The following is a 70855-nucleotide window of genomic DNA, read 5'->3' as shown; positions in this document are numbered from 1 at the left end:
TGCTGAAACAATCAAATTGAAGGTATCTTTATCTGTCCATCTATCCAGTTCACTCTTTTCAATTGCCTTGCACATGCTTTAACAGTTTTGTTATTAATAGATAAGTAGGAAACTAGTTGGCTATATAAGCCCATTATACTCTTTGTAATTTCACTTTTCTCATTCTAATAAACTTCCATTTTGAGTAATAATACTTTTCTCCTCTGAAACATGTTTCCTAACATGGTATCAAAATGTAGGCATCCACCATGATTTTTTTTTCCATTGCTTTGTCCTTATTTTTTCCTTTTCCATTCACCATTTTCTTTCCCAAGAAAATTTAATCCGTTACTATACTCTTTTTCACTTGCTCCCATTTCCCTCCGCTTATGCTATTTAAAACTACTGTATGTGTTTTCCAATTTATGCTTCCCCAGAACAAAATCAAAACCCTAACCTCATGCCTTATTGATGCTACTCATCTCTTTGAGTGCTGGTTTTACGTTCGCTGCTGCTTCTTTCTTTTATGACTCTTGTGCAGCACAGAGGCATTGTTGCCAAGAACAATGCTTTATTTGAGTTTTCCAGCCACCAATGGCCAGAAATAAGAAACTAAACTGATACAAAGCTTCTCCATATCATCCGCATCACAACCCACTGATTGGGTTCTTGGTTTGTCTATTGCTGTGGGAAGTGATTTCCTAACAGTTGTTATTATTTGGCTCATGCAGAGTAAATTTGGAGAAGCTCAAGCAAAAGAGCACAAGGCCAAACAAGCACAGTTGGCAAAGGCAAAGGCTGCTCCTGATATAAATCCAAACCTAATAGAAATAACAGAGAGAGTTGTAATCAAAGAAAAACCCAAGGACCAAATTCCAGAAATTGAATGGTGGTAAGTTTATGCCTACCCGAACTACTGCTTTCTATTTATGTTTGTAAAAGGTTATTGATTGTTTTTTAAGGGTGTTATTTGAATGTCACAAGTTTTAGCAATTTAGATTTAACAAGTATATTGTATATGCCTGTTTAAGACTTCATTTAGTTATGACCTTGTGTTCTTTTGTTTCTGTTTGTAATGGTAACTATAGTTGTTAGAAGATAAAATGTGACGAACTGGAATAAACCGGCCTGGTAGTTTCAAAACAGACTGCTAGAGTACTGGTTGAATAGTAAGTGTGAAAGCACCATTGCTAGTTGGTAAATTGAACCTGACTAAGAACATTTCACAGTATTTATCTGTGTATCTACTATTGCCTGGTTCAACATGTTCATATTTATTGAATTAACTATTTGAATGTATCAGGGATGTGCCTCTTCTGCATTCTGGAAATTATGGTGATATTGATAATGGAACCATAGGTGAAGATAAACTGAAAATGGAAAAGATCACTTTTTATGTGGAGCATCCTCGTCCAATTGAACCACCTGCTGAGCCTGCCCCTCCACCACCTCAACCATTGAAGCTAACTAAGCAAGAACAGAAGAAACTCCGAACACAAAGACGTATAGCCAAGGAGAAAGAGCGACAGGAGATGATAAGACAGGGTGTAATAGAACCACCAAAACCAAAGGTCAAGATTAGCAACTTAATGAAAGTACTTGGCACTGAAGCAACTCAAGATCCTACTCGGCTTGAAAAGGAAATACGTAGTGCAGCTGCTGAGCGTGAACAGGCTCACATAGATAGGAATATTGCACGCAAACTTACTCCTGCTGAGCTGCGGGAGAAGAAGGAAAGAAAGCTGTTTGATGACCCAAATACAGTGGAGACACTTGTCTCTCTTTACAAGATAAATGATCTCTCACATCCAAAGGCCCGCTTTAGAGTTGATGTTAATGCTCAAGAGAACCGGTTAACTGGATGTGCAGTGATTTGTGATGGCATTAGTGTTGTTGTGGTGGAAGGTGGAAACAAGTCAATTAAGAGGTATGGGAAACTTATGCTCAGACGTATTAATTGGACTGACGTTTCAAAAGAGACAGAAGAAAATGAAGATTCAGATGATGATAAGCCTATCAATAAGTGTGTTCTGGTGTGGCAAGGAAGTGTTGCCAAACCAAGCTTCAATAGGTTCAGTGTTCATGACTGCATCACCGAAGCAGCTGGCCGTAAAGTTTTTGTGGATGCTGGTGTTCCTCATTATTGGGACCTAGCTGTGAACTACGTAGAAGATGAAGCTGTTTGACTTGTCTTCTAGTGTTCCGTTATTGGCCTGCTTGGCTAAATTCTTCTGGTTAGTGATCGGTTTTACGGTTTGCATTAAGCAGTGTTTTAAACAAAATAATAAACCGAATAGCTGCTAGTGCTTCCCTTGTTTCCAATGGCCAATGACATCTACTACTACAATCATTATAAATTTTCTACACCATTTCGTGGTGCATACATTGTCATGTCGGGTTTGGTAGCGTCAGAGATGCTACGGATTGCAGGTGATACACCACATTTGTTTAAAATTTTGTCCTTTGGGATTTTACTTTGTTTCCGACTCTTTAAACTCGGACTTTAATATGCTTTTATTGATATCCCTTCTGGTATAGCCGAATAATGCCCGCTGCGTTTCAACTCTCCACTAAAGCCATTCTTAATAAAGAGTTGGTGCGAAAGATATCTGTGGCGATGGATGAGCTAGTGTCATCAACACTTTTACACCGTTGATGAATCCCCAATCCACTCAAATTTAGAGCTGAAGGGTCACATGGTTCCTATTGGTCCAGCAAATACTTGTTGGATGAGCCTATTTGGGCTCGAAACTGATTTTATTCTTAGTGATGCAGATCTCATTTTTAAGTGTTTATTATTACTGAATTAGTTGGGGGGAGTTACTATCGGCCCCAACTCCATTTGCTATTGGCTCCCCAAACGTGAGAAAACACCTTACCCCTCTCCCTCTTTCCCTTCTTTTCACCCCCACCAAGGCCACGAGTCACCACCTCACTGTGCGACATTGGCATTGGCCTCACCGCTCCATTACCTCCTCAAATGGAACCCTTCACTGCATCACCACCTCACAGTCCAATGCAACATCACCAACAACGTCATGTGCCGTCGCAACTCCTTGCCTCGGTTCGTGTTCCCCTATCATCATTATATATGTTCTAGTAGAGGAAGAACGGGCAACAGAAGAGTAGTTCTGATTGTGTTGGAAAAAAAAAAGGGGATCACAATTTTATTGTTTTTTTTTTGCACCTCCTTTGAAAAATAATAGAAACATGATTTTACCGAGTGGAATTATATTTTCATTTTTTTTCTCGTACCCCTTCAAAGAATAATTCATTGTACATGTGCATTGTAATCATATTTCCCTTTTTTTTTTTGCACTCCTTTAAAAAATAACCGAATCATGTTTTCTTTGCTTATTTTTATTTGCACCCCTTCAATAAATAACAGAAACATGATTTTATATAACAGAATTGTATTTTCATGAAAAGGATATTTGTGAAAAAAAAAAAGGTGTCAGACCCATAGTAGGGACAATAACTAATAGAGTTAGGGTCAATAGAAATCTCCAATTAGTCATTAGATTTTATTTTGTTAATTATCAAATTAAAATATTTTTGGAAGTTACGTGAAAAAAATTAAAAAAGCCTGCCATATCGAATACAAAAGATTAATTTGATATTACATTCAAGTTGGAATGTACATTATTTTATATTTAATTTTAGATTATTTTTTAAAAAATAAATTAAATTGCACTGCAAACACTATTAACAAGAAATTATGAAAACTATGATAAACAAATTTTCAGATATCCCGACAAATAACATAGAAGCACGTGAGGGCTTGATTCGAGTGATTATGAAACTATTTCAGCTAAAATAGAATTAGTTTTTAATTCAATTTTAAAACATTTGAACCTTAATTTTTAAAACCAAAGGGATATTTTGTTTTTCAAAACATTTATCATTATTGTACCACCACTTACCATTACTTATTTAGAGTGATAATTTGTGTTAATTTTTTTCACGTGTAAAGTTTTTTTCCGGTCAACAACAATTATTCACTAATTAGTCTCTTTGATAAAATGAATTGAAAGATACTTAAAGTCTCTAACTCTAGACGAAAGAAGTCATTCCTCATCGTTACTATAAGCTAATGACCATCGTCTGTGACTATGACTTTCACCATCAGTTGCTACACTTTGTTACTATGACTCTACCATCGGTAGTGAGTGTCAACGCTACCACTAGATTTGATAAGTTATTAAAAATTAACACATGAATTAACTCCATTCAACAAAATGCAAGTGTGAACATACAAGAGTGAAAATAGAGAAATATAAACTCAAGTAACAAGATTAAACTACATCACAAATAAGTGAAATATCAAAAATATATAATATTTAACATTAACATGAATTATTTTTTCAATTTTTCCCTATAAATATTAAAAATAGCTTTTTACTCTCCCTCATTCAATACTTATGACTTTCACCATCAGTCATTACCCTTTGTCAATATGATCTTACCGTTAGTAGCGAGTATCAATACTACCACTACCTAATTTGATAAGTTATTAAAAAGTAGCACATGATTTAATTACATTTAACAAAATGCAAGTTTGAATATACAAGAGTGAAAAAAGAGAAATATAAAATCAAAAGTAACACGACTAAACTAGCGTCACAAATAACTGAAATAACAAAAATACATATTATTTAACATTATAAACCACGAGTTACATGCCTTATTTTTTTTCAATTTTGTCCAATAAATATTAAAAATAGTTTTTTACTCTCCCTAGTTGAATCTCCTTATTCTCAATCAACTATAAGCAAATAATTAACAACTATTTTATTTTTTATGGAATATATTTTGTCCAATAACAATTACAAATTTAAATATAAGTTTACTAAAATTTTAATTATTATGTATATCCACATGTACAGAAGGATGTCCTTTTATGTTTTTTAGATGTCACAAACGTCTTCAACGGAAGCAATTTTCATTGAAGAAATGATGACGACCCTATATTCTGGTACTGTGGGACATTCTATCTGTTGCATTATCGTAAAAATATCTTTTATTTTTGAAAAACCTATCCTCAAGATATGAAGTTATTAATTTTTTCCTCTAATTTCTTACGAAGTGTTAGGAACAACAACCAAAATTCTGAAGAGAAAATTACCCGCTCGCATGCAAATAAAAATATTTAACAAGATTTAATAAGTGTCTTAGAACAATTATTTTTTTCTTATAAATTATTAATAGATTACATAAATTTATATAATAATAATAATAAACCTACGATACAGTATTACCAAATCACCCTCATACGTCTGTCCGCTTATAGAATATCAGTTATACACAAGGAGAAAAAAAAAATCTTTTCTCCTAGTTTGTATCTGAAAGTTTTATTAGAGCAGAAGCGTTCTCTAGTTTTATTTTGGCCACCAAATTGAAGAGAAAGGGATCAGAACCCAATAAAGATGGGAATCCAAGCATGACGACAACTATAAACAATTGCTTTTTCTTATACTTGGCTCGATCCGGCCTTGTAGATTGAGTGCAGATGCAGTGTCCTGCAATGAAATGATCAAGAGTTTTGATCAAGTCAAAACTATTTAGCACGATACAGCTAACACACTTGACATTATACACGGTTTCGTGATCTCAATCATTTGCATGCCTTTTGCAGGTCCACTTCTCCACATCCTCCATATTGCTTTAGTCAAAATATTCTTTCTTAAATATGATTGAATATGCACAGTTGACCCGGAGGGTGTGGACATTAAGTGTGTAAATAAAAAACATGTTGCTCATTGAACCTTCTATATAACCCTAACACTTTCAATTCATGGCCATAACCCACCCAACATATATATTCTTAAAACCTCTACTAGTAGAAGTACCCTTTGCAATGGCTGCAATAAGTTCTCTCTCTTTGTTCTTCAAACTAAAGTTTTCGTTGATTTTAATTTCATGTGTTATCGGGGTAACTTCAGCTCAGTTATCCTCAAAATTCTATGATAAAAGTTGTCCCAAAGCCCTTACCACCATTAGGAAAGAAGTGGAACGTGCTGTGCGCAATGAGAGTCGCATGGGGGCCTCCTTGCTCCGACTACACTTCCATGACTGCTTCGTTCAAGCAAGTCTCATTTCACTCTTAACATCTTTATATATATTTGCATAAGTATCTTACATTCAAATTAAAATAACTCTATTGCCTACTACTACATTAATACTATATAGTATATATTCACCATGTGATTGTGGATGTTGTGTGTTGCATGTTTACAATGTTATTAATTCTTTTTCGTAAATTAAAAAAAAAATTCAAGATTACGTGTAACATAGAAATTGACTGATCAGATGACATTGAACATGAAAAGTTAATAGTGTGTTTGTTATAAGAAACTGATATTCTGTTTTGACTTACAGGGATGTGATGCATCGGTGTTGTTAGACGACACGGCAAATTTCACTGGCGAGAAGAACTCATTTCCTAATGCTAACTCCCTTAGGGGTTTTGAAGTCATAGACAACATAAAATCTAAGTTGGAAGGCATGTGTAAAGGTGTTGTCTCTTGTGCTGACATCTTAGCCGTTGCTGCGAGAGACGCTGTTGTTGCTGTAAGTACTTACTAATTACTATCTAATTCAATTGATCATATTATTATGATGAAATTAAAGAAAGTGATGTAAGAAAACTTTAACTAATTGTCTCAGCTTGGTGGACAAAAATGGGAAGTACAAGTAGGCAGAAGAGATTCAACCACAGCAAGTTTAGACGAAGCCAATTCAGATTTACCAGCTCCCTTTTTGGATCTTAGTGGCCTCATCACTGCTTTCGCCAAGAAAAATTTCACTACCCAAGAACTTGTTACTTTATCAGGTAAAATTAATTGCCTAACATACTTAGTTACAACATTACCTTTTGTACGAGTAAATTAACTAGTATTTTTTTTTTTTTTGACAAATGTTAGTTTGTTAATTTTATTAGAAATTTCATTTTTCTCCTTCCTTCATCTTTCAACTATTTGATCAAACCTTATATCACCAAGCAAATTAACTAGTGTATATATATATAGAATATATAGAACTGCTATATATAGTTAAAATGATTGTTATAATCAATCTTAATTTGTGCAAAGAATAATGACCCTTTTGAATTATCTTCTTTATAATGTTCAGGTGGTCACACAATCGGACTAGTTAGATGCCGTTTCTTCAGAGCGAGGATTTACAACGAGAGCAACATAGATCCGACATTTGCACAACAAATGCAAGCATTGTGTCCCTTCGAAGGTGGTGATGACAATTTGTCTCCTTTCGATTCCACCACACCATTCAAATTTGACAATGCATTCTACAAGAACTTGGTGCAGCTAAAGGGTGTAGTACACTCGGACCAACAACTCTTCACGAACAATGGATCTGGTCCCACAAACGATCAAGTAAATAGATACAGCAGAAACATGGGAAATTTCAAGAAGGACTTTGCAGATGCAATGTTTAAGATGAGCATGCTCACCCCACTAACTGGCTCCAACGGTCAGATTAGGCAAAACTGCAGGCTAGTCAATCCACCATCAACCACTGTCTCCTGAATAATGTACACTTGTTGATATCAATATTAATATTTATGGCTACGATGCTTAATTTCAGGGTGTATTCTTTAAATAAATTAAAGCCTTGCATGTTATTGAAATTATACGTTAAATTCATCGTCAAGTGTAATCTAATGCAATTTGTCAATTAAAGTATGCTTTTGTATTGAACTACTACTAATTAATATGCATAATTATCATCATAAAGATCCGTGACATACTATTCAATCTATAGATCCTGTGCGTATTGACTCCACTTTCCTAGGCTATATTATGATGGATTAATTATCTATTTATGCAGAAACGCGTTTTTGCTTAGCTCGATCGGGGCATTAACATTGCAGGCCTAGGATGTTGACTTGACTATATAGAATTAATAAATTGGTATATGACAAAACTCGAAGAGAATTCATGTTTTTCCTATATGTAGTTAAGGACTCGTGAACCTGATTAAGATTATATTTGTCTCACATGTTTAGTTCTATTCATAAATATAGATATTGAATTCGCCCAATAATTTTTCTTATCTCTTTTATATTTCATATAGAAATTTGCAATTTTAATCGGGGAAAACCAGTCACCACACACAGTGCTGTCAAATGCAGATTTTATTTCCATGTTTCAACTATATACAATTATACACTATCGCAGTCCAAAATCCATGAAAATTCATTCATTAAAGACATATTTTATCTTTAACTGAAATAGTAATTTCTTTACAGATAACTTTATATTTGTTTTGTTATTGAGAGAAAATCCTTCTTATAAATTAAACATTGAATTTCCACCGATCGAAACCATAAATTTGATACAAGATAAGATAAGGTAATATATATATATATATATTCTTTACCTTCTTACTATCTTAACCGATCAACAATACTAAAAAATGAAATTGGTTTCATATGGTGACATTTTTTTATTGGGCATTATATTCAAACATGACTACCAAACTAACATTAAGTCATATAGATGGTAGATAGTATTATTAAAAGCAAAAAAAAGGGAAATTAAAATGTAATTATTTTTAATAATTTTTAAAAAATATTTCATGCATTTTCTTTAGTAGAGAAAAACAACAATATATATTTATAATAAATGCTATTATTTTATAATTTATAAATTTAATTATCTAATTCCAAGCTTACAACTTCTAATGATAAAAATAGTTAAATATTTTAACCTTCTCTCTATATATATGATGAATCAAATTACACATGTAATTTTGATAATTATTACATAATTTTAATAATTTGATATATAATATAAGTTTTATTCATCTAACCATTAAATTATATCTACATATTTGTGTTAAATTTTAAAACTAAACAACAAGAAAAAATAATCAAATGATGTATATTTTAATATATATATATATATATATATTATTTTGATAACTTTTTTTTATTTTCACTGGAATGTGTCTAATTTTTATAAACATATATAGGATTTACTAAACGGATATATTCCTTGATACGAGATGTTATTAAAAACAAATGTTATTAAAATTAAAAATTATAAGTTTATTTAAACTGAAAGTATGTTTAACCTAACATTCTTTATAATAACGAGCCGAATCAATCTTAAAACAATCTTGGATAAAGAACCAAACATTGAAATATATCAATGAATTTTGCTTAAGAGTAATAAATGTTTTTTTGTGCGAAAAAGTACAAATTTTGGATGACTAAAACATGATTTCTAATATATTAAACTCTTTTTTTTTTCTTTTATTATTCAACTTTTCAACCAATAAAAATGTTATACTTTGTTTGATGTTAAGAAGATGTTTTCTAACATACTGTTTTTAATACATTCGCTTTTAATTGTTAAAAATCATGAAAAAAATACAAAATTATGAGAAAGAATTACTAAAAAAAACATGAGACTTGCAAAATTTTGTATTTCTTTAATAGGTTTTAACAAATAAAAAAGAAGTGTGTTAAAAAATTACGTTATAGAATGTTGTTAACATCTCTTTTTAAAACATAGCAGGTTGATGGTAGATATCTTGAGGAAGAAATTGGTTCAAAAGCTCCCAATTCCAACAACCATTCTAGCGTGCGTAAATGATAGTAATTGACAAGTGGGGAAATTTACTAGCCATTCTTAATAAACTACAGCAACTCACGGCACGGGCAGGAGAAGAAAAAAAATATATACAATGTGCCCGTTTTAATAAGAGACTATAGAGTAATAAAAATTGAAACAAAGGGTATGGGGGACTACACTTTAAATGCTCAAATATACTAATATTTTTTTTAAGAATGCTAAAATATAACAGTAGGTTTCTTGTTTTGCCCAATTTATAATCTTCATTCTTTTATTTTAAAATAAAAACATTTAATCCTTAATTTTTTAAAATCAATCTAATTCTCAACTTACATTTATGTTTCTTATATTTTCATTAATTAAATATTTTTAATGAACCTTAAATAAATATATTAGATCTAAAATTTAATTAGATCAAAACAAAACATATGAAAATTAAATATTATACTAAAATTATTGATTTTCAAATATTTAAAAATTAAATGTTTTTATTTTAAAATAGAAAATATATAAATTGGATGAAATAACAAAATGAAAATTATATTTCAACTTACTTTAAAAATACACCCAAACAATCAACACGTGGATTGCAAAATGGTGGTGGGATGGATTTTATAAATTGATGACAACCCAACAATCTAACTAGAGTCCAACAAATGGTAATTCACTAAGTCCTTGAAATGTGAAATCCAACCCAAATTGTTTTGATAGGTTGGACAAGGAAAGTCGACATGCCTTGCCGAACTCATTTTCACATTTTTAATTTATAATTAATCAAACTCACATTTATTTCAAATCAGCAAACACATGTAAAAATATCCACTTAATACCATTGTTTAACATGTTTAGATAAGTATTTTTTTGGCCTAATTAGATAATAATAAAATTAATAATCATTCATAATTTAATATTGACATTTAATGGTGGAAACTAAAAATAATATTGAGAGACAGAAACGTTAAAGACTAACATTGATCAACTTTTTATTTTGAGAATAAAAATAAGAACTTAACAAATTTTAAAAGCTGATAGAAACATAATTAATCCTTCATCATAAAGCTAAAATAGTATTTTTTTTTTAAAAAAAAACTTATTATTTTTGTTTTTACACAACAGTTATGACACACAAAGCTAACATAGTTAAGAAAAAGACAGAAAGCTAACATTTGGAAAGGTTAGGATTGCATTGACTGCTGGGTGAGGATGAACGTTGGCGAGGGCGCCACCTTTCAATTCCAATTCCAGTACCTACCCCCTACCATTACCAACCTCCATTCTCCACTCCTTAAATTTGGAACCAAACGTTTCTCAAATTCACATCACATTCAATAACAATGGCAATGGCATTTCCGTCCGTAACCTCTGTAACTGTGGAGAACGTGACATTCCCTCCCACCGTGAAGCCTCCCTGCTCCCCCAACACCTTCTTCCTCGCCGGCGCCGGCGTCAGGGGCCTCCAAATTCATCACGCTTTCGTTAAATTCACTGCCATCTGCATTTACCTCCAATACGACGCCCTTTCCTTCCTCTCCGTTAAGTGGAAAACCAAGTCTACTCACCAGTTAACGGAATCCGACCAATTCTTCTCAGATATCGTTACAGGTAACTAAATAACTAACTCACCACTTTTTCCGCATCATATGTCACATTATGTACCACCAGCATATGCATTAACTTTCGTGAGGGTTGTTTTAGTTTAACTAAAGATGTTGAATTGAGTTTTGTTATTGATGTAAAACTATATATATAAAAAAACAATGTTTTGAGATTGAGATTGTAACATGCATGCAGGTCCATTCGAGAAATTTATGCAGGTGACAATGATCAAACCCTTGACGGGGCAGCAATACTCAGAGAAAGTGGCAGAAAATTGTGTGGCCATTTGGAGGTCTCTTGGGATTTATACAGATTCAGAAGCCGAAGCAATAGACAAGTTTCTTTCTGTTTTCAAAGACCTAACATTCCCACCAGGCTCCTCTATCCTTTTCACTGTCTCACCCAATGGATCATTAACGGTTAGTCTTACTCATGCATCATATGCCATGTTTATTCTATTCTAATAAAACTAGTACTTTTTTGTTTCAATTTTTTAATACATGTAAATGTAATGAAAACAGATAAGTTTCTCTGGTGATGAAACCATTCCAGAAGTTACGAGTGCTGTTATAGAGAATAAACTACTCTCAGAGGCTGTGTTGGAGTCAATGATAGGTAAGAATGGCGTTTCCCCTGCAGCAAAACAGAGTTTGGCCTCCAGATTATCTCACTTATTCAAAGAGCCTGGGGTTTGTGACCCTCAATCTCATAAGTGAACTCATTATATCATCAACCCAAGATCAAAATCCCTTACCACTCTGCTGTGACTTTCAGTACTGTGCTACTAATAAATAAAGGGCAAATTACAGTTTTTCTAAGTGCTAAACTTCTAGCAACATTATTGTGTTGTTCTTACTGTCCATGTCTAAGTACTGAACTGCTGTATTTGATTTTTCGTTGGGAATTGAAGCAACTAATTACATTACTTAACTGTTTGCTTATTTTAGAATTAATCAAACACGCTCCATCAAGTGTGCATGAAAATAATATAAAATAATAAATAAGCACATGGCATGACTAAGGTCTTGGTCATTTTCATGGGTACTTGTTTTTATTTTATTATTAAATCTTATTTCTCATTCGTTTGACATTTACGCTTATACATTTTCATCGGGGAAAAGAAAAAAGAACACGGGAAGCAGGGGAAAAGTGGTCCCTAGACTTAACCTACCACAAATTAGTTTTTCTTTTTTTAAAAAAAATAAGTCACCTTAGCTTGACACCCCGTTACAACAAGTTAAGAAAATGTCAATTGGTGTGTTTGAATGGAAATCGATAAAATTGACTTGCAACGATAATTTTGAAACAAACGTAAATACAAACAGGCACCTTAACCTACTCTAGCAGGTTCATATATTCCAAAGGCTCTTTGTGATTATTTGGATAAACAGTGCCCCTCTTTTCTTTGGGTGGATCAACCTAATGGTAAAACACTACCTGCACCCACTCTCATGGGATCAAGTGTGCTGGTGGTCTAGGATTGAAAAGAAAAGCTAGAGATACCAATTTTGCCATGCTTACGAAGGCTGCCTGAAACTTAATCTCTAGACCATCATCAAATCCAAATATAAGTGTGATTCCTCTGGTAAACCAATTGTCTCTCCAAAACACAATGCTTCAAACTTTTGGAAATGCATCTCCAGTGGTTGGAATTATTTAGATGCTAATCTGATCAGTAGGATTGGGAATGGAAAAATGAGTAAGTTTTGACCCTCTAATTGAAATGGCTACAGCTTATATTTAAATACGATCATCTTAATTTTAATTTTTTTTTATGCAAACATCTTCTCTTATTTTGATAAGTAACGCACACTAAAATGATTAGCAATAACTGGTTTGCTCGTTTATTAAATGGGGTACAAATCCACCAAAGTGCACACATAACTGCGGGGAGGGGGGGGTTACATTATTTAGATGTCTCTTCAAATTTTTGCTGTTCTTCTTCTTGTTTCCAAGGTCTTCTAAAGATAGTTGGCAACTGCTGCAACTCTCAGTTTTCAATGTTGGGATTGGCCTCTAACTCTTTGAAGAACTGATGAAACCTTGTAGCCAAACTCTCTTTCAAAGCAGGGGAAACAGGAATCTCTCCGATCATAGTCTCCAGCACTGCCTCCGAAAGTGGCTTGTTGTCTATCACTGCATGCTCATGTTCTGGTATTGTCTCATCTTTCGAGAAACTAAGCTGCATTTGTACAAAATTAATCAAACTTGTGAAAATATATAAAACATGCTGCCACGGAGAAAATTAAACTATATATAATATATGTGCAGTGCAGCTTCCTAGTCTTCAATTTCAGATGCAATTGGTGATTATACTAACCCCCAATGTTCCAGTGGGTGATTGTTTGTAGAAAACAGTGGAGCCTGGTGGGAAATTTTGATCCTTGAAAGCATTTCTAAATTCCTCAATAGCTTTTTCCTCCTCATCACTGTAAGTCCCAACAGATTGCATATGTGCCACACAGTTCTCTGATACCTTCCTTACGTATTCACGACCATCCAATGTTCTTAACTTTGACCCTCGAATTAACTTCTCAAAGGGGCCTAATTAATAAACACAGTCATATTTCATTGAACAATATTGAATGAAAGTGGCAACAATTGAATAGTACGCCTACAGCCACAAGAAAATAGTGGTTGAAATTGGGATTCAAATTTTCTTGTTCATATTCTTATTTTTCCCTGTTACCTCAACTATAAAAGAAATTAACAACTAAGAAAAGTTTTAATTTATTATGAGGGGAAAACGACAACATATTGAATAGTTACCACTTGATTAAAGAAATATAAGAAAGAAGAGAGAGAAAGAATTTCGATCCGAAGTATATAATAATTGAGTTGAGTTTATACCCAGAATTGAATGTATCAAACAATATTAGTAGTTGTCTAAGTATCCTAAAGAAAAATGTTGTTTTTTTTTAATTGAATTTTAGCTATACAAGACAAAATCCCATTATAAAAAAAAAAGACAAAATCCAGCTGTCTAAGTTATCAGATCTTCAAGGCATGCAAAGAAATTATTTAAATTCCAACCAATATATAATTTTCATAGTAAAAGGAGATACCATATTCTATGCTTAGAAAATGACAGCCACATTAATTACTCATGCAAAAAGTCCATTAGATTAGAGTAAGAAAGCTAATATAAACTTATTTATCATGTAATAATTAGTACTAGAAGTTATAATTAGGTTTAAGGTGTGGAAACGTGTTAATTTTATAAAAGCTTAGTACCTTTGATGATATCTCTGTAGAAGTCAAGGGAGTCGAGCAATTCAGCTGCACTCTTGCCCTTCCATTTGGCAGCGAGTGATGACACGGCCTTGTCTTCCAAATAAACACCTATTCCCGTGAACTTCACAAATTCTTCTTGAATATTCAACCCTCTCACCCCTACAAAAGTAAATTGTTTAAGTAAAAGAAAAAAAAAAACTACAGCATAATAAACATATGCATATGAATCCTTTTTACAAGTTTTATTTTTTCATTCTATACTCAAATTTGTGTCTCCAGCAACGCTCTTAAAACTTGCAAGTTTCAGTACTTAGCAAAAGCATCGAAAATTTTTAGCTTAGATGGTAACCTTTATATTAAAAAAATAAGGTAGACATATTTTTTTTTTCCAAATATGCATGCAAATAATTTAAGGATAGTAACAAAGGATAATGAAAGTATTTAAGAACCTGCGCCGCCAAGGAAATAGGATTTGGTAGAGCCAGGAGGTGTCACCAGTGCGGGGAATTGAAGGAACTCCACAGTGACATTAGTGATGGATGCTGGTGTGGCCATAATAAGTAGTACACCACTAGGACTGTGTCAAATGGAGACTGTTTTGTTTTAATTTGTTGAAGAGGATGAAGAAGTAAGATGGTTTATAAAGAAGGCATTTCAACTGTTATAGGAGCCAGGTCACACTTGAGCTTGCAATAACATTTTATTAAAAAAAATATAATATGGCACGCACGAACACCAACGTTGACCATTTGTCTTTCTTAAAATGATTTAAAATGGCAAGACTCACGGATCACTCACGGATCACGTTATAGTATTTTCCTTTTAAATATTGTTTTGGGTAGGTGAATAATTTGTAGGGTTTCAGGATTTTCCATTAGTTCTCATAAATCTATCATATACTCAGTTGGTATTAGGTCTTATGAGTTTTCTCATATTCAGCAGTTTACTGGATTTAGCTTGGGTGACTTCCCTTTTAGATACTTAGGTGCTCCCCTTTTATCATCTAGATTAAATGTATGTCATTATGCTCCTTTGCTTTTCAAGATTATTGACCTGATTCAGGGATGAAGCAAGAAGTCTTTATTTTATGCAGGTATGTTAGAGTTGATCAGAGTAGTTATTCACGGAACTATGAATTTCTGGATGAGAATTTTTCCTTTACCGCAATCTGTTCTAGATCAGATCAACGCTTCGTGCCGTAATTTTCTGTGGGGCAAAGTGGATATTGGCAAAAACAAGCCCTTGGTTGCTTGGTCAGTAGTTTGTTCTCCGAAAAAAGAAGTAGGTTTAGGCCTTTTTAATCTTAAGGACTAGAACCTTGCGCTTCTTTCCCCTGTGGGTCTTTCATTGTAAGAAAGATTCTCTATGGGTTCGGTGGGTTCACCATTACTATTTCAGAGGGAGCGATGTGTGGAATTACAATACTTCTTAATCAGATTCAGTTTTGATGAAGAAAATCATTCAAATAAGGAACTTTATTATCTCCAAAGAGCTAAGTACGGAAGAGGCCAAAAAGAGGATTCAATCTTGGAGAACCAATAAACAATTGCTTGTTGGTAAAGTCTATGAATACATTAGAGGTGTCGGGCCTACTGTTAGTTGGTGTTCTGTTATATGGAGCCCAGCAATCCCTCCTAAGATGTCTTTCATTTTGTGGCTTGCTAAAAGGAACTGGCTGCTTACTCTTGACAAAGTTGCTTTTTTTAACAAGGGTTCCCTCTGCCCTTTATGTTCAAATGAGACTGAGTCAAATGCTCGTTTGTTCTTTTCTTGCAGGAAATATCTTCAAGTTTGGGCTCATATTCGTGATTTGACTCCTTTCCGTAGGCGTTTCACTTCTTTACAACGCATTACTGACTATTTAATTAGGGGCAGATTCACATCAGGTATTCAAGAAAAATTACGTTGTCGTCTAATTATAGCAATTACAATCCACTGCATCTAGCTGTCTAGGAACAAGCTGATTTTTGAAGATTATCAATTTTCTGTAATAGAGGTTATTAGCAAGATTAAGTTTCTTATGTATAGACAAACGCACCTGTTGCATTTGTTTTAACATCTTGATATAAGTCTTCTTGTATTGGGAAGACTTTTGATTTTATGCCCTGTTTATTGTTGTATCATTTTGAGTTTAATATAATTTACATTTTTCCCAACAAAAAAAATACTACTAACTGCATGTTGATTTCACCTTAAAAAATTAACTTTGAATGTTAAATGTTGATCCTAACTATAATATATAACATTTTAAAAAATTATATGTATTTTTTCATCTGAGATAATTGTGATGATCTAGTTAAGTAAAATTATTATGTATAATATTTTTTTTCGAGAATTTAATAAAATTGTATAATCAATACTCGAATTTGATATTACTATTAAACTGAGATAACTCCATGATTGTTAATTCACCTTCTTGGTGATTTTTTTAATCAAAGTTTAATAATTTTCTTGGTTTTTACCTTACAAAAAGCAATTTGTTTTAGATTTAGGTTGTGAAATTGATTTTATGTTTAAGTTTGTATTCGTTATAAAATAAGCGAGATTTGATATTGCTCTCTATAAAAAAGTTTATTTGATTTAATCAAAATTATTATTTTTAGTTCTTATAAAATTAGTGCTTTTTTAAAAATAAAAATGAGGTAAATAATATAAATTTTAAATGTGAAATTTATCAATTTTTTTAAAACATTTATATTTATACTTAAAATAAGTTTAATTAATTTAAAACAAATTAATTCCTTTTCGATAAATAAATGAGAAATCGAAAAGATAGATTCATGACTCCTTTTTTTTTTCTCAAAAAGTTCAAATGCTTTTTTATCAGTTTTACTTTATGCCAAAACCTTTTCAAGCATTTTGCATAAATTTCCTTTCGGACATTTTTCTTATTTCTCTGTTTTTTTCGGCATGCATCTTATTTCTCTTATATCAATTGTTATCCTGGTACAAATAGGGTACATATTTATTAGAACAAACTATTATAAACGATAAATTTTTTATGATAAATGATTATAACGGTGTAATTTTTTTTCTGAGATAAAATTTAGATTGGTACCAAAAAAATATCAGATACTCTAGGACTTTTGAATACAAAGTCTAAACAAATTTATGACTTCAATTACAACTTTACATTCAAAAATTATAAAATACCTTATATATATATTTTTTGAATACTAATTTAAATTTTATTATCATTCATCAATTTAGAAGAAAAAATTATGTTCGTTTCACCAACTCTAACAGAACTCAATTTTATTATTTAATAAAACAGTAGAAATACATGACAAGCGACAAGAAAGAAAGGAGAAAAACAAGAATATTTGAAAAAGGTAAAGTTGATCCTTCTCATTTCTCAGACTATAATGCCGTGGCTCAATACCGCAGGCAATCGAGAAGCCAAACTGCGTTTTAAGTCAGGGGAAACAGCATGTTCACCAATCATGGTCTCCAAGACCGCCGCTGATACAGCCTTGTTCTCTATCACTGCAGCCTCCTTTTCTGGTATTGTTGCATCTTCAGAGAAACTAAGCTGTAAGACACACACGCACGCACATTAATTTATATTAGTGGAACAGGACAAGGCAAACATATTAATTTCATTAACTAAAACAAGCAACTGACCCCCAAGATTCCATCAGGTGATTGTCTGTAGAAAACAGAGGCACCAGGTGCAAAATTCACATTCTTGAAGGCTTCAGCAAACTTTTCAATGGCTGCGGCTTCAGCATCACCGTAAGTCCCAACAGACTTCATGTGTGCCACGCAGTTTTCCATCACCTTCTTTGAGTATTCAGCGCCAGCCAATGGCAGAATCTTCGACCCTCTAATTAGCTTTTCAAACGGCCCTAACAAAATTTACAACAAGACAACTTCCCATTGTTAATTTTTCATCTTCATAGATTTATTTTTTTAATGATCTATATTAATCATTTAATTCTGACGTAACATATATTTAAACATGTTATCTTAACCATCATTCTCATATGAATTATATGTAAATAATAAGCCATTGTTGGTTCATGATATTGGATTCGATCTCTTTAAATAAAGTTTCGAATTCGAGTCTTATAATAAAAAAATATGATTAAAAGTAAATTTTTTTACTAAAGATAATCATTCAGTCTCTCAACGAAATTTAGTTATTGATAAAATCCATAAATATTTAATATTAATAACATGATAAGGATATATAATGTTTTATCTAAATACACGTCACATGTCAATAGATAATGATACAATTATTTTTAGAATTTTTAAAATTTATAAAAGCTAAAATAAAGCAAATAAAGAATAAAACCCACAAATTTATTATTAATTTTTAGCCATGTTATATGCTATCTTTTCCTATAGGTCCAACCTTACGTACAAATGAATCACTTCACCAAACATTAAGGCAATTTGGTTTATTTATAATTAAGTGTATTTGAGATTAAAGTTTTAGATATTAGCGTGTGTCTTACATCTCTATACTATCTTAATTGAAATATTTTATATTTCTTTTATCTCAAATTAATTCATTTTCACGCCTCTTTTATTCCTTTAAATCAAATGGATCCTAATTCACTCACTATCACATAGTGTCGGAGTGGACATGGCATGTTACTATATATGTCTATAATATTATAATAATCAGCATGCCTTTTGCTGTATGGAATACTTCATCAGTTTATTTTTTAAAAGAAAAAAATAATATCATTTATTGTCTTTTTTAATAATGTTCTTATATGTATTCAATCCTTAAATATTTTATATATTTATCCATCAAGAAAAAGAGAAAAATAGTTTTTGAAATAAATAAAAATGTTAATTATATATTTTGGAACAATACTTAAATACAATTCTTTAATTACTTGGTTTACTGTTATTATCCAACTAAAATTAAAGTTTCATACAATAAAGATGAACATTTAAAATTGACATTAAATACTGAAGTAAAATTCTATTGATTTTGTTATGTTAAGAAAAAGTAAAAAGGAAGAGATGGAGAAAGTAGGTAGGTAGGTTTACCTGAAATGATATCCCTGTAGAAGTGGAGGGTGTGAACTAACTCCTCTGAAGTTTTACCCTTCCACTTAGCGGCGAGTGATGGCACCGCCTTATCCTCCAAGTATACTCCTATGCCTGTGAACTTTATGAACTTCCCCTCAATCGTCAATCCTCTCTCCCCTACAAGCATATACATACATAATTCAATTCATTCTTTTGTTTAATTTCTTATCATAGAAACTTAATTGGAGGTAGGCATGCAGAAATTAAATGAAATTGAACCTGCGCCGCCGAGGAAATAGGTCTTGCCGGAGGCTGGTGAAGTAACCACCGCTGGAAACTCCAGGAACTCCACCTGAACCGCGCTGATCGTTGCCATTCTCAAACTCCTCTTTTCTATTTAACACCCCAGCTTGTGTTGTTGCAAATGAATGAGACCACAATCACTTATATAGACACTTCATACATCTTCTATACATATAGCATGTATCTAGAGAGCACAGATCCTCTTCACTTAAGATGAAATTTTAATATTATTTGAATTATTGAAAAAAGAATTATTTAATAAACAAACATAATTTATCTCTCAAACTAAATGGAAAATTGATTTTTTTAAAACAAAAACTAAATATTCTGATGTATTATATATAATTTATTTTTTATATGTTATGACTTATGACCCTTTAAGTAAAATTTAGTTTTTAATATTATGAATATTTATAAATTTATACATATTATTGTTTAATATATTATATAAAGTTTTTTAAAAAATATAATTTATTGAATCTTAAACTAATATTATTGTTTCTCACCTACCCACCTAACTCGCTGGCACCTGCAAGAATATAATGATAAAATAAAAAATTGTAGGGCGACCCCCACCATTAATGCTTTTCATGGGAAAGCCATCGCATTATTCGCAACCTACTTTTCCCACGAGAAAAATAAAAAAAAAACAATTTCTATAGTATATTAGTAGTAGTCTGTGCATCATTTGTTGCTGTTGAGGATTAAAAGGTAATCAGTTGACTTCAAATGTATACATACAATTCTTTTTTCTTTTTTTTTTTTTTACCAATTTCCTTACTCTCACTAGTTTTTAGTAAGTTTGTGTAAAGAGAAAGGACAAACTTACTCGGGTATCTAAAGACTAAACTTTTTTTTAAAAAAAACTCCATTCAATTATTAAAATAATAACTATGTGTTGGATTTCTCAAATAAAGGCACATGCAATATCATATCGCCAGAATGGCTTTAAGATTTTCACTCTCTCCTGGTATTCATTTTTCCGAGTTCTGAGTCCAACTGGGTTTGCTCTGTGGGAAAGGCTGAACGAATAAAAAGTTCAAACGTATTGGCATCAGAAATTAATTTATGGATGTACGTTATTTTATTGTAAGAAATAAATAAAAAGAATCATGATTTTGATTTTTCATGACGGACTCTGGCGTGATGGTGTGTTTGATTTAAAATAAATAAATAAAATGTAAAAATATGAATTTCTTAAAATAAAATACAAAAGTTTTCTTCTTGAAAGCCAAGACACCTAAGGTAGAAGTCAATAGTTGCTGGCTCCAATCAGGTGAGGTGACAAAAAAGACTTGTTCTTCCTTTCTCCCTAGTTGCATTGCCCGGCGTCACCCAGTTTGACTAGTTTGGTTATTGTGTTAGAAAAATCCAAACATCTGTTTATTTTACCTCACCTAACTCTTACAAATAGGTCAAAAATCCTTGATGAAAAAATCATGAAGAAAAAAATAATACCTTTGATCCATCATATCATTCATACGTGAGACTGTCTTTTTCATTCGATTAATTCCTCGGATTACTCTTGGTTTGATTTTATATCTTTTTAAATAAATTTAATCAAATTATTAAGAGAGAAAATGCCATAGCAGGTCAACAAATCATAAAGTATATGCAAAGGTCAATTTTTTTTTTTTTATATATTGTAAGTCATTAAATTTTAATTTTAATTTATAAAGTAATGTTAAAATTAATGTTTCCGATAGCTTATAAAAAAATGTTTCCCTTAAATTAATGTTCATCATATGAATTTACGTCAATGGAAGTAAGTTTAACGGTTAGTCTTTTTTTTTTCTTATGGTATATGACATAATTTTGTAGTGTTTCTTATCTTATTCTTTGCTAGTAAGGTATATATGTTAATATTGTGCTTCTCAAATGTAAAGAATGATAATGTTTGAATTATTAATTATGGCTATGTGGGTTATTTCATGCACTCAAGATTCAAGAAGGCTTGGCAAGTAGCATGTTGTTCTGGGGGAGCTGTACTTTGGTGCCTTAGAAGAATTATATATCTACTCAAGCCAATCACATTTTCTGGCCCTTGCCAATTCAACATCAAAGTCCAGGTTAGTAATGCACAAATTAAAATTGCTGCTACTTCCAATTATTTTTAAGCACTAATTAACCTTCAAGGCTCAAGCAAACTACAAATGTAAAATATATATGCAACACTACAGTAACCGAGATTATAATGTACAATTCGTGATGAAAATATATTTCAGACCTATGGAACACCCTTGAACTTGAAGCATCAGATAACCAAACCCGCGGAAAAATCTTTTCTGATTAGTGAAATCAAATAGGTATGTTTATTTGTTTAAACTTATTTTTAATAAAAAAAACCCTTTTTTAAAATAATTCTACCTTTTTTTATCAAACGCAATTCTCAGATTGTTTTAAAGTGTTTATCTGAATTAATTATTTTTTAAAATAATAGTTTTCTGTTTTTTTAAATAAATCCTACTTGCTTATTAAAGAATCATATCTTTATAAAAACTTTTTTTTAAAGTTTAAACAAACTAATCCATTATCAAAAATATTTTTTTAAAAAAACAAATCTGATTTGCTTCTTAAAAAATCACATTTTCAAAAAACTCTTTTGTTTTTTTCAATAATTTTTTTAGAGCTTAAACAAACTAATTCATTATCAAAAGATTAGCATGTGTGCATAACTCTTACTTTTATGTCTCAGGCCTCAACTACCTTTTTCCACCCTTGCATTTTATATGTCCATTCATTGACCGAAACAAACACACGAAAAACGTACTCACCTCACTCAAATGAAAATCACATTTACATCACTCAACAAGATAAACGCAGACACATATTCTAGAATGCAAGTATATAACACTTCACACCGAGAACGAGGAGTTGTTCATTGAAGTCGATCCTCTGCGAACACAATGTTTTAGTCTGAAACAGAACACCCAAGATCGTTGCCTAGTTATTGAAGGCAAACTTTGATATTTAACCCGATTCACTTTTGGATTAAAATCTGTAAACTTTTAGTTTAAATTAAACTTAAGTTTACAAAAATAACCCAAGTTTTGTTTTTATAAAACTGGGTTTTCAAACAAAATATCAATGTGTGAACATATTTTTAAGGGTTGTTATGTCACGAAACTAAATTTATTTTTTAGAAGTACGTTTAGCATCCAAAAAAGTATTTTTTAACGGTCAATCAAACATATCCTAATTCTTTGCTGTGGTCTTTAGGTGTTAGCATTAGATATTTCTAAATCCCTAAGTCATCTGGCTACAAATTGACATGTCGTTTAGTGATTTGGATTTGTTGTTGGCACAGCAAGTGAAACACTTTGTACAACAAAATGCAATACTTTGTACAACCTATGCCGATGGGTTTCGAGTAATATATTAATTAATTGTTTCTTAATTGCACAGCATATGTTCATTTTTTCAGCCTAGTGATTAAACATTTATATAGGTGGTCCAATAACTATCTCATAATTAGTGACATGATAAATTCAATAATCGTTAAAATTAACTTGTAAGATAAATAATATTTCTCATTTTTATTTATATATATATATATATATATATATATATATATTATTTTGACCTCATCATTTACTGACAAGAGATCGTTAACATTATAAGTACAATGCAAATATTATAATTGTCGCAGGTGGTTTAAGGACTTGAGAGACTTAAAGTAAATTTAAGAATGAGACATTTTATTTACTCATAGAATAGTTTATTAAAATTATTATTGTTTTATTTAAAATTAAATTTTCGGGTTTTTTGTGATATAAAATTATCAATTAAATTTTCGTAATTAATTTCATTTAACATTTTTTTTTCAATAAACAATAAACAGAAAATTTTTTGAATTTCTTTAACTATTAATCATTAAATCTTTTTTTTCTAAACAAAATAATGATTGGTGAAGAGTTGTTGCTCATTAATTATTACTTACTATACCGACAAAAAGATTAACAAATACTTATAATATTTTAATTAAAATTTATTTTTAAATATAATTTTACAATAATTTTTTTAAGATATATTAGTTAGGACTTTTTTTGGGGGGTCTAAAGCCCTTCTTTAGGCTGCTTGAGCCTTAAGCCAACCATAATAATTGTTTTAATCAATGTTCATAAAATCGTGACTATACGACGTTAAAAATATCTATATAATTATGACTATACGACGTTTTGAAAATTATCAACAACATTTTTATTAAGAACATTTATTTTAAATAAATTTAATAAATTCAAATTTTGTAAACATGAATAAACTAGTTTGTAAAAGAAAGGCATTGTAAATATTCTTAAAAAGTTTTTAATAATATATAATATTTTATGTAACAAAATAATTTAAAATTATAAAAATAAAAATCTAAAAAATAATAAATTAACATAAATGATCAAGTTATAATATTATATGAGTAAAAACGATCACGAGGCAACAATTGTTATAAGTATTATTATCTTGGGTTTGGTTTGATAAGTGATTTTCAATTATTTTGTTGGACGTGTTTGATTGATTTTTTTCATATCTGAAAATTATATTTGTTTTTTTTTATATAAAAAATCAGCATAAAATAATTTCATGTTATTATTTATTTATAATTTATTATGTATGATAAAATTATTAATTTTTATATTAATTGTTTTAAAATTCAATTTTATCAATAATTTATAATTAAACAATAATATAAATAAAATTGTGTTAGACCGTTAATGAATATTATTATTTTTTGGTTTAATTAAATTTTTCACACCTAGAATATAATCCGTTTTCAAAAATCTATCTAACGTTTATTTTTTCCCATATATGTAAAAAAAATTGTGTTTTATTTTAGTACCTGTTATTAGTCTACATCCCTTAAAGAATGACGTGGTAGAGAGAGTATTACCTCATCACGCCTATTCATTAAATATGTAGGCACATGCACTCATCATTTTCTTTAATTTAAAAAAATGAAAGTAAAAAAAAAAAAAAGGGAGACAACACTGTCTGTGGTGGTGCGAGAGAAGGCATCACTAACAACGGCACAACAAGTGAACAAGATCTCCATCGCGACATCTTCACTCATGTTCAACCAAAAAAGCCAAGAAATTGAAGGAGGCAGCATCGTTTGTGGTGGTGCGTGAGGCAGCGCTGCTGACAACGCCACGACAAGTAAACAAGATCTTCACCGCAACATCTCCACTTATGTTCAACCAAAAAAGCCAAGGAATTGAAGGTGTAATTACGAGAATGAGAGCCACCATTTAGTTGTACCGATGAGCGCCAAGTCCACGACGGTTGTTGTTGTTGTCGTAATCACATCAATAGACCCTCCATTGTCAAGGACATGCTATCCCCCTTCACAACTGCGCAAGTTTCCCTCCCCCAAAATCCCCAAATTTTCATCTCACTTGAACCTACGAACTAAAATCGACCAGAAAACTTAGAAATTTCTGAAATAAAAATCCAAACAATGAAAAACATTTTCTTTTTTCTTCTCAAATGAGAAGGTGTGATTTTAACAACAATATATTGGAGTCATATCATGCGATGTGGGGGCAAAGGAGAACGAAAGGAGGGTAGTTCAATAGGTTGACAATGAGATTCAGTGGCATTGCGAAAATCATTATTATTGTCATGCTGTGGTCGGAGGTGATAGTAGAAGACGACACAATCAAAGAGTGGTGGTTGAGGCTGTATTTTGAAGGACAGAGTGATGACGTGTTTAACATTTAGGTGTAATGAGGTGACATTTTGAAGGACGACAGATACTAAAATGAAATGTAATTTTTTTTAGATATATAGAGAAAAAATAAATGCTAGATAATTTTTTAAAAGCTAACTATATTTTAAGCATGAAGAATTTAATTAAGTCTTATTTTTTTACTATAAAAATTATATTTGCTTAATAGTGAAATATATTATTTTTTTTATAGAAAAAGAGAGAAAAAAACGGCGGCATCCTTCTGACCTCTCGAGCCTCGAAATCTTGCTACACATCTTCTTCATCTGGAAATCCGAAACGAAGCAACCAACAAAGTCACAAAGAGAGAGAGAGAGAGAGATAGATGCTCGTCGGTGTTCGTTCCGATTCTCCTTGACCTTCTTTTTCTTCTTCTTCTTCGCTTCGTTATCGTTCCCAACATTCCAAACCCTAAATTTGTTGCCTCGGTCTTCCATTCCCAATCTCCGAACTCCGACGCGGAGTGGCAGCAGAGAACAAGCATGTCGTCTTGGCTGAGATCTGCGGTCCACAAAGCCGTCGAGGTCGGCAACAAAAACAACCTCACTCGAACCGTCAAGAACTACGCCGACACCGTCGTTCAACACGCCGGCCAAGCCGTCGCCGAGGGCGCCAAAATCCTTCAGGATCGCATTGTAAATTCCCCTTTCCTCTTTTATCTTCTCTCACACCACCTTTAGTTTTTAATTAATGCACCAGTTTGTATTTATACTCACTACACTGAAACCAATAACCACCCTCTTTATGAATATAGTGTAGTTCCAATCAAAGTGTTATGTTACCATTATTAGGGTATGAGAACATTTTGATATGAGAATGCGAATTTCATGTTATGTGTGGCATGCAGAGTGCTCGGAATTACAGAAGTGTTGCGCAGACCATTAAAAGGTTGGAAGAAGCTGCTGTTTCGTATAGGGGACCTGAGAGAGTGCAGTTGCTTAGAAGATGGGTGGTTGTGCTTCAAGAGATTCAGAAGTTGTCTGAGTCGTCATCGGCTGAAGGTAAAGAGAGGACTCTCGAGCAGCACCTTGCGGTTGAAGAAGCCAAGGAGAACCCAAGGAAACCATCTCTGGTTAGAATTACAAACCTTCCCTGTATTTTGTTTACTATGACTGGTTTTATAGTTTACACGGAGATTTCGTTATTCTTTAAGGACTAGGCTGTCTCTTAAACTAGACAAATGCTAACGATACTCTCTCTAACACACTCTTTCTAATACACTTTCTATTATTGACTTAAATTTATTGAAAATTACAAAATTGTGTAGGAGAGAATGTGTTAAAAGGAGTGTGTTGTTAGCATTCCTCCTGAAATCATGGTGTATTGAAGCCATACTCAAGCTTTCTACTCTGCCCTAGCTATGTCTAGTCTACAACTCTACGTCAGAAGTGTACGCTGTTTGTTTTCCCACTGCTATGCCTTTTATCCTGTTTTGGATGATAATAGGATTCTTGGGTTGTTGGCTTCTGTCTTTTTCTCCCAATTAGATTATAGGAGGAGATTTTCCCTGTTTGTCAGTATTAAATAAAATTCTACTCTGTGATGCCATTGTATTATTGTTTGTGTGTATATATATATATATATATATTAGAAAATATTAATTTATGAGATCCTTCTTTGTTTGCTTATTATGTGTCTATGGTTTCGGATAGTTGATGCTTAAATTTTTAAGTTGCTAAAGTAGTCCTTGAAATAGGGAACGTAATTGCATGTTTTTTACCTTTGATATTTGTGTTTGTTATTCTACTGTTTCTTTTCAGGTTCTTTACTACGATTCTGATGTTGGGGGAGAACCATTAAATTTTCGTGATGTTTTTCTTCAAAGTCAGGCATTGGAGGGTATAACATTATCCATGGTATGTTTAATTAATGCTAATTATTATGTATAAATATGCTGAACTTCCCATGGTATATTGGCATGTAAGTTTATAACATAGATATCCATGGTTTTGGTTTGTTCTGTAAGCATAAAACTGTAGAGTTTTAAAATGTCTTAGAAAAATGGGTGCAAAAAGAAAAGCTTGTTTCAAGTGTACTTGTGAAGTGAGGCATGACATTAGCTTGGTGAAAGCCCAAGATGCAAGCTTGAGATTTGCTGTCTCAGACTGTGAAGTATGTACGCATATGCAATTTAAGTGCTATGTTCTTTTATATCTATATTTATATCTACATCTTGCTTTCTTCCCCCTCTTGATTGTTGGTGGGGTCGAATTAAAATATAATATTCATAGGTGCACTTTGTATGTCCAAAACATCAATTTATTGTAGAAATTAATATAATCACTTTATTTTAAAAAAGAATTAATCTATACTGATCTAGTTGAACATACATTCTTGTTCCTTTGGTTTTCTTTGGTGTATGCAATTTTATGTTCTACTATTATCATTATATTGGTAAAAGAGTATCATTCTGGATGAGTCAATTTGTTTTTGCTGATAATGGAGGTTAACCGCAGGGTTAACTCTTTTCTATTCCTCAGATTATTCAAGCTCCTAATGAGGAAGAGGTTTCCCTTCTCCTGGAGATGTTTGGGTGAGTATATTACCTGTGATTTGCAATTGGCAACTTGCATGTGGCATTTTCCTGCCATGACTCCTCCAGGATATGAAACTCTTAGGTGCATATTTGCCTGTGACTTATATGGTCAATGTTTTATAAATGTGAAAATATTGTCTTTGCCACTTAAAATTTTAATTTCATCTGTGTCTTTGTGAGAAAACTTTAATATTGCAGTTCAGTTGAAGATACATCTAATCATATTTTCCTCATCCTTATTTATATAGACTTTGTCTTACTGGAGGAAAAGAAGTTCATAATGCCATAGTGAGCAGCCTGCAAGATTTAGCAACAGCTTTTTCAAGCTATGAAGATGAAGTGCTGGTAAGTATGATGTTGACTTCACTCACATCTATAGGTAGGCATATTCTTCAGTTTGTATGCTTTCTTCTCTCTGATAATTGTATTTTTGGAGTTTAGTTTTGACTTCAAATAATCTTTTTAAGTTTTTTTTTTTCCGGCAAATGTTAGTTTGCTAAATTGTTAGTTTTGTTAGCAGAGGGATGAAACCCACGCCTTTTCCCTTCTCCCTTAACCATCCAACCCACCTTATATCTCCCAAAATCTTTGAAGGTTTTTTGATGTGTTAACCAGTGATAATCATTATTTACATTAACACTGAAGTTTCAATTTTGAGATTCTCCTTAAATAAGTTTGAGTTTTGATTTTAAACATCCGAATTCTGAAATTTTCCTTAACTGACTAACTTTATGCTGTCCAAAAGACTATTAGATGAAAAAAAAAGTTATCTGGAATCATTCAACCTAAAATTATGTAGCAGTGAGATGTTAACATTAATAGTACGAAATTACTATTAAGAACCAAATTAGGAACTTGTCCTTTATTCCAAACATGGTTATCCTGTTTCAGATCTTTGATTGCATTATCAATTTTATTTCCTGATATATCATTTTTAAAACATAGGAACTGTGATTTAATCTATGATTTATGCTAATCTATGATTAATGATAATATTTATAACTTATTAGAATGGAGAAAATGGGATAAAAATCAGAATTTTACAACTTCATTTATGGATTTTTAATATATCATAATTTCATGTAGAGACTAGAGAGAATACCAATCAACACCTAATATCTCAATTCTAAAGGTGACCTGAGTACCTGACCTTGAAGTGCTCATTGAAAGTAATTAAAATGAATTGTACCCCCCTTTAGACAACTCACAACTTAGTAGATAGAGTTGAGACATGCAAGGAGAATTTGTGGGCTTAAACTCCCATGTGTTCTCTTAAGGCCCATCAGTGGTGACCTCTCCCTTGTTCCTTAATGCATTCAGTGAGATTTTTATATGTTTATCTTGTTCTTTAGGTGAAGCGAGAGGAATTACTTCAGTTTGCTCAAGGTGCCATCACTGGGTTGAAAATCAATTCTGATGCTGCAAGGTCAGTGTGAAGCAATGAGTTTCCATTGTCAGTTTGTCACTTTCTTAGTACCATCTCTGCTAGACACTTGAGTTTTGAGGCTAGATCTGACGTTTAAATTCCAGAATCTATTAATTGTGTCGATCAATCTCTGAAGATTTTATGTTCAACCAAGTTGAATGACATTGTGTGATTCATTTAGCCGACCTCACCTAGGGGATAACGCTTTTTGTTGTATAAATTGTGTTGCGATGAACTGTTTATGTATTTGGTTATTAGCCTTTCTCTCTGTGATTATTATTTGATTGTTTCGAAGTTATAATCCAATTTAAGTAATGATTAATGAAATAATTTGTATGATGATTTGGAGTTCGGAGTCTAGCCTAGTCTCTAATGATTAAGATGACCTACTAATGTTAAAACCTTGAGTATGATTCCAGGCTTCTGGCAACATTTGTTCAACTATAATCAGGTATTACAGTTCTACAAAATTTACTAATACTTGCCTTTAACTAATAAAAAAGAAAAAAGAAATAAAATGGCAGGGCCACTTTATAAATAAATTGAATGTGATAAAGAAGATAAACCAAATTCAATAATTTTTTTTCTCAGGCTTAAGCTTTTGCTTTCTTGATCTACATTTGGATGGCCTCACATATAAGCAGTTGATTATATCTATCTGTATACTGATAAGTCAATCATTCCATGTTAGTTATAAAATACAGATCCATTTTAAAGTTGCTTCTATTGATAATATATGAAAAAATGTTATTTAATGTCTAATATTAGGCAGCCGGATTTGTTGTTGCTCTTGGATCAAGTTAAAATATTTTACTTTGCATGAGATATTAAAAGCTTTTGAAATGTTTCATTTATCAAAAGATCCATGCTTGCTGCTATAATATAAAGTGAGAAAATTGAGTTGCAATCTACCTCACTTCACATATTGTTTTGCTTTCTGACTGCAGAATAGATGCTGAAGCCTTTAGTCTTAAAAAAAAGCTCACTGAGATAACAACTTCACAGGGGCCTGTAAGCAATGTTGATTATAAAGCGGCTGAGGAAACAATAGCAATGCTAGAGGTTTGTTTGTCATAATTTCCTCTCCGAATCCTTTTGTTGTCAGTAATGAATTTTTGCTATGTGATTAATAATATATATGATCTTATTTTCCATCATTATTTGAAGAAGTGGTGTTACTAGACTATAAATTGAATTCCTTAGCTCTTTATTGAATTCCATGGGTGATTTTAACAACTTTCCCCATCACTCCTCACCCCTCAACAAAAACATGACATTTATTGAATGTCACTTATCCTTTTAAATATTTTCTCTTTTGGATTTTGAAGCTTTACAGTGATTGATTATTAATTGAGTCTGATGCTTTCATACCTTTTCACTTGAACTTTTTAGCTTTACTTACCAACCATCATAACAGTTTAGACTTCAGAGTTCCCTCTTGAATTAAATTCCAAGAACATAAATGTTTTGAACTGTGAGACCAATTTTTAGAAGAGAATCAAGCACTTCAGAAATTGATTGATTTAATACAGATTTATATATAATTCTTTATTGTATTTATATAGACCTTTCTGTGTTAAAGATGGATTATAACGAACCAATTATTTTACAGGCTTTTAAAATTGCCCTTGCTCAGATTAGAATCTGTTCTAGACTGGAAGCCTTATTGCTGAAGAAAAAAAATTCAAGCAATGGAGAGTCTCCCGAAATTCATGCTCAAAAGGTACGCATTATATTTCCTTGTATGAAAACTAATTTTATGGAGCAATTAAAAATATAATGATTTACCTCGAGTCTACCAAAATAAAAATTGAATCATTCAAAAAATGGAGAAAAACTGAAAAGAAACTTAGAAAGATTTTGTAGTATTTCTAATTTTCCCAGTTACCCTTCTCTTGTATATTATATCAACAAAATATTATGGTTATTTTTTAATTCTATTATTTATTTTATTCTTTCCATTAACTTGACATCCCCAAAAGGCAAAAATTAATCTCTACATTATCATTTTCCATTTTAATTGGCCCTTTACATTTTGTTACCGAGTTGTATGCAAATTTCAAAACAATAAACCTACCAGGGGCCAGTTTTGATTCAACTATTTATTGAGCGGGAATGAGATTTGTAGAACATTTGGGGTTATTCTGTTTAGGCAATATTGCCAGTCTTATTTGACTGTTGTAATTGAATGTAGTTGTGTCTACTCTCTCTCTCTCTCTCTTTTCTGGGTAATATCTTTATATTATTTCCTATATGTAGCAATACTTTTGTGTTTTTAAGTAGGTTGATAAGCTGAAGGTATTAACGGAGTCTCTTGCCAACTCTGCTGCAAAAGCTGAAAAGCGTATTTTAGATAACAGGTAGCCTGTCAATCAAATTTTGAACTTTTCTATTATACTTTTCTTTTAATTTTTTTGTCATCTGAATTAATATTTTTATAATCACCAGAGAAACATTTTTTTGTTAAAAGCAATATATTTAGCATTTTTTGCTTTAAAATATTATATTTCTTTTCAGTTTCTGACAAATAAATCAGTTTATTCTAAAAGTGGCCCAAATATGCCAGAAGTATGCCCCTCTTTTTAGAAATTGTGGTGGTGGTGGTGGTATCATGCATAACCCATTAGACATTATTTTACAACGGATTATCTGTATGCTTTTTACATGTTCATAGTATGTTGTATAAAGTATCTGTATGCTGTCTTCACTTAGAAACAGGGTGAGCTGTGTGTGTGTGTCTGTTGGTAGCTATAAGAACTTTGAACATTTCCCTGAACTGTAACCTCAGGATTTGTTAGTAATAAGGGCAAATTTGTAGGATGATTTATGTTTTCTCACATTGGAGGGAATTTCAAGTATTTAGTTGGGCAACAGATCTGAAAACAATTTAGATCATCAAAGTATATAGATTAAATGGAGATGGAGGAGACCTTTGAATCACACCCAACAGAGACACAACATTTGGCAGCTAGGGTTATTGTTCTAAGTGACTTTGTTCATCATTATCATCATCACCATATATATGATGGTTACATCACTTGTACAGTACCTGCCAAACTTGGGACTAAGTATTACGAATTTAAGCCCAATTTAAATAATAAGTGAATAACCAGCCACTAGAAATTATAAAACAAAGAAATCCAAACAACTGACATTAAAAATATAAAGCCTTCAAACTGAATGACTGATTTTAGACCCTACTAAATACCCCATTTTATTTTCCTAATTGCAAATAATTGAAGAAATAATGAAATATAATGTGGACAAAGTTGAAATAATTGATTCTAAATTATGAAACAATGAAATGCTGCAGCAGGTGCACTATCAAATCTTAACAAGATTATAGAATATTTGGAACTTTTTTGTCAGAAAATATTTGGGTATATGAACTCATGTCTTTTGGATTGTGCTGCCTGCTTTTGAGTCTATAGGGGTGAAACTGACCTGTGATTTGGGGACAGGGAGGGGAGGTTTTAGTTGCTCCCCACACTATTTAGTTGTGAGAACTGGTGTGAAGAGACTCCAGTGTTTTGGCTTAAAATGAATGGCCTATTCTAGAAATTCAAATATTGGTTGGTACCATTTGTTCTGTTCAATCATGTCTGTTAGTGGGCAATACCGAAGATGACTGCTAATTTTTTTATTCCAAAGTGCAAGCAAAGGAGTGAATTTAATGAATATTCTACCTTCTGCCTATACTTCTAGTTCTTCACTTAGTTTATGGAGATGATGTCATGAACCAACCCTGATTAATGGGTTTATTTTCCACTATCTTCAGATACTGAGCACTGAACCATGTCTTCTCTCTCTATAAATTGACAGACTACAAAAAGAGGAAGCATTAAAGGTTCGAGTGACTAAAGATGGTGAGGCTAGTAAAAAGGAGAAGGTAATGTGTTCAGCAGGCCATCATTATGTTGATTGTCGATTATCAATGGTCTGTGGTAGATGAGGAATTTATTATATTTCAAATGGATTTTCATGCTTGTACTTGTACCTATCTAGGGTGGTGTTGCTATGTATGTTAATTTGTTGATGTATTAAAATACTTTGTGGACAATATGATTGATCCTTATAAGATCATGTTTGTTTATTATGAGTTTTTATATGTAGCTTCCTTTGCCATCTCTATATAGTATATGTTTTTGTTCTGTCTTCATAGTATAGGCAAGGCAAGGTTTTCCAGAATATGTTTTACACTCATCACTCAGGTTTTATTTCTCATATTTGTTCTTTTTAATACAATTATATATGATATAGAAGGTTTGATCACTGTTCAAGATACATGCATTGCTTTCAATTGGTTCTCATATTTGTTCTTTGTGCGCATAGGAGCAAAGACCATGCTGAACCAATCTGTCTGAGTACTAAGTCTTCCATCTGTTGTAGGGGCACAATTAATTGATTTTTCTTTCTTTTATTTTTAGGAACTGGTTGCTGAGATATCTGAACTGCAATGCAAAAAAGAAGATCTTGAAGCTGAATTGAAAAAGGTATCCACCATATTTGTTTGGGAGAGAAGGGGGGGGGGGGGGGGGGGGAGTGGTCGCAGTGTTAGTAGTAACATTTGCCTGAGGAAATAGGTTTATTTATTATTTGCTTCTACTCCCATGTGATGTGCCACTTGCAATCTAGTCTTCTTTTCTACATCCTTGTGAATTATGCATTGATATTTGTTGAGAAAACCTTGTGCTGCCAGGTTTTAACTTTTAACATGTGTTAGATTCTATAGACGTGTAAGTTAAATTTTGTTCTTCAAGTCAAATGCTGATATCATAAATTGTAGTTTCTTATTTTCTTGTCAAAATGATTCCACTTTAATAATCTATGGGATGCTGTTGGTTGGTGGAGCCATGAATCCTGTAACTAGATTTATAAATAATTGAAACCTGGCTTCTGAGGTGTAGGTTAGCACTACTTTGGCTGCTGCTCAAGCACGACTATGGAATGTGAGGGAAGAGAGAGACCAGTTTGAAGAAGCAAACAATCAGATAGTTGAACACCTGAAGATAAAGGTTTGAGGTTCTATTTTTCATGGCTGCGTATTGTTAAAGCAATGTTCCTGAATAGTGTTACTCTCAGCATCCTGTTGTCTAAAATTTTGATTTGACCTTGATTGACAGGAAGATGAACTTTCAAAATCAGTTAGCTCATGTAGGGTTGAAGCAGATGTTATCAAAACCTGGATTAATTTTCTGGAAGATACTTGGGTTCTTCAGCGGTCAAATGCAGAAATGAACGACAAGCAGGTCAAGTATGTAATTGAACTTACAAAACTTAAATAATGATAAATGTTTTGATGCTTGTTGTTCTTTGTTGGTTTGTTATTTTGCTGGTTATGTTCTTGTGTTTTAGGAGATATTATCTCCTTTGTTTCCTTGTAGTACTTCTGGTACTATTCTTATCATATATATAATATTATCTTTGGCCGTTCAAAAAAAAAATATACACAAAACTATGAGTGTGTATTATATTAGGTGCAAGTCCAACTTCACATATACTCAGTTGACAATATCCTTCAACCAGAAATCTAGAAATTATACTTATTTCACGATTGTTCCTTATTTTTTCATTAATTGGTATTTTACCTAATCCTTACATTTTTAAAGTGATGATTTGGAGAGACATGAGGACTACTTTGTGAACTTGGCCATTCAACTTCTTACTACTTACCAGGTACTTATTGCCCTTTGCTGATTCAAATAATGGATGTATAATGGCAACTTCCTTTTTGCTTCCCTCCATTTTCCCATTGGTTGTATGACCTTTTATTAATTTGTGTGCAGAAAGAGCTAGGGCCTTGTATTAACCATATCGGAACATTTGTCGTGAACCTCAAGAATTTAAGTCAGAGGTAATACCTTTTTAAGGGCATATGTTTTTGGAAATTTCTTTAAGAATACAATATTTTCACAATGTCAACACACAGATGCACACAAATATAAAAATGAGCAGTTGATCAAATGGTCAGTATATTCATTTGTACACAAAATATCAGACTTGAATTTTAAAAATGTACATTTGCATGTGCCCATTTATATATGGTTATTTGTTTATCCATTTTCTCCAATTTTCTGGAGGGTACAGGTTAGAGATGACACCCAGTGCAGATACTGAGGAGTCAGAAGTATTAAGTCCAAGGAGAAATCTTGAGGAGGAATATTTGACCTATGAAGCCAAGGTATATATGTAACATAGAGTAATTTGGAATAACTGGCTTGTTCATCCAACAGTTTTCTTATTGATTCTCTTCCATAAAAAAAAAAGTGTACCTTTGTCATGGACTCTTTAGTTTTTATGTTTGGTGGCTGTGTAGAAATGTTGTCCTATTGTATTGTACACTCTTCTGTAAATTTTCTTTATTTATTTCTAGGTAAATAATTTCTTTGGATTGTGCAAGTACTTCCTGTCCTGGATTTGATTTTTGATTGAGCCTAATGGCATCATGTGATCCGTGTAACTGACTTCACATTGTGGGATAAGACTATAGTTGTTGCTTCTGCTGCAAGTCCTTACCGTCCACTTAAATATGCTTGACCCTCCAATATCTGTTGCATGCTGTATGCTTTGTCCATGAAGCAAAGTGATGGAGTAGTGTATGATTTGCTTGGACTTATTGGTGGTTTGCTTTCATTTTTTCAGATTATTACCACCTTCAGTGTAGTGGATAACATAAAACAGCAGTTTTATGCTCAACAGGGGAGAATTTCCAGGTTTTGTATTTTCTTTCTAGATAACTTTATGGGGTTGCTTTATTAACTTGAGAATTTGACAGTTAGTTGGTTCAAAATAAATATAATTTGTAAATCCTGCAGTAAAGTTGGCTGACACCTGTTACAAACCATTTTGTTTTCTTGCTGTGGAAAATTTTATCATTTATTGAAATACAAGATGTCATAAATTCCGTTTCCTTGTATAGAGGATCAGCGTTGCATCAACCACCTTGTACTACATTATTTCCTTTTAGCCTTTGCTTATTGGGCTCATGAATCCAGGAAAGATGAAGAGAGAGTTAAAGAGCTGTTTGAAGCCATTGAAAAGTTACGAACTCAATTTGAGTCTATAGAGAGACCAATTCTTGAAATAGAGACCCCTGCAAAGGCTGAAACACCACCTTTTGAGAAAAAGTCTGATGCTACTCCTTCAGTTTCTGCTCCAACTCAAGGTGCCGAGCTTTCAAAGCCAGAAACGGATGAGCTGCCAAAATCACCTTCAGTTAAGACAGACCAGATATTGGATCATGAAGCTGAATTAGCTAAACTGGAATCTGAGTTTGGGAAGGTTAGTCAGGATTATTCAACTGAGGAAATTGGTGATTGGGAATTTGATGAGCTTGAAAGAGAATTGAGCAAGTAGTTAGGTTGAATCTTATTTCTGAGTAATTAATGCTTGCTGTTGTATTTTTATGATTAAGTGCAAGTATCATATAAATTTGTAAGCCATATAGATCGGCTGTTGATGAAGCTATAATTTGGATCAGATTCCTTTGAATTTGTGAACATTACCAAGCATGATTTCTTTATTCTGTAAATTAACGAGTTTGCAACTTGCAGCCCAGTCATCAAATGATTTGAAATGATCAGTATGGTTAGAATTTTGAACACCGGATGATATTGGTGTGCATAGATGGGAACGTAAGCCCACTGATTTCTAGTGTCATCTGTATTTATTTATGGTATGTTCGGATTAGAGTGGAAATAGAAAGGGAAAAGAAGAGAAACAAATACAGATAAAAGTAAAAGAAGAGTAGAGAAATTCCGTCGTGAATAATCAATCTCGACATTATATTATAAACTAAGGTTGCAGAAAATAAAATGAAAAAATTGCTTGACAACCTAATTTGGCGACAAATTGGGTATGAAAGTAAGGTGGCCATTAGCATAGCTAGGACCTTCATCGACAGAAAGTACCAACCATATTTGGTGGTGTTTGCAAATAATAATATCAAACAAAATGCACATTGGGGGAAAAAAGAGGAAAAGTTAGGACCTTAATGTTTTGTTTGTGACTTAAAAAATGGAAAAAGGAAAGGGATGGTAAACCCAAAAGTGTGACAAACAAACTCTCGAGCTTTGCAGGCATTCCGGCCTCAGTCTCTTCTCCCACCATTCCTTGTCGGGTCATTCTTGTTCTCTCTGTGCATTTACTATATGAAAATTAATATTCACAAAAGTGGCTTAGTTATCCATAAATAAAGAAGACAAGGATAATTAGAAATGAATGGAAAAGATGCCCATGTTTTGCATCCGTGTACACCAAAAGGTTTGGCAGTGCTTTTCCCGTGTGCAAATTATACTAAAGTGCGTTAAAACAAAGGCAGGGAAGGAATCCAGTTGAAAGTGGAGGAATGTAACCTCAACTGTTACTTAATCATGTGTACCACGTTCCTAATCATATATTCATTTTGGTGCACAGCACAATCATAAGTACTAATATGAATGCCAAAGTGCATGCCGTGAGACATATCTTGTTCAGAAACACAATTTGCTTGCATGGAAAATTGTTGTGTTACACAAGATTCCTAAAAAGGCTCTTAAATTCATAGACTAGCTTTTCCAAAGAAACAGAAGTACCGTTAAGTTGTGAGTCTATTCCTCAAGGACAAATACTGTAGTTAGTTACTACAAGGAGATTCCTGTGTTGTATTGTACTCTTCTTTCAGTTTTAGTCACCAATTTATAAGCAATTGACAAGTTAAATATATAAATATCATTCAACCATCCATCCCCTTCTGCTTGAAATAGCACATACAGAAAATTGTAGTTCACTATTAAATGAAGGTTTTTGAATTAAGATGTTTGGTTCGACCACCCCATTATATCTAGTTAGAAAGTAATCAAATCAATGGCTACAATCATCATGTAATATCTTGGTTCTAGCTAGCCATTGTACAAGACTTCATTATGCCAACTGCACTAAGCAAGTAACTAACCTGACTACTATCTGAGCCAGTGAGACACACTGCAGTTTTTGGTCAATTTCTCTGCATTATTAGTTCCTTGAGGAAACAGAATAATGGAAATCGTGTCATGCTAGTTACCATTAGCAGCAAAAAAATTATAAAAGTAGCAATCCCGATGAGAAATAAGTCACAAAGTTTATGTTGGGTGGGTCAGTGCTTCCCCCCATAAGAAAATCAACCAGATTTTAATTTTACATTTGGATGCTTGCAGACAAACTCCTTCAATAATGACAAGACATGAAATAAAAAATAAAAAAGCAATGAGATTAGAATACCACTAATTCCAGGATACTGCTTTTTGAATATATCATTTTATGCACTTTCAAAAGCAGTACTAGTACCACTCTTCATTTTTCCATGATAAAAGCTCAACTATCATTAGCAGTTGTTATCCCCTCATAGGAAGAAGTCCAAAATACCTGAGTTTGTGTACCTGAGAGGCTTAAATGGCTACTACATTCTTTGCATGTGACCCTGCAGAAGATGATTACATTGACATGGAAGTCAACTCATACACCAACTTCTTCTGCCATTCTCAATCTCATCCACAGCCTAGAGAATTTGAGTTCCAAATGTCCTCCATTGTTCAAGAGAAAGAAACAACAACCTCACCAGCTGATGAGCTTTTCTACAAAGGAAAGCTCCTCCCTCTTCACCTTCCTCCTCGGTTACAAATGGTTGAAAAACTCCTTCAAAACTCCCCCACTCCTTTTGACAAGGAAAACGATATCTTTGAAGAGTTCTATAGCACTCCTCTAGCCACTACCTACACAACACCTACTGCAGGCACCCCATTTGAATCCTGCAACATCTCTCCATCTGATTCTTGTCAAGTAAGTAGGGAACTAATCCCTGAAGAGTATTACAACTTTGACTACCCAACAGATACAAGTGGATTTGTTGCTGAAAACCAGAAGAAGTCATGGACTAAGAAACTGAAGCAGTCTTCACTAGGTTCAAAGTTGAAGGCTTCGAGGGCTTATCTCAAGTCTTGGTTTGGAAAATCTGGTTGCTCATACGAAACCTATGCAACTTCAACAAAAGTTGCGGATGAAGGATCAGTTTCCAAAGCCAGGGAAAATTTAAACAAGCATGTGCAAGTGGCAAAGAAAAATGCATATGGCCAAATTCATAGGGACAGATATCAGCCCTCCAATTCTGTCATGAGAAGCTACAAAGAAAAGACAAGTGAGGATAGAAGTAACCAGCACAGAAGATCATTCTCGGTCGGCATCAAACTGCTTTCGGGGAACAAATCATCATCAACTTCATCTATATCTGGCTCAACTTCATTTTCATTTTCAAACAAATCATATGGATGCCAAGCGCGGCAGCTATTGAAAAGGTGCAGCAGTGCAAATTCAGAGATAGAAAATTCAATCCAGGGAGCAATTGCACACTGCAAGAAGTCTCAGCAAATGTTCTCTTCAAAGAAGACTGCAAGTGAAGTAGGAATCTACTCAATGTTTGCATCTAGAACCTCAGTTTGCGAGGATCATGAAAGAGTAGAGCTTTGAAGGGGCTGATAAGGAATTGAAAAGTAGCTTTGCATTTGTTGTTTTCTTCACACATTGTCTTTCCAATTCAAAAGTAACTTTGGGGGAAAATAGCTTAATTCATCAGTACTAATTTTAGAAACACTCATGGTTGTCAACTTGTCATTGATATTTAGACCAAAGCATCAAAATCTGGTGGAATTTTGTCCACAGAAGATATTAGCTTCTAGTCCTTGACCAAATTATGATGAGTAGAAAATGACATTCTTCTGAAAATAAAAATCCAACATTGTACTATCCACTTTCCAAGCCAAAACCTTTCCTCCAATATTTCAAGAATCAATTGGTGATTAACCAAAATACTGAAAATTTATTTATTTATTTTTAAATTTTCAACTCTTTCAACTTAAAAACTGTTTTGGTTTTTCTCCTTGTTGCAAATCAACTGTTACAATAAATTATTGTACTATGATAGGCATAAGTATGTATATATCAAGCATTTTTACACGGATCTTAAAATATAAGGAACAGTGAAGAGAAGAGTAGATTAAAAGTATAACTTCTATAGAAATCTCATTGCTTCTAAATGCTGTCAACTAGAATGGTGACAATGCAACACGCACTATAAATGTCTGATACTTGACACTAATAATTTGATTCTGTTTTCTATAATTCCTTTTATCAATCATGAGAAAGAAATTATTAGTGCAGGCACAGTACAAACATAATGAGTGTAAGAGTAATGTGGACATCAGAAAAATTCAATTTAGAAAACAAATGAGAAAGTTGGAGCTATCTACTAATGCAATCCCAGGCTAACTGTCAAAGAATACTAATTTCAGTTTCGTGTTCAAATGATGACAAGAAATAAAGAACACCAATCTTTTCATGTCATGTGCCAATGAATTGTAATTGCATACCTGTCAAGTTTGATCATCTAATTTGCCATTAATTTAATGAGCTTTATTTAATGAATAAATAAATGTGATTGCAATACGCCAATTTTTTTTGTTGAATAAATAAATGTCTTTTAAAATACATGTATTTTAATTAGGTCCCTTCTAATTATCAAAGATCGAGGGTAACAATCATCATGATTATAGAAGCCCACCTGTCTTCGTCCCTTGGAAACTATAAGACATTTATATGCCTTTAACTCCTCTATCAAGAAAATTTCTTGATCATTGAAGTAAGCTTATTCTATAATATTGCAAAAAGCTTGTCAGAGGAGCTGAGAAAGAAAAGATAAATAATAAATAAATAAAAGAGTTAGGAGGAAGTAAACTTCATACGTAAAAGTGTACGTTAAAATAATCACACTTGAAATATAAAGAAAACCTTCAGTGCAGACAAAGTGACAAACAGCTTTTTCAGGTGGTTCAATTTTGATTTCTTTAAGTTATCAGATGTTTGACAACTTTGTAGCCAAAGAGAGCAAAAGAAAAATTGTTATATATATATATATATATATATATATTGCCTTCTCCGAATGGCACATCACAAGAACCTCTATTATTTTTAATTTTAATATGACAACTGCTTTGAACTTTGATTTTCTCCTCAAGAAGGGGTCCTCATAATTTACGCTATTTTAAATGAGAAGTTTGTTGTGTACCGAAACGTCATTGGAAAGGATATCAATGGCTGAAAGCAAGAGGGAAACATATTTACTAAGCACAAAAAGCTTTTACAATCAACATGGTGTGTATAGTTGGTAGATAACTATGCCCTTAAGCATGTGGCTAGGAATTGGATCTTCAAGTTTGTGCATGAAATAAGTGAATAAAGGCTACCACCAAGACTATAATAGCCACCTTCTCATGTTACAACCATCCCATTCGCGATTTGTAAGTGTAAGCTCTTTGTTTTTCTTTAGAAGATATGCATTCAAATACTCCACCCCCTAAATAGGGACATTGAGTTAATTCCAGGACTCAAACTTACCACATTTTAGTTACACATTATGTGCATGTCTTGTTTGAAGTTAAAAATATTATGCGTCCGTTTCAATACAAATTCAATAGATAAAAGTAAGAATTATGATCCATTGACAAAAGTACTTTTATCTCAAACGTAATTTTACACCTGTAAACCAAACATGCACTAATTATATTGTCAACTGAACTCTGATCTAACTATTGTACTAAGACTTCCCTTCCATTAAGATTGAGATAACCATAGACAACACTCAACACGACACAGTGCGCTATAGCTCAGAGCCTCAGACAAGTAGCGCAGCGGTTTTCATTTTTGAATAGCAGCCATTCGGTCAAAATAACCGCGTTATCATGATTCATGATATACATTTCAAAAACCTCTTTTTGTTATGTTCATATTCAGCTAATTTTTAGTATTTAATTTATTATGTTCTTTCTCTATTAGTTTCAGCCATTTTTTCATGTTTTTAAATTGATAGTGATTGTACGTGTAAACTACTCAACTGTGAATTATTATTTTATCATAAATAAACTTCTGTAATTTTGAGATTCTTTTTTAGGTATTTAAATGTGTAATATAAATTATTTAATTTATATTGTTATTCGAAATGGATAACTATGGCATGTATTAATTAGAGCTGACAGCCCAATTTTGAAGAACTGAGGGTCAATCAGAGAACTAAAATAAAACATTTATTAAAATTTTAATTGTACCCTTATCTGCAAATTGCAAACCTTAACTTTCACACCTCAAAATTTATCAACAAATAAAAAAATTACAATTAACACGTATTAGAGTATTACTATTTCTTTCTCTATCAGCACTCATAATCAAGGGTCCAGTATATATGTAAGTAAAAAATCAGTAACGAACAGGGAAGGCAGGCACATTTTGATAATACATCAATACAACAATGTTCAATTTGTTTCACAAACTGGGATTAAGATACAGGTGCTTACTTAGGCCCTGCAGTGCACCATTTAACAGTTACAATGATAATGGATGCTTCATTCCAATTTGTCTAAGATCCTACAAAAGCAGCAGCTAAGCCGTATAGAACAATTTCCTGTACAGTGAACTCTTAAAGTAGTAACATGGAGAAGGTAGCAACCCTAAAAACCTGCCGTCTTTTTCACCACAATCTGTTCTTTATGATCCCCTGAAGGTTGCAAGTTCAAACTCAAAGCGCATAAATCCGATCAACCTCGGAATTAGAGAATTCAGAATGATGCCATGAGTTAGATCCACTCCTCCTGGCAGCTTGCTTCTCCTTCTTCCTCATTGATCTGCTTCTCTTAGACCTCACTACATAGTAAGTCATAGTGCCAATAACTCCAGATATTATCACCCCTCCAACTAATGTAACCAAAATTGCAGCCCACTCATTCTTCCTACCCACAACAATGTAAGAAGAAGCAATAAACGCCACCGAAGTACAGACAGAAGCCAACCACATGAGCTTGTTGATCACCTCTACCACCCTTTTCTCTGCTTTAGTTTCACCTCTAACCAAAGTAATTTGAACAACAACAACAGCCAAAGATGTAAAAAGTGCGATAGCATTAAAGACGAAGAAGATTTTAAAAGCAGCATAAGCTGCTACCACTGCAGAGCCATCATCATCATCCCCACCAGGCACGGTGAATATAGCAGCAAAAGCAACTGTAGCAAACAACACAGCTACCACTGTCACTGAGTTTGTGGCATTGTTAATTCCTTCCCTGTGGAGTTTCCTTAGCTCTTTGGAAATATTGTGAACATTTTTGTTGGTTCTCTTTGTTTGTTCAAGTTGGGTATGAACATCTTTCTTGATTTGAGTAACAGTTTTCCTCAGTTCGTCCCTTGGTTGGTTGAGCTCGTTAGCTCTAAGTGCCCCATATCGAGAAAGACAGTCCTTTATATCTGATGCCTCTTCAGAGAGGGGAAGATTTTCAGCAATGTCAAGGGCTGTTTTGTGGTCTCTGGTTAATGCATTCACATTGGTGTCTGGTAGATGTAATAACTCATTCACTATCTGCACACGAATTTGAGAAACCATAGTATTAGATTTTTATTTGAGGGAACTATAATGGAAAATGGATGCTTAAAAATATATAGGGGGTTTGCATGTATGTATATTAAGATGTATGCTTAAAAGTGGTAAGTTTATATTAGGAAAGAAAGCATTATTACATTGGAAACATAAAAGTATAATAAGTGTTTTCTTTTTGAAAAAAACTTGCCACCTTTAGATGTTTAAAATCAGCCTTAGGGATGTTAACAAAACTTTATTATTATTATTAGTACCCTGGTACAACACCAAGACCTGGGTTATCCTACTACTACGGTAGAGATAAGGCATATTTAGCTATGCAGTGTTAGCCCCATTAGTTCAAATAACTTAATTTGTATGCCCTCATCTATATATGGTACTTGTAATGATGCGCAACTGTTGACATACCTCTACTCGTTTTTTCCTGGTTGCCACATGCAACGCCGTGTTACCGAATTTGTCGGGAAGCATAACAATAGCAGCATCTGCCTCAAGAAGCAATTTCACCACATCACAACTTTGCCCTTTTACAGCCATATGCAATGCAGTTTGCCCTTTCTTGTCGGTCCTCCGAGCCAACTGAGGATCTTTACTGAGCAAGGCTTTGACAATCTCCACATGACCCTGACGAGCTGCTAAATGCAACGCATTTTTGCCATTGGATCTAGCAATCTCCAACAAGCTACAATCCTTCGACAGAAGCTCATTCACCACTTCTGTGTGTCCTCTTGTCGCTGCAGTTATAAGCGGAGTAGAATTGGAGGGACCAATAGTTTTGCTCAATCCCGGATTATAATCTAGCAAAACCTGAACAATGGCTGCAAACCAAAATCCACCATGAATCACATGGAAGAACAGAAAACCAAACACACATTAAATTACATCAGCACATAAGAAAATCACACACCAACAAATTCAAGCCACTCACCACTCATCACAAGGAATTACCCAAAAACTATCAAGGACTAACAATCAGGACCCAAACAAGGCAGCCATTCAGTTAAGAGAGAAATAAAGATCGTTATCTCACGTTATAACTTTCTCTAAAGTAAAAATAAACTAAATAATCTCAGTCATTGATGAGAAAATCAACGGTTGATATTTCAACATGTTTATAATTTATTATAAATCTAACACATTCATATTTATTATACATATACGTGAAACACCAACTGGTAAATTTCTCATCAACAACTATGTAGCCTCCTGGGTCATGATTCAATCAGGCCTATACTTAAGTCACTTCACACACAAGGAGGTGCTCGCGACTTCAGGGGCCATGTATCTTCTCTGTCAAGACTAGGTGAGTCCTATACTCATAGGAAGGCTGACCAAGCCTGAGTCACCAAACCAACTGAATAACAAAACATTCAATCAAGTGTTAATCTGCCAAAACCACGAGGAGGTGCAATACCATTGCCTGACAAGCACCACCTGCAGCCAGACTTCAAGGCTAGAAATCTGGCAGAATCCCTCCATCACCGGAGCAATCCCCTTCCCCCCTTAGTACTTACATGAATATTATTGTAGTGAAGAGACATCTTCATACTTAAACCAGAGAAGCTAAGGGTCCCCAGAAAGTTTGTTAGACGACTGAGATTATTTACTTTACTCTATAAAATTTATCTTTTGATCGGAAAATATTAGTTGTTAGTATTGTTAGTTTTTGTTAAAATTCGTTTCCTATACATCAAAACCTTAAGAGACATAACATATCATGAGATAAATCCTCCTCATATACTAACTAACTAACTATAGCAAAGAAGCAACAACACAAGTACATACAGTGGTGGCCTTGACTAGCTGCAATATGCAAAGGATCAAATCCGGATCGGTTCTTCTTAGAAACCGTCTGAGCGTTGGAATAGTTGAGCAACTCCTTCACCACATCAAGGTGTCCCTTTTCAGCAGCAGTGAACAGAGGGGTCTCACCCGGTTCGTTCTCTTCGTTCACCAGGCAAGCACGCACCTCCGCAATCTCCGCGTTCAGATCAACGTCGTCGTCGCCGCCACTCAGAGTCCGCATAATCTGAGAATCCACATCCTCAAGGATCTGCCTCACCGCGCCCACGTCGCCCCTCTGCGCGGCCAGGTGGAGCTCAGTGTCGTTGTGCCGCCCCGTCACCTGCTTCACGTACTTCTTCTTCCCCGCCTGGTCGATTCGCTTCCCCGAGTTCGACAGCACCAGCGCCGGCGCCGTCGCCGACGATGGAGAAGGAGACGGCGATATCTCACAAAATGGGTCCTTCTCTCCTTGCCCTTCAGCTCCGGGTCCTGATACACGCAAGCAAAAGGGTCATCGAAAAATTAAAAATTTAGAACGATGAAGATAGAAAGAGAGAGAGAGAGAACCTGGTTGGTTTGAGTGGGAGGCCATGGCAATGGTGGAAGAAAGCAGAGCAGAGTGGAGTAAGAACAAGAGTTTGTTTTGGAGATGATTATTATGAGAGAGAGATGCAGAATTAGAAAAATAAAGGAAGGAATGGGTGGAAACAGATAAAGAAAGAGGAAAGTTCAGAGAAAGAAACACAGCACGAGGGCTTGGACTAGGAGGAATTCATTTTGGATTTTTCCTTTTCTTCTTCTTACTTCACCTTTTCTTTTTCTTTGATTGCAATCATGGATTAAATTTACTGAGTTTTTTTTTTTTATCAAGTTCTAACTCTGTTGCTTTAAAGTTTAAATTTCTGTCAAAGAAACTCAATTACTTTAAACAAAAAAACAAATGAATGGATTGCTCGCGCGTAAACACGCTTTATGTATTTTACCTTAATAAAATTAAGGTTGACGCTTTCATATGTTCTGAACAGCTTATGAAAACAAGTTAAAACCTTATATGAACTTGTCATATATTTTCGTAAGTTTTTTCAAATACTTATGTCTAAAAAAATTATTTATAAGTTCATTTAAACGGACCTTAAATATAAGAGTAAATCACACGAATACTTTTTTGAGATTTCTTGAAATTATACATAATACTTTTTATTTTTTTACACCTACACTAAACTCCAAATCTAACAGAGTTGCTATAATGTAAAGAAAAAAAAACTTTGAGTAATTTTAATAAATTTTAGTCAATATTATTATGATTTATTTTAAATATAGAATCAGTTTGTTTAAAATTATTTATTAAAAAAATTATTTTAATAAAATAAATAATTTTATATTTTCTTAATATGTTTATCTAAATTATTTCTGTTAAAATTGACTTATTTTAGGACTTTTATTCAACCTAAAGGTGGCCATTACAAGGGTTTATCAGCTGCCATCACCACCAAACTTGGAATATTCTTTTTCTTTTTTATTTTCGAAAAATATTTTGGCACATGCTTAATTGAGGAGTTGACGACGATTCTATGCTCGCGAATGCTTGATAGACGTGGAGTCAAATCTTTTTCATGAGGTAGCAAAAAGTATAGAGAAAAAAAAATTGTTGTTAAAGAAACATTTGATTCTTAACGGGCTGTTTTGTTTCAGAAATTCTTAAGAAATAAATCAAGAAACCATAAAAAATCATTAATATAATAATATTAAAACATTTAATTATTAGTTTTAATAATGTCAAAACATATAATTTCTTTTTTAATAATTTTAATTATGTAAAAAACCTTTTACAATTTCATCCAAACATCATATTATTTTAAATAAACACTTAAGAGTTTATCATCCAAATATTAAATTAACTTATATAAAAATAACTTTTGAGATACGAATTTCTTAAATAAATTATTTTTCTATAAAATCTTCTCTAGTAGTAAATCTGAACATGCCCTTGATATATTTTGATAAGATATGTTGTCAGACTTACAAGCCAAACGCAACAGACAAATTCTTAGGTTTGAGCATGAAGACTTCAACAATACAATACCAAGCTTCCACTTTGGGTGGTTGTGGTTGGTTGGCCAATTGGGGTGTTTAAGACTGCAAATAAATAAAAGATCATGGAAATCAATAAGGACTTGTTTGATGTGAAAAAAATGTTTTATATTTTCATTTTATTTTTAATTACAAAATATCACCTTTTTTCATTTTTTTTTCTCTTTTCACTATTTTTATACAAACTCTTAAAATCAAGAAAAAAAAAACAAAAATAAAAAAATGTTTTTCCAAACCAAACAATTCCTCTGTTGCTCAGAGGGCCACATTAACTAGGTGGATCTCCACGGGTAAAATAAAATGCACCTACAAGTATTTCCTTTTTTCTTTTCTGGCTAGGATCTAGAACACTAGAATAAATTAGCAAGCGCCAATAGAATGAATAGAAGTAATAATTCATTAGAAAATAAGGAAAGCATTCACACCCATTGTGATTGTTAAGCTCTGGATTTTTCAGTTGTTAGAAATAACAGATACCTAAAGCATATAGCCACATCAGGATAGATCAAATCGGACAACAACACAGGTGATGTTATCTGAGCTTCCTCGTGCATAAGCTTCTTTTATAAGTTCTCTGGGGACGCCACTTCTGCATCTGTGATATTTTGTACTAAAGACACGGCCTCCTGAAAAGGCAGGGACGCCACAATCAGATGCTCAGGTTCCATCAAAGATTTGTTGCCAACATGATTTACCAACAAGACATTGCATGTGGACATAAAATGTTAGACTTTAGAGCTGAAAAGTAACTAAAAAAATCAAACAGTCAAATTTAAATTATTACAATTCCATGTTCCAGATAAAGAATCTACAATGCATCAAAATTGCCTGTGTAAAAAATTTAGAGGACTGGATGCTACGTTGCATATTTAGTTGTTTAGGGAAAGTCCAAAAACTAACTCAAGTTCAACTCTTAAGCGATTGACACTCAAAAGAAGTAATGCCCTTGAAGGCTGCATCTACCGATAGCTGTTTGGAGTGGGTATGTAGGAAAAGGTTCATCATGTAACTGTTCTGAAGCTTCAAACGATCAATTTTGCTCAAAATGAAAATACTAAAATCTTTGTTTTGGTTGTCACTTACAGAAAGCCGGAAAGAAAACCAAGGCTTTTAAGTCACGGGTATTTTTTCACAACTAAGGTTTGATGCAATATAAAAAAATAATATTATAGATTCATATACCTTAGATAAGTACCGTGAAAATGACAACAGATGAAACATGTGATTATAAATATATAAAGGAAAAAAAAGCTTGCTATTAAATTAATGAGTAATGGTTTTATACTTTCATGAATAATAAAAAAGGTATGGCGTTGGTACAAAGTAGTAAGCAAAACAATGAATAACAAAGTAACAAATTATCAGAAAATTTTCAAACAAGAGACTGAAATAAATAAAAGTTCACAAGATCATGTTTCTACTAAAAATCTAGAAAAAGAAAGATAAATCTATGTTGTTTAGGGCCAACTTTACCAAGATAGTCTCACCTTGTTTAATATGACATTCCAAAGGCCACCACTAGCAATTATAATAAAATCGACTCCGTCAATTTCTTCCTCCTAAGCCATAACAGTACCAAAAAGCGAGCAATTCAGAAGGCATAAGAAATATAATGACACAGATATACCGAGTGGGTATTGAAGCTTATGATTTAGGCAACCTGAATTTCTGGGTCAGCAACAACATAGGGCTTAAGAAGTTTGTTTCCAAATGCACGGGAAACAGCAAGAACACCACCAACTCTCCATGTTCCTGGATCAACCAGCAGCAGTGCAAGAAATTTATTTATTATCAATTCATTATGAAGTATGAACTCCAAAAATGGCATACACCCATACTGGAAGAAAATTACCGGTCCAAATTATGAATCCACCAGCCTGTTCAATCCTTTGACGTTCATTGGATCTATCAGGTTTGTGATCAATGGACAAAGGAACAACTACATTAAAACAAAAATTCATATCAGTGAAAAGAAGAAAAAAGAAAGACAGGAATAGGAATTTATATCACTTCTTGAGCCTGTTTTGCCTATCAAACTAACATAACACTGAAAACTTAGTAGAATTGAAGTTACAAAAAACATAATGTACTATAATGCACATTCCCTCCATTTACCGCCATATTAAAAATATGCAGATTCTGCCCAATGTAAGCCTAATTCTCACTACACATAACTGACATGGCATCAACCTGAGCCAGCTCTACATGCAACCACTCTGGAATCACACCAACATTTGCAACAACAATCCGGTCCCCCAACAACACAGCTGTTGATGCAGTGGACCCAGCATCCCTTTGATGCCCCTTTTCCTCATTGAGGTAATCAACATCTGTCTGTTTAAATGCTTCAACTGCAATCAAACAAATAATTAGACAAAAAACATGTTAATATTTACACTGTCCAGGTTGCAAACCAAACAACTGTAATGTGATAGCAAAAGTTTACTGCATCCTATAATTTAACAAAAATGAAGTATATACCTATAGCAGTCTTTGTGTCTTTGATAAAGTCAGGGTGGCTACTCAAATTCTTAAACAGATTACTTTTCAGATATTCTGCAGTCCGGGAACCTCCATGACCTAAAAGAATAAAAAGAAACAAACTTACACTATGTTTGGTTTAAGAAAGAAAAAAGAGAGAAAATAAAAATAAAGAATATAGATAGAAAATAATTGGAATTCTAGTTTGGTATTTCAACAATCATCATCCTATGACAGAATATCTACATGGCCAGGGCACCTACGACTGATGACTAGCAGGGTCAGAGTGTGCCTTAGACATCAAGAACCAAAGTAGAGAAACCACCATCATAGACAAACCAGACTACAGCAAACCATAAAGGAGAAACAGCAGCTGCTGTACAAAACCAAAGAGCTATAAAAACAGAGGTTAGTGCAAGAACAATCTAGAAGCCAAGCGCAGCCATCAAAAACAACAAGGGTTCAACAAACAGAAACTCGGACAGGAGCCAAACTATAAGAGGATCCTTCAAAGAGGAGAAGAGGCCAAAACAGAATAGGGAGGAGCAGGTGAGCAGTGACAGAGAGCAAGGCAATGTTGGTTCAGCCTTCAGAGGGTCAGAATCAGCCATGGGTAAAAAAGGGCTGGAGTGCTGAACAGAAGAGAAAATGAGCTCTATAGAGGGGTAATCCTTATTTATACTAATACTAGGTTATAATCCTAACTAAATGAGGAAAGAAAACATAAATAAGGAAACAAGGAGACTAATTAATCCAAAGAGATAACCTAAGATACTACAAAATGTCGTAAAATAGATATTATGAGATATTTTTCATTTATTCTAATAAAACCTAAACCATCCTATATGTCCTAATGCCGCTGCTGTCAAATAATTCCAAAGGGTGTATAGCAGAAGATCATCCACTGTGCCCATTTCCAGTGCCTTACTCTGTCGATTCTGAATTTCTAATCTAATAACAGATCCCTAAGTGCCTTCCTCAGTAATTCAAAACTTGTCCAACTACTTCAGAACTGTAAAAGCCCACCATAAACCCTCAGCAGATTGGAAGAAACTCTTCTAAAGTCATCAAGGGTATATCAACTCTTAAATTTTAGTGAGTTAACATCATGATACGCTTAAAATTAAATCAACAATAGTTACACCCTTACTTATTCACTTAAGAGACAGGAGCACTTTAGACAAGTCTTATGCTAGAAGATTGATCCTTTGACAAAAAGCATCTCACCAATAGGATAAACCCAATAGTGTAGACAATAAATAGAGCATACAAGTTATAAAAGGAAACAGAACACCAGTTTTTAAAAGCTATGCCTGACAAGCAGACATCATATACTTGCATTGTAAATTGGCTATGTCGCACACCAAATCAGTAAAATAAAAAAAAAAAATAGAGGGAAGGGAGAAAAGATAAAGAATTGATTTTAGGAGAGAAAAAACAAAAACCTTAGACTTACCATCAAAAACACCAAAAAATGCAACTGTCTGACCATCAGCCTCTGATATTTTGGTCTCAAAGAAATCCTCCATTGATGACCTTTTACCCTTGAAACTGGAATATCCATAGCTGAACCTTCCATTTCGGCTTCCAGAGAGAAAGCTAGACAGAAATAAGAGCACTTCATTTCAAAATTTTGAATATTTGAGAGTTGGAATGCCATTATTAAAAAAACATCAAAAGGATGCCTGAAACAAATTTCAACTATATTTCATAAACCCCTGGGATTCTCTTTTAATGAAGTTTAGTAAAACAATTGCTACTGGCAGCAAATAAACAAACAAATTATGTCATTTAGCACACTCTACCATGATATCTGCTCTGTTCAGACAAGATTGTATCAGGTACAGATCAAATAGCATTTAACTTGGTAAACATTTCCCAAAATTACTTAGTATATGGTCCATCTTTTTCTTCACCTAAGCACTTACTAAATCATATATCTCCACATTTTAAATCTCACTTCCCTATTTTGAATTCCAAAACTACATATTTCATTATATAAGCAAAGAAAGTAAGAATTTTGTTTTCTTATCCTTTAATTTTTAGTTCAATAGTTAAAGTTGTTAAATAACTGTTATATCGTCGCCACATCGCTATAACATAGCATTTTTTGACCCCTCCATTATAGGCAATTTTTTTTATCAGCCAAAAAGGTTATATCATCAATAAAAGGGTATAAATAATACCCAAGCCACATAAAGAGTTTTCAACATTCAATTGGTTACAGAGAATTAAGTAACCATAAAGCACTAATAGAGGGACTAATTAACAAATACATATAAAGTTATTAACATGGGTATTACCGTTAAAAAAATAGTTTAGTTAAAAGGAAATATTGGATTTTGGGTTAGGGTGGGGTGGGGGGAAGAGACAAAATGGAAAAAAAAATCCTATATTCCATATTTCTCTAAATTTTTCAGATAATGTGGTAAGAAACAGAAGTTTCCATGTAGATACAGGCAAATACTCTGATGCAAATTTGAAAGGCCTTTCTTAATGAGCACTAATGCTATTGAAATAAAGACTAGTATTAGGGTATCACTCTAAATTATGTACTAAGTATTACAAGAACCATCTTTTACAGCCCCAACACTGCCCCACTTTATAACTTAACATCTGACTATAAACTGTTAACATTTAAATAATAAGATAAAAGAAAAAATGCTTAAAAGTAGCAGTAGGTGCAGGTGGTTGGTCAATGACAATTTTGTAAAACAAAACCTTGCAATTCATGAAAAGTCAAAAAAGGTACCACGCGGAATCCTTTCATTATAGTAAGCAACTAAACATAATAGAAGGGTACACGGAACCATAACGGCGATATCTAACTAACAGTCTTATCATGAATTTTCCGATGGCATATCATATCGTATAAATGCATGATCATCCACCGATGACATTACAATTTACAATGCAATCAAATTACGGTCGCAATTTACAGACATGTTAGCATCTTAATTTTCTCGTCGTATTAAGAATTCATTATTTGATTTTATGAATTCGCGTTAATTAATGAATTTTTCAGCACAAATTTTCCGCATAACGATGCCGTTAATCTCGATGAAGAATTTCCCGATTAAAAGCTTCAATTCAAACCACCAGAGGAATAGAAAGCTGAGTAAAAAAGGAAGAATAGCCTATAGGAAATGGGAAATCTCTCAGTAAATCGAAATATGCCCCTGATGCCGCAACCGCTGAAGAGAGAATCGTGATCCTAAGGACATCACAATGTTTGGTGCCGCTGGCGGTGCAGCCTGATCTTCATTGGAAGAAGAGGCGGTTGTTGCGACGGCGGTGGCGGTTGCCGTGGCAGGTTCTACAAGGTCCGAGTTTGAGATCATTTTATCATCTTCACACTTGTCATTTCTCCCTCTTTTTGTTTTTTTTTTTTACTAGCACCGCACGGGTCATTCATGTTGTCCCGCATTTGTTCAAAAAATACATTTAACATTAAAATTATATATTTTAAATTTTAAACTATGAAATAACAAAATAATTTAATTATTTTAAGGTTATATTATAAATTTTAAAAAAATATGGATTTTATAATGTTATAATTGATAAAAAAAATTAAATAATTTAAAATGTAAAAAATAATTAAATTAGATGCAAAATTAATATTATAAAGTAAATTATTATTTTAATCTCAAATAGACAATTTATATTTCATTGATACTTATATAACATGTGTTATTATAGTAGGTTTTAATATTATCTTCGTCTCGTGAGAAAAAAGATGTACTAAGTTAATATCTATTAAATTCTCTAATATATTAGTTATAATATGTTATTATAACAATATTAGTTATAATTATCAAAAGACTAGTATTTATTTTCAAGTATTTGTTTATCAAAGTTTCATTAAGGAGGAATAATAATGATATTATATGTAATAAGTATATTAAAAATAATAATATAAAAATAAACTTAATTCCAAAATGATTTTGTATGTATTTAAAATTATTTTGTAATGAAAATATATATAATAAAATAATATAATATATTTATTATGTATTCATGTAAAGAAAATTAACATTATTATATAAATATTAATCAACCAAATTTTAGGATATAAAATTATTAAACATATAGTCAAAAAAGTATTTGTAATAATAATATTAATTAATTAGATCTAAACTAATGTTTAGGGTAAAAAATTCAACTTCTTGATATAAATATTATTCAACAAAATTATTCTATATCATTTCTTAGTAAAAGTAAGTTTTATGTGAATGATATTTGTGATCTGTACTGAATAAATTAAAAGTAATTTAATTATTACATTATTAATAAGTAATTGAAAAATATAGAAAATATATTTAGTAAATTAATTTAATATATTTATTATGTATTCATGTAAAAAAATTAATATTATTATATAAATATTAATCAACCAAATTTCATTATATAAAGTTATTAAACATAGAGTTAAAATAGTATTTGTAATAAGTATATCAATAAATTATATTTAAATTAAAGTTTAGTATGAAAAGAATTCAATTGCATGATGTAAATATTATTTAACAAAAATATTTTATACCATTTTTTTAGTAATTTGTTTTCATAAGATTTATCTGCTGTGAATGAAATATGATTGTCTTTTGTGAATTATACTTGTGAGTTTTTTATTAAACAAATTAAAACTAATTTAATCATTATATTATCAATAAATTAATTTAAAACTATTTTGTAATAAAAATATATTCAATACATTAATTTAATATATTTATTTTGTATTCATGTAAAAATAATTAACATTGTTATATAAATAATAAGGATAAATAATCACTTTTGTTCCTGAGTGTATAATTCATTGACAAATGCGTTCCTGAAAGATGAAAATACAAAATTTAGTCCTCGAAAGTGTAAAAAGTACAACAAATATATTCGGCCGCTAACTTTTGTATGTCATCGTTAAAAAAATAGTCTGTGTAACACGGATGGACGAATTTGTCATTAAAATGATTATCAATATGGCTATGCTGACTAGATTGGATGAAAATGTCACTAAGATATCATTTTTTAGACGTGAACATCAGTAATTTTTGTTGGATGAAAATGTCAATATTTTTTTATAGGAGGAAAATGTGAGTAATGTTTTTTGGACCTAAATATCAATATGTTTCATTGGACCAAAATGTCAATAAGTTATTATTGTTGGATGAAAATGTCAATATTTTTTTAATGAACCTAAATATCATTATGTTTCTATTAAACTAATTTGTTATACCCGAAATTTTATTTCATTTAAGGGTAAAATATAATTCTAGGATAAATTTTTGTAATTTTTTTATCGTTACAAGCATAACATTATAATAATCACTTAAAAAAATATATTGTAAGCATAATTTAAAACAAACATAATAATAACAATAATATCGATTATCAATCATAATATGTCTCTCATAATAGAAATTATCAAAAATAAACATTATAATAGTATACCAATTATTATAAAATTTTCCAAATTATAATAATTAGTCACATCTATTATAAATAAAAGATAAATATATTTCATATTTCGCTTCTTCGAATCTTAATTATTTTATTAACCGTGATAGACAAAAGTTAACGGTCGGATATATTTGTCGCACTTTTTACACTTTCAGGGACTAAATTTTATATTTTCATCTTTCATGAACGCATTTATCAACGAATTATACGTTTAGGAACAAAAGTGACTATTTATCTTATTCTTATTCCTAGAGTGTGGGAAGACAAAAAGTTAATAAAATATTACATGATAAATATGTTTCTATGTTAACAATTAAAGATGATCATGTTGACAATCATTTTAGTGACAAATTTGTCCCTATGTGTCATGTAAGCTATTTTATCAACAGTAACAGAAGAAAGTTATCGACTGAATATATTTGTCATACTTTTTACACCTTTGGGGATTAAATTTTATATTTTCATCTGTTAAGGACGCATTTATCGGTAAATTACACATTTAGGGACAAAAATGACTATTTATGCAAATAATAATCAACCAAATTTTAGTATATCATCATAAAGTCATTAAACATAGAGCTAAAATAGTATTTGTAACAAATATATCAACAAATTAGATTTAAATTAATGATTAGTATATAAACATCCAACTTCATGATATAAAATTATTCAACAAAAATATTTTATACAATTTCTTATTAAAAGTAAATCTTATAAGATTTATCTATCATATTACACATAATGATTTTTAGTAGAATTATCTATTGTTAATGATATTTTCTTGGGTTGATTAATTTTTTAGTCTCTATTTTCTTGGGTTGATTAATTTTTTAGTCCCTCAAATTTTTCAGATTAAAATTTTCATCCTTCACTTTTTTTTTGACATTTTCTAGTTTTTCATCAAATTTTTGTTAGTATTTTTAGTCTTTCTATTTTTTATTCATTTTATTACTCAAAATTAATCCTTATTTTGTCTATTTTTAGCCTTTTATTTGTTTTATATTTGGGATTAATTTTAAGCAATAAAAATAAATGAGAGACTAAAAATAAAAAAAAAAATTATAAGAACTAAAAGTTATGATAAAAATTAAAAAAGGATTAAAAATTTTTAATTTTTTTGAAAAACTAAAAATTAGACGCTAAAAACTCGAGGGGATAATTAGTCCTATTTTCTTTATCCCCCTCTCTCTCACTATCTACTTTGTACGTCGTTTATTTCGCTATTTTCTCTTGTTTGGTCCACGCATTTATAAGGTAAGCAGGAAAGGCCCACGTTAAAATGCCCATGAGAGCAAAAGCCCAAGACGAGGTTGATGTCAATACAAATCCAGGGGAAAATGTTCTGAAGGCTAAAATATCCAAAACCCAAAAAGTTGCTGTTAAAACCCTCTTTCATTGCGGAAAGAGTAATTTTATACTTTGAGTAAGGGCTTAAGAACATACTTCTTTAAAAATACTATCTTTAATTGATTAAGATTTATTAAAAATTATAAAATCAGAAGAGAAATTCATTAAATATAATATAAGACCCATAAAATGTTTTCATTATTGACTAATTTTAACTAATAAAAAAATGTTCAAAAGAATGTATCAAATAATATGTTGTTAGCATTTTCTCTTTCTAGAGTGAAAGAGGGTGTTGAACAATATGAGATGCGAGAAGAAACACCCTACTCTGAATTTGGCAAAGAAAAGTAGAAACAATCAAAGCTTTCTTCTATTCTTTCTCTATAGGCCCAAGTATATTATTGCTTGTCCCTCGTGTCATTTGAATTCTACACCTCCTATATTGTATCTCACACCTCCCAAAAATGTTTAAAAAAATTAAAATATCCTAACACCTCCCTCAAACTAATCACAACCCTCACACCCACGACGATAACTTCCTCGCAAGCATACTCACGTCATGATGGCTCCTCCTTCACCTGTGACGGCAACGACCTCATCCTCCACGACATTAAGCCCTACACCTTCCTCACGATGTTGCACCACTACCTTCCCCCTCCTTCCTTTACGTGTCGGGTTTCTGGGGTGGGAAGGACATTTGTTGTGGAACAACAACTCCAAAACTATTATAGAACAACCACTTTGGAAATGAATTTTTGACTTATGGAAAGGTCATTTTGAAATAGTTTTGAAGCACTTTATTCCAGAATGTGTAAATCATGCAGGTTTTGATGATGTAAAAAAGAATTTGCTTATTAAAAAGAGGAAGACTGTGAATCATGCATTTTTTGATGATGCTGAAAAGAAATCACTTGATAATGATTGTCATCATCAAAAAGGGGAAGAATGTGAATGTATAAATACATGATTTTGGTGATGTAAAAAAAGAATCAAACAAGGTTGCTTCAAAGGATAAACATTGCTTCAAGATTAATACAGGGTTGCTTCAACAAACAAAGTCTTGCTTCAAGATTAACTCAAGATCAAGTCTTGCCTCAAAATAAAGTGTTTCCAAGACATCCAAGGCTCTGGTAATCGATTACGAGGCAGTGTCATTGATTACCAGAAGATAATTTTGAAAAATAGCTGTAAAAAAAGGTTCTAAATTTGAATTTTGAACCTATAATCGATTACCAGCAACAAAACTCTTGAAATTCAAATTCAAAAGTTATGACCCTTCAAAATATAACTGTGTAATCGATTACCAGTGAAAAAATTCAGAAAAAACTTTTTGAAAAGATACATCTCTTCAAACTATTTTGAAAAGACATGAAGGACCTATATATATGTGTGTCTGGTTTTAAAAAGCAAGAGAGAAATATTCCAAGAGAACTTCATTGTCAAATGCTCTCTCAACAACTCTTGGACAAATACTTGCAAATCTATTGAGAGTTCATCCAGGAACTTCAAATTGTATTATCCACTCTAAATGAGAGAAATCTTTTTGTTCTTCTCAGAAAGTCAATTGTAATCAAGAGACTGGTTGTCTTTTAAATTGTGAGTTTCCTGAACACAAGGGAAATGAATTTCTTGGGTGTTCAGAAGTTGTAAAAATGATTTTTACAAAGATAGTAAAAAATCTCAAGTGGGTTGTTTGAGGACTGGACGTAGGCACGGGAAGTGATTGAACCTGTATAAATCGAGTTTGCATTTCTCTTTTCCCTTATCTCATTTATGTTATTGCAATCAATTTTGTCTTACATGTTTAAAAAATATTATTAAATTGATTGCTACTTTTTTTCCTACATTCTGAGCCTATCATTTAGAAGGGGGTTAAAAGTTTCTTAGTGAGAATTGTAAGACTTAATTCACCCCCTTGTCTTAAGTTATTGAGGTCATTTGATCAACAAAATGATCATAGCAAAAAGTAATTTTTATCCTTTGGAATAGTTCTGGAACACATATTTATATTATAGAATGGATATTACATATGTTAAAAATTAACTTCCAAACCAACCATTCCAGAATAATTTTGGAGTACTTATTTCTATTTCAGAATAAGTATTCCAAAAGGTAAAAATTATCTTACATAATAGTTTTGTATCATCCTATTCTAGAAAATGATCATTCCAAAAAGTAATTTTTACTTGTCAGAATAGCTTTTCTAAAATAGCTTTGGAATAATTATTTCTATTCCAGAAGATAAAATTTACCTTCTAAAATGACCATTCTAAAATAGTTTTGAAACACTTATTTCTATTTTGAAAAGTAGAAATTACCTTTCAAAATAATTATTCTGAAATAATTTTGTATCATCCTATTCTACAATGGTTATTTGGGAAGGTAATTTTTACCTTCCCAAAAAGCTATCCAGAAAGATAAAAATTACATTTCAAAATGACCATTAAGGAATGGAAGTTCCTTGTTAAAGGATAATTTTTGTCCACACACATAAAATGGGACACCCAATATATAAGTTGGGAGGTGCAAGTAAGCCTTGAGTGAGTTGGGTACTTGAGTCTTTGAGTTATGTTAAAAAATGAGAAGTAATTTTTTCATCCTCATTTTTAATTTAAACTTAAATATATTTTTAATCTATATAAAATTGATTAACTTATAATTTTGATCTCTTAATTTTTTAAATTTATAATATTTATTTTCCTGATTTTTAATGGTAACATCTGATCCTCTTAATTTTACAAATTGACAATTTAGTTCATCTATTAGATTATTAACTAATGATTATGATTAGTAGAATTATTAAGTTAACTATAAATCAAAATTTTTAAAATAATTAATGTTTTAGTTTATTTATATAAGTAAATTTAGTAAAAAAAATTAGTTAAACATTTAATAGGCATGAGATTTTCAATGTGAAAAATAATCATTTTCATCCATATCAACATATACCCACCCTGCGCTTATATATAAAAATTTATACTTTAATTATGCTTTTTATAAGTGCATACGTAATTTTCTTTCTTATATAGCTCATGGTGTATACATGTTTTAGGAAAATTTATTGTTGGACTTGATCCAACATATTCATTGGCTTTGGTGGTCTGGTTTCTTGGTCGAATATGCCAGGAACACTTGAGAATCTGGAAGTGTCTGTACCATAACACATGTCTTGCACTAAGAATTGTCTCATCAAATAAGGATAAAGACAATAAGACAATGGCCAACATTTTCACATATGCACAAACATTGCATCCTAGATTCCCACGCTAGTCCTTTCATCATCGACTTAAGTACTGCAATGTCTTATTTAAATATTCGCACTCCTTATTTACTATTGGAAATTAAGTGTGTGATTAATTGTTTTCTACACATTCCTAGTCAGTTGAAGGAAAAAGTATAGAAGGTTTATTTGAATTTACAGCCCTAAGATTCAAAAGTATGTTTGAGAATAAAATTACTTTTGAGGTATGTTTGATTACTTCTAAAAAATATGTCCAAAGTAAATTTGCTTAAAAATTCAGTTTTAAAGAAATAAGATTTATAATACTTTTACCGTCCAAACATGCACATATGGTGAATTAACTTAAACATCCGTTTGAGTTGCATCAACATATCCAAACACGCTATATATATAGCTAACTCGCATCAAAGAATTTAATCATGACCAGTGAGCATGCACCATTGGCATTGGAGTCTAACCACAACGATTAGTTAATCTATTCAAAACGAATTAAAGTGGGCAACAATAGATCGGAGCCCCCACAAATTCTACACGAGATCGATCACTGTCCACCCCACATAGTCCTTGCCACCAACTCAATGACCAAATTACCCATAGCTGTTTTTCTTTTAATTACGTACGCAAAGTAATACATGAAGCAGTGTAGCACCTTATCCATTGCAAGTCATGACACATGTGAAGTTCTGATCAGATTCAAACTTTATATGCTCAAATGGTCGTTCTAAGGAATCCATGTCAATATTACAATGATCTAGAGAAAGGTCCTTTAATCAAGAGGAAAGAGAAAGATGTACAGGGCAATAAATGTGCCAGAGGAGTCATGCAATCTTCTTGACTGGTTGTTTGGTTTGGTTTGTTTTACCCTGCTGAGCCACACAAAATATTAATTCAATACTTTCTTTCTAGCTAGTGGGTAATAATAATAAGGACGGCACGAATTAATGCTTCTACCATCTTCTGGTAAGGCAGTAAATGAGGGAGTTCGAATGCACTCTGCACTCTGCACTCTGCACATCGTGCTAGTATATAGAATGAGCCATTATTTGCATTTGCATGCAAAGTCTCCTTGTTTCGTGTTTCAAACAGTGCCAAAACTAAAATACAAAAGCTATCTGATGATTGATTGTTCTCAATTCAATAATTGGGTATGGAGCAGAATGAAATAAGTCAATAACAATTTAAAAATGTCTAAACAATAATGCATATATGGACTGCTGATTTTGTTTGCATTCTTAACAGTAGTATTACACGTACTTACTTAATTAATTGACGCTTCTTATCTCTTTTTTTCTTGTTATATTACAATACTAATTTTATACTACTATCCATCATTTATATTTGCACCGGTGGTGTGATCAATGAATCAATCTATATCTATATAAAATTATATAAAAGAATAGTCTAACAAAATTACATTTTTATCCTCTTTGATTGACTGACATGTGTCATTTTTTTGGTTTTTTTGTCTTTTCAGGTTATTAAAAAGAAGAAGAAAAGTGCGCAGTGCGCATAGGATGTGGAGAGAGTGAGGGTGTTGTGTGGAAATGTATCAGTGCATGTGTAAGGTCAGAATCACAGCTTTTGTTGCTGAATGCGCGTTTAACGTTTTCACGCACCAAACCTGTTCCTTCACTCACTGATCACTACCTTTCATTATGCCCACCATCTGTCCTCAATGTTTAACATTATATAGTGTTTTTTTTATAAAGTGAGAAAATTATTTTTATTGGTTTTTAGTCTTTTTTTTAAGTAATTATCAGTTATTAGTCATAAGAGTCAAATTTGTGTACGCTTGATTTAATTTATTTTACAAAATAGTAATTACTTTCTTTTAATAATTTCTTAAAAGAATTTTAAAAATAAACAATAGTTAATAAAAATTTCGTTGAATCTTTTTTGTTATATACGCGAATTTTTACTAAAGGCAAATTTTAATTTCGTTGAATCTTTTTTTAGTTAGTTCATATTAATTTATTTGAGTTTATAAAATTAGATTTACGTAATAGTACGTATGTAATTTTGCATAATTAAAAAAATTCTGATATCAACAATCAACAATCAACAACGATTATAATAAAATAGAGTATAAAAAATGTGCCCGCTAAAAATTAGCTATTATGGCAATGAATTCTAAATTCTATCATTCAGCAACTTTTGTAGATTGTAGGGTCATTAATTGATGGTTGCAGTGACAGAGTTGTTATTTTTTCATCATTTTCAGCATCAGAATCCCTTCTTACAAGCTCTGCAATGTGCAGCATACACACACCATGAGTGTTCCTGATCCAAGGATCAACTGATTCTGTCACTAACAATGCATGACCACAAGAGATTGATAGTATTTAAGAAGTTTCTTTCGAATCAAATTTCTCCTTTCATTCTTCCTTCCTGCTAGCTCTCACTAACTAACAGGAACGTTCCACGTACGTAATCACCACGCAATATATCCAACTTTATACTTAATTATTACTGTTACAAATGTTTTTATACACTAAATAATCATGTAAATAACAATTCCTTGGTATTATCCAAATCGTGTGATAAAGAAACTCGTGGACAAGACTGTATTGTCATACTCAATTATCTTCAAACTGCTGTACTATATATGGGGACAATTAGAGAATGGATGGTGCGATGATGTTGTAAGACAAGACTTTCGGAGCTTGAACTAATTTTTCTAATGTAATAAATCAGTTGTTATTGTTTCACATGTTAATTAAACTGTACGTATCATAAATTTTACACTGCACGTAGGAATTTCTTTTCGGCCGAAGAAGAAAATTTTCAAAAATATAAATAGATTGAGTTCATGAGTAGTGAGAAGGTGCACAACACAATTAATTAATTTATCAAAAGAAAAAAGGAACACTACACAACACAAGTTTGCGGCAAGTTTTGTTAAAGGGAAAAATCTTAGGTCCGGCTCTAATCGTGTTTAAAGATTTTTAAGATCCTATTATAGAAATAGAAATAGAAGAATTAATTACTGACATGTTTACCTTTTATGCTTTTTTTTATCTTTTCATCTTTTTTTATAATCAAGTGTTAGGCAAGTTTCGTTAAGGGGAAAAATCTTGGGTTGGGCTGTAATCTTGTTTAAAGATTTTTAAGATCCTATCATAGATATAGAAATAGAAGAATTAATTATTGACACATTTACCTTTTATGCTTTTTTTTTTATCTTTTCATCTTTTTTCATAATCAAGTGCTAGACAAGTTTTGTTAAGAGGAAAAATCTTGGGTCGAGCTGTAATCGTGCTTAAAGATTTTTAAGATCCTATCATAGAAATAGAAATAGAAATAGAAGAATTAATTATTGACACATTTACCTTTTATGCTTCTTTTTGTCTTTTCATCTTTTTTCATAATCAAGTGCCAGGTAAGTTTCATTAACGAGAAAAACCTTGGGTCGGGCAGTAATCGTGCTTAAAGATTTTTAAGATCCTATCATAGAAATAGAAATAGAAATAGAAGAATTAATTATTGACACGTTTACCTTTTATGCTTTTTTTGTCTTTTCATCTTTTTTCATAATCAAGTGCTAGGCAAGTTTCGTTAAGAGGAAAAACCTTGGGTCAGGCTGTAATCGTGCTTAAAGATTTTTAAGATCCTATCATAGAAATAGAAATAAAAGAATTAATTATTGACACATTTACCTTTTATGCTTTTTTTTTTTATCTTTTCATCTTTTTTCATAATCAAGTGCTAGGCAAGTTTCGTTAAGGGGAAAAACCTTGGGTCGGGTTATAATCGTGCTTAAAGATTTTTAAGATCTTATAATAGAAATAGAAATAGAAGAATTAATTATTGACATGTTTACCTTTTATGCTTTTTTTTTTATATCTTTTCATCTTTTTTCATAATCAAGTGCTAGGCAAGTTTCGTTAAGGGGAAAAACCTTGGGTCGGGCTGTAATCGTGCTTAAAGATTTTTAAAGTCCTATCATAGAAATAGAAAAAGAAGAATTAATTACTGACGCATTTACCTTTTATCGTTTTTTTATCTTTTCATCTTCTTTCATAATCAACTGATACTGCTTCATTGACTTGTGCAGCGGAGTCCTCTGTCTATCGGCCTTGTTTTCTTCTTTCATTAAGCGTAGGGAAATATAATTTGTTTTTATTAGTAGCGCTTATATTTTCTTCTATCATTAATTCAAAAGTTTGATTTATGTAAAAAAAAATATCATTAATTAATCATTTTTTTCAATATAACTTATAAATTAATTATTATAAAAAATAAATTTATCATATATGATCATTTTATAATTAAATAACAATATAATTTGTGCACATATTATTCATTTATTAAATTATAGTTGAAAAGAGTAAAATTATCAAATTTTATAAGTCAATTATAATCATTTTAAAAGAGTATATAAATGTATAAAAAAGTATAATTTGTTAAAATGTTTTAATATCTCAGGATGACCTACTTATCCAAATCAGAAATCAAATATAATAATAACTACATCAGTCTTAGAAGTATTAAAATTTTTATACGAAAGATAATTCAAAATTTGATTTCTGTAAAATATTTGGTATCATTAATAAATTGTAAATTTTTTTCAAATATAACTTATAAAATAATTATAAAAATTAATAAATTTATCATATATGATAATTTTATGATTGAATAACAATATAATTTGTACACATGTTATTCATCTATTAAATTATAATTGTAAAGGGTAAAATTATCAAAATTTATAAATCATTTTTATTCATTTTTTGAATAAATGAATTATTCATCTAATTAAATGACTTTAATTATCCTATATTATTGACACGTTACTTAAACATGGCTAAAATGAAAATTTTGAAAACTTAGAAAAATAAAACTACAGGAGATATACATGGGACATGACATACCAACCGTAATAGCCATGTGTAATGTAAAGGAAGTAGAAATAAAATTTTTCCTTTATTTTAGTAATGAAAAGGATCAAATTCTTTTTATTCATTAAAAAGTAGTTTAGAAAAAATAACACAAATAATTTTGTATATTTTTTCTTACAATTTTTATACTTTTTTACATAATCTAAATCTTTAATCTAAGTATAATTTCAGTGCTAAAACAAAAACAAAAACAAAAAAAATTAGCACAGAGCGATCCATGCACAAATGACTGACTAGTTTTCTATAATGATGGGTAACATGTTAGGCGTTTAAAAAACTGTTCAAAAATCATTTTCCTTACTCTTTTTCGCTAAACGTGACAGAAAATTAGCTCATTAATTTCTTATTTAATCATTTTGTTTGTTTCCTTAAAGTAAGGGTAAAGATATACTCAAACCATGGTTTTAAGTTCCAAACAAGAAAATACACACCCTAACCCTAACCCTAAGAGTAGTACTACTTACTAACTCAGTTAATTCACGTTTCTTAAAAAAAAATTAGTCAACTATATTAAATTTATTAATTATTTATATTATTATTTTAAAATTATTTTTCATTAATATTTGAAGAAACAATAATTAAGTAAGAATGTATAAAAAATAATAATTAATATAACCATAAATTAAAAGATAATCTTATAAGAAAAAAATCTTCATTCTTATTATCATTATATCAGGGGCCGACGGAATAGTTAACAGCACCAACAAAAAAAATTAAACAAAGAAACTCATTGGAAAAATGCATTTTGAAGAAGCGACAGCCATGCAGAAATTTAGGTTCTACAAGCAAGTCAGCAACCCCAGTTGAGAACAAAATCAAACCCACATTAATGACATGAAACTTTATTTCACCAATAGCACAATAGTACATGATTTTGAAGAAGCTTTGTCAACAAATCAACTCTACACTTGTTTTTCCTCCTCTAACCAGATAAAAAGAACTGTGTTTAAACATGAACGTGAACAAATATTTAAAAAGCTGCAGGAAATTAGCATGATGACATCCACATCTTCCTAATTTAAATAACCTGTATAGTCTAGAGTTTATATTCTTTCCTTTTCTCTTCTTATTTTACTGAACCCCCCCCCCCCCCCCCCCCCCCCTCTCTGTACCCCTCCTAAAGGACCATCCTGCTAAAATCCAACCTCACAAAGCTAAGATATTCATCATTGATCCAATCATACTTTTCCTTGAAAGGGTTGTTTAGTGTGTCTGGAGGGTAAGTTTCTATGCAGTCCTTCCACACATTAGTATCAGACAAGTCCCTCATGACCTCCCAAACACAGTTGTTGCACTTGAACCCAGCTCCAAGACTAATCATGAGGATCCTATCCCCCTTCTTGAGCCTCTTCTTGGCCTCCATGTACCCTAAAACATACCAAAGTCCACCAGCAGAAGTGTTACCCCAACGGTGAAGTGCCATCCTTGCAGGCTCAAGGTCATATTCATTGAGCCTTAAACCCTTACCAACCCCATCAATAACTGCCCTCCCACCAGGGTGCACACAAAAGTGCTCTATCCCAGCTTTGAAATTCAAACCCCCTCCCAACACATTCAACTTTGTCTTCTTCTTATTACCCTTTCCAAGAACCATCCCAGTGACAAAGGGTAGCAGCTCCCTCTTCTTCATCCCACTATACCATATAGATGCAAAAAAGAACCTCACCATTTCCCACAGTGGCAGAATATTTGGCGCCATCGCTTGAAGATTCACCGTCAAGGCTTGAGCAGCACTCTTCACAAGACTCTTGGTGAGGAGAAAACCTGAATACCCTAACTCATCCTCCATCTGTATGCAGCAGTTGTAAGCCTCATCATCAGCACCATACTGAGTCCTCTCCATGTGCTTCAGTTTCAATATCGCACGGCTCTTGAGAGAAGCCTTGTTCGTAAACATCATGGAGCAGCCACCAGAGCGAAAGAGACAGTTAGAAAGCATCATTTTCTTGTCCCTTCCGCAGTACCAATGCGCACCGAGATCCTCAGTGCTCACAACAACCCCAACGGAGTTCTCGTAAGTCTTGAAAAGCTGTTGCACGACATCGATAGCAACAACGCTCGCACTGCACCCCATTCCGGCAAGGTTGAAGGCCTTGATGTTCTCCCTCATCTTGTACCTGTTTATGATGCGTGCTGTGAGAGAAGGTGCTGGGGAGAACAAGGACACGTTCACCACAAGGATGTCTACCTCCGAGGGACGAATTCCTGTCTTCTTGAAGAGGTTGTCCAGTGTATCGAACATGATCTCGTCTATCTCCTCGTACGTGTCCTTCAGAGTTGGACACTCTTCTCTCCCTTCCAGAACGGTTCTGGGGCAGTAAGTGTTCTCCCCAATACCAGAACTCACGATGGTTTTCAGGAGGAACCTTAACTCCTCCAACCTCAGCTTTCTATTTCGTAGCACGATTTTTGCTGCGGAGTTCGTGTCGAGTTTCGTGTCTTCTGGGGGCATAAAGCACTCGTAAGCCAACATGTAGCATGCTTGTCCTGATCTACGTTGAAGAATAATCAACTTGTAGAAGGTAAAGAAAGAGTACAATAAGAAGGGAAGGAGGCATAAGAACAAAAGATCCATCGATATAAGAAAGAAGGGTAATATGAGGAGAGAAGAATAGGGATATATGTTTGTAATTGTGGTTGCTTCAAGTGCAAATGCATCTATATATATATATATATATATACACACACACCAAGGGCCACGTGTTTGTGTGTAATATGCTAGTTGTACGTCACTCACAATTTTACAAGTTGCGTGAGGAGGGTGTGGGTGTGCCCTACAGACAACTCTTAACCAGTCGATATTGACTGTGAATAGTGAGTGCTCTCTCTCTCATTCTTAAAAATGAAAGATTGGTTTATTACTTTGGGCAAATAAATATTAGTGTGAGTTGTTGTGGCGATCTCTGGTCTTTTCTATTTACTTTTCATTCATCAATTGACACTGAGAAGTTTCCAACCCTTTTTCGTCCAGTTATTATTTATGCTGCATAAACAGGATTCTCGTTGGAGTAGGTCAAAGTTATTAATTCCTTGTGGACCAACCAGCTTAGCCACTCAAGCTAGCCAGCTAAAACTCAATTTGCCAACTTCATCGATCATCTTTGCAGCCAGTTTAGTTTAGATTCAGAACTCAACTAACATCGGCCATTGGAGTTGAGAAACTTTAATGACTCGCAAGTTTCGGTTATGGTCTCTAGATTAACTAGCCTGCATATGCATAGCATAGGTTAATTAAGTTCCACTAGCTAGATATATATGGTGGTACCCTGGTACATTTGCATATATTCAATATTTTCAATCTAAAGCAGTCGCTTAATTAATTACATTCAATGTTTAATTTGCTAACTCTAATGCTTCGCCAATTGATCTCATCGTAAACTTTAATTTTAAGATCATATATGTATATATATGAATCACGGTCACGTTTCTGTAGTTATTTTATTTAAGTCAAGTGCTAAACACATGTATTGAATAAAAAATTTAAAGTATAAATATTTTTATTAAAAGACGAATAAATTATATTTTTTATAATTATTTTATGTTTTCTTATGATTTATATAATTTTTTTTTAATTTTTTAACCGATAATCTAAATGCGTTAACGAGACCCTTTATTTAAATATTTAATTTTAAAGGATTTGTGAATAATAAGTATATATCATATTCATTTGACATGTGCATAACATCTAAAATATCAAAAAGAATTGAAAACAAAAATATCATCTACCTAATACCTTTATGCCTTTTAACGCAGGCTAGCATCCGCTCCTCCTACACGACGCTCCTTATTAGTCCTTTCATCCTTTTTTTTCTTTTTCCCTTCTAAGTTCCATGCATTTAATAAATAGAAAGAAATTAAAGACGAATGTAAAAATAATTTTAGAGTTAAATTTTGATGCATTGTTACTCTAAGCTGTCTTATCGTATAATAGTATTGTTTTGACACATCGTTTAATAAATTTATTATTTAGAAGTAATGCTTTTTCCACATCTTGTGCCCAATTGGATTTCATGAATAATGATATCATTTTGCCTATAAAAAAAATGGAAGTAATTTTTTTTTCTTATTGAGTTATGTGAATTTTTTTTTTAGATTGTGACATTGAGCATCTAATTTTTTTTAATCCTTTTAAAAGCTATACTTGGTTTTAATGTTAATTAATTTCAAATTGAAATCTGGTTTAAATTATAGACTTGAATCTTGACACACTATATGATTTTTTAAAAAAATAAACTGAATTTTAAGATCATCGTAGTATAAATGTATTTTAATTTGAATTTTATTTTAAATTTAAATTTTGACACATCAAATTGACAAAAACCAATTTTCATTATTTCTTATCTAATAAAATAAAATATTTATTTTAACAATGAAAATAGTTACTACTTTTATATTTATTTTATTTATATTATTTATCTAAAGGTACTTGTAGCTTACTAATGTAAATTAAATTCATACTTTTAGCATCGTAAATATGTTTAATATATTGCGTACGTAATATTTTTCTTTAAAAACAGAAAACAACTTTAAGTAATTCAAAGATAAAACTTGAAAACATATATGCTTATAGGATGATAACCCAAACAACTAGCAAAGAGTACTATTGTTGTAACAGTAAAAATAATCAAAATGAAATAGATCACATATATACATATGCCAATTTGGATGGGTGCTCTCAAAGAAATTGCCTAATGTATTAACGCGAAAGAAGAAAAGGATACTCCGTATAAAACTGTCTACTTTTATCACTCAAAATTCCAATTCACAATCATGTCCCATTCTATCCTATTATGTCGGCGATCCTGTGACATTGTCAGCATAATTTTTTCACATCTTCACTGAATTATATATATATATATATATATATATATATATATATTGATTTTTTAACATAAATATCCTTAGTTTTTTTTCATATAAATACATTAACAAACTACAACTTAAAATATAAAATGATATAACTTCCTATCGCATGCTAAAAAAAATAAATATACATTAACAAATGTTTATAAGATTTGCTGACATATACATTTTTTTAATTAAGGTGGTGTAGATTAACAAATCTCATATATATATATATATATATATATATATATATATATATATATATATATATATATATATATATATATAATTAAAAATATTCAATTAAAAGCAATACTTAGTTAGCATATATTATAAGAATATTCCGTATATTATAACAATACTTGCATTGATATTTATGTAATTAATTATCATTATCACCATTCATAAAAACAAATTTACTTCTCAAATATAATTCAACCTCTTTGTAATTAATCAACATGTGCTGAATTTCATTATGAACCAGTCAACAACTACTGATTGATATGATATTTGCTTAGGAAGAAAACATAACTAATTAGTTAAATAAAAGCAATTTTTTTGTTTCATGATGCAAATATTAATCCTTTCATTTGAGCCTTACATTAAATTCTCGGGGGAAAAAAAGACTCCATCGAGAGAAGTGGAGATGACCCTAAATCTGACAAAAAGTCCTTCTCAGTATTTGTATACAACTTTATAAACGAAGGTTGGATCTTATTTTTTTTATGTCAAATATAAGAAAAAAATCAATTAATTTTATTTTATTTTATATTATCAAGTCTGAAATATTTTCATTTAATTGAAGTTTTAGTTCTAATGATTTTATTTTATTTTTGATAAAAAAAATTCTAATTCTAATAAAAGGTAAGCTGAGAACAAAGATCAATTGAAATTGATACAA

The 70855-nt window shown here is 32.0% G+C and overlaps 9 protein-coding genes and 1 pseudogene across 11 annotated transcripts in view; 5 read left to right on the top strand and 5 right to left on the bottom strand.

Annotated features, from left to right (window-relative positions):
• Positions 1–2456, top strand: part of LOC114403050 (protein RDM16-like) — a 4346-nt gene extending 1890 nt beyond the window's left edge. For all 3 annotated transcript variants that reach the window (XM_028365761.1, XM_028365763.1, XM_028365762.1), the window contains exons 4-6: positions 1–22; positions 711–871; positions 1283–2456. The exon at positions 1–22 is cut by the window's left edge and continues 173 nt beyond it. In XM_028365761.1, coding sequence (XP_028221562.1) covers positions 1–22; positions 711–871; positions 1283–2165 — 1066 coding nt within the window. In that variant the 3' untranslated portion in view covers positions 2166–2456. The remainder of the gene's footprint in view (positions 23–710; positions 872–1282) is intronic.
• Positions 2457–5774: 3318 nt separating this feature from the next.
• Positions 5775–7707, top strand: LOC114403001 (cationic peroxidase 1-like). Its single transcript, XM_028365709.1, has 4 exons — positions 5775–6064; positions 6358–6549; positions 6646–6811; positions 7111–7707. The coding sequence occupies exons 1-4, from the start codon at positions 5837–5839 to the stop codon at positions 7524–7526; spliced, it is 1002 nt and encodes a 333-aa protein (XP_028221510.1). The 5' UTR covers positions 5775–5836; the 3' UTR covers positions 7527–7707.
• Positions 7708–10865: 3158 nt separating this feature from the next.
• On the top strand, positions 10866–12099 carry LOC114403003 (chalcone--flavonone isomerase 2-A). Its single transcript, XM_028365710.1, has 3 exons — positions 10866–11180; positions 11370–11593; positions 11696–12099. Exons 1-3 carry the CDS (start codon positions 10913–10915, stop codon positions 11888–11890), a joined length of 687 nt encoding a protein of 228 aa, XP_028221511.1. The 5' UTR covers positions 10866–10912; the 3' UTR covers positions 11891–12099.
• An 830-nt stretch (positions 12100–12929) lies between these two features.
• On the bottom strand, positions 12930–15036 carry LOC114403004 (chalcone--flavonone isomerase 1B-1). The gene is made up of 4 exons (XM_028365711.1): positions 14858–15036; positions 14409–14567; positions 13495–13718; positions 12930–13356 (listed from the first exon to the last, which is right to left on the bottom strand). Exons 1-4 carry the CDS (start codon positions 14961–14963, stop codon positions 13165–13167), a joined length of 681 nt encoding a protein of 226 aa, XP_028221512.1. The 5' UTR covers positions 14964–15036; the 3' UTR covers positions 12930–13164.
• A 2600-nt stretch (positions 15037–17636) lies between these two features.
• Positions 17637–20007, bottom strand: LOC114403739 (chalcone--flavonone isomerase 1A). Its single transcript, XM_028366875.1, has 4 exons — positions 19680–20007; positions 19419–19577; positions 18033–18256; positions 17637–17940 (listed from the first exon to the last, which is right to left on the bottom strand). Exons 1-4 carry the CDS (start codon positions 19774–19776, stop codon positions 17764–17766), a joined length of 657 nt encoding a protein of 218 aa, XP_028222676.1. The 5' UTR covers positions 19777–20007; the 3' UTR covers positions 17637–17763.
• A 5607-nt stretch (positions 20008–25614) lies between these two features.
• On the top strand, positions 25615–36992 carry LOC114402406. Its single transcript, XM_028364967.1, has 18 exons — positions 25615–26057; positions 26270–26494; positions 27183–27278; positions 27903–27955; positions 28207–28303; positions 29311–29384; positions 30332–30446; positions 30997–31107; positions 31668–31744; positions 33207–33273; positions 33812–33877; positions 34292–34399; positions 34508–34638; positions 34994–35060; positions 35171–35238; positions 35472–35565; positions 36027–36097; positions 36380–36992. Exons 1-18 carry the CDS (start codon positions 25905–25907, stop codon positions 36738–36740), a joined length of 2034 nt encoding a protein of 677 aa, XP_028220768.1. The 5' UTR covers positions 25615–25904; the 3' UTR covers positions 36741–36992.
• A 1657-nt stretch (positions 36993–38649) lies between these two features.
• On the top strand, positions 38650–40252 carry LOC114402407 (probable membrane-associated kinase regulator 4). Its single transcript, XM_028364968.1, has one exon. It carries the CDS (start codon positions 38793–38795, stop codon positions 39861–39863), a length of 1071 nt encoding a protein of 356 aa, XP_028220769.1. The 5' UTR covers positions 38650–38792; the 3' UTR covers positions 39864–40252.
• A 2306-nt stretch (positions 40253–42558) lies between these two features.
• On the bottom strand, positions 42559–46409 carry LOC114401662 (ankyrin repeat-containing protein ITN1-like). The gene is made up of 4 exons (XM_028364240.1): positions 46165–46409; positions 45598–46086; positions 44221–44630; positions 42559–43794 (listed from the first exon to the last, which is right to left on the bottom strand). The coding sequence occupies exons 1-4, from the start codon at positions 46187–46189 to the stop codon at positions 42961–42963; spliced, it is 1758 nt and encodes a 585-aa protein (XP_028220041.1). The 5' UTR covers positions 46190–46409; the 3' UTR covers positions 42559–42960.
• Positions 46410–48067: 1658 nt separating this feature from the next.
• On the bottom strand, positions 48068–51794 carry LOC114401664 (annotated as a pseudogene).
• A 14132-nt stretch (positions 51795–65926) lies between these two features.
• On the bottom strand, positions 65927–67740 carry LOC114402266 (3-ketoacyl-CoA synthase 19-like). The gene has a single exon (XM_028364775.1). The coding sequence runs from the start codon at positions 67682–67684 to the stop codon at positions 66227–66229; it is 1458 nt and encodes a 485-aa protein (XP_028220576.1). The 5' UTR covers positions 67685–67740; the 3' UTR covers positions 65927–66226.
• Between the last annotated feature and the right edge of the window lie 3115 nt (positions 67741–70855).

The sequence above is a fragment of the Glycine soja genome, chromosome 20 (genome assembly GCF_004193775.1).
Source record: "Glycine soja cultivar W05 chromosome 20, ASM419377v2, whole genome shotgun sequence".
In the NCBI taxonomy this organism is placed as follows: domain Eukaryota; kingdom Viridiplantae; phylum Streptophyta; class Magnoliopsida; order Fabales; family Fabaceae; genus Glycine; species Glycine soja.
Note: the sequence above shows the minus strand (reverse complement) of the source record. Positions and strands in the feature narration are given on the sequence as shown.

Coding starts and splice junctions, on each gene's coding strand:
- LOC114403001 (XM_028365709.1), top strand. CDS start 5,837: ATGGCTGCAATAAGTTCTCTCTCTTTGTTCTTCAAACTAAAGTTTTCG. Junction 6,065..6,357: donor TCCATGACTGCTTCGTTCAA/GCAAGTCTCATT, acceptor TTTGACTTACAG/GGATGTGATGCATCGGTGTT. Junction 6,812..7,110: donor AGAACTTGTTACTTTATCAG/GTAAAATTAATT, acceptor TATAATGTTCAG/GTGGTCACACAATCGGACTA.
- LOC114403003 (XM_028365710.1), top strand. CDS start 10,913: ATGGCAATGGCATTTCCGTCCGTAACCTCTGTAACTGTGGAGAACGTG. Junction 11,181..11,369: donor CTTCTCAGATATCGTTACAG/GTAACTAAATAA, acceptor ACATGCATGCAG/GTCCATTCGAGAAATTTATG. Junction 11,594..11,695: donor CACCCAATGGATCATTAACG/GTTAGTCTTACT, acceptor TAATGAAAACAG/ATAAGTTTCTCTGGTGATGA.
- LOC114403004 (XM_028365711.1), bottom strand. CDS start 14,963: ATGGCCACACCAGCATCCATCACTAATGTCACTGTGGAGTTCCTTCAA. Junction 14,568..14,857: donor CTATTTCCTTGGCGGCGCAG/GTTCTTAAATAC, acceptor TTACTTTTGTAG/GGGTGAGAGGGTTGAATATT. Junction 13,357..13,494: donor CACCCACTGGAACATTGGGG/GTTAGTATAATC, acceptor GTACAAATGCAG/CTTAGTTTCTCGAAAGATGA.
- LOC114403739 (XM_028366875.1), bottom strand. CDS start 19,776: ATGGCAACGATCAGCGCGGTTCAGGTGGAGTTCCTGGAGTTTCCAGCG. Junction 19,578..19,679: donor CTATTTCCTCGGCGGCGCAG/GTTCAATTTCAT, acceptor ATATGCTTGTAG/GGGAGAGAGGATTGACGATT. Junction 18,257..19,418: donor CTACAGGGATATCATTTCAG/GTAAACCTACCT, acceptor AAATTTTGTTAG/GGCCGTTTGAAAAGCTAATT.
- LOC114402406 (XM_028364967.1), top strand. CDS start 25,905: ATGTCGTCTTGGCTGAGATCTGCGGTCCACAAAGCCGTCGAGGTCGGC. Junction 31,745..33,206: donor AAGCGTATTTTAGATAACAG/GTAGCCTGTCAA, acceptor ATAAATTGACAG/ACTACAAAAAGAGGAAGCAT. Junction 33,878..34,291: donor TTGAAGCTGAATTGAAAAAG/GTATCCACCATA, acceptor TCTGAGGTGTAG/GTTAGCACTACTTTGGCTGC.
- LOC114402407 (XM_028364968.1), top strand. CDS start 38,793: ATGGCTACTACATTCTTTGCATGTGACCCTGCAGAAGATGATTACATT.
- LOC114401662 (XM_028364240.1), bottom strand. CDS start 46,189: ATGGCCTCCCACTCAAACCAACCAG. Junction 46,087..46,164: donor CTCCCACTCAAACCAACCAG/GTTCTCTCTCTC, acceptor TGCGTGTATCAG/GACCCGGAGCTGAAGGGCAA. Junction 44,631..45,597: donor AGCTAGTCAAGGCCACCACT/GTATGTACTTGT, acceptor TTTGGTTTGCAG/CCATTGTTCAGGTTTTGCTA.
- LOC114402266 (XM_028364775.1), bottom strand. CDS start 67,684: ATGGATCTTTTGTTCTTATGCCTCCTTCCCTTCTTATTGTACTCTTTC.